General features: G+C 46.4%; 1 long non-coding RNA gene across 2 annotated transcripts; it reads left to right on the forward strand.

Annotated features, from left to right (window-relative positions):
- Positions 1 to 825: 825 nt before the first annotated feature.
- On the forward strand, positions 826 to 37,477 carry LOC123000355 (uncharacterized). 2 transcript variants are annotated; one of them, XR_006408310.3, is made up of 8 exons: positions 826 to 1,769; positions 3,489 to 3,559; positions 3,718 to 3,789; positions 12,059 to 12,170; positions 13,572 to 13,750; positions 14,452 to 14,559; positions 27,232 to 27,396; positions 31,103 to 37,477. It is a non-coding gene; the product is annotated as an uncharacterized LOC123000355 (long non-coding RNA). The 2 variants fall into 2 exon arrangements; XR_008958299.1 differs by lacking the exon at positions 31,103 to 37,477 and adding an exon at positions 28,251 to 28,432.
- The last annotated feature ends 34,233 nt before the right edge of the window (positions 37,478 to 71,710 follow it).

The following is a 71,710-nucleotide window of genomic DNA, read 5'->3' on the forward strand; positions in this document are numbered from 1 at the left end:
AATAAATGATTATGGAGCAATTAGATATTTTAATGAAAAAATAATGAGCTTTGACCTCTACTTCATGCTGTGCCCAAAGGGTTAACTGGAGATGGATCACAGACCTAAATGGTAAGACAATAAAGCTTCTGGAGAAAGCAATAGGAGACTATTTTCATGACCTTAGGGCAGTCAAAGACTTCTTAAACAGGATACAAAAAAATAAAGGAAAGATCGATTAAGTTGGACTTCATTAAAATTAAAAAGTTTTGTGAAAGGGTAAATCACAGACTGAGAGAAGATATACATTTATAGATATTATATATATGTATGTGTGTATATAATATACAAATATATATGTATCCAACAAAGAACTTGAATTCTATAGACCACTAAGAAAAAGACAAACAAGCCAATTTAAAGATGGGCAAAAGACTTGAACAGGCATTTCATGGAAGAGGATGTCCCATAACGTCTGAAAAATTGTTCAACATATTAGTCACCAGAGAAATGCAAGTGAAAACCACAATAAGCTATCAACTCATACTCTTCAGAATGGCTAAAATTAAAAAGACTAAGAATGTCAGTTGTTGGGAAGGGTATATACTGGAACTCTCACACGTTGCTGATTGGGACTGTAAAATGGTACAGCCAGTTTGGAAAACTGGCCCATCTACAAAAGCCAGATCTGACTACCCTATGACTTAGCAATTCCACCCCTAGGTGTATACCCAACAGAAGTGAGTGCACAGGATCATTAAAAAACATGGACAAAATGCTCACAGCAGTCTTATTTTTAATAATCAAAAATTGGAAACAAGCTAAATATCCTTCAACAAGGGAACTGATCGATAAATTGTAGAGTATTAACTTTGTGGAATTTTAGACAGCAAAAACAAACAAAAGCCAGTCCACTGCTACATGTAACAATATGGATCAACCTCACAGACATCATAATGAGTGAAAAGAGGAAGACATGAAAAGTGTTTACTGTATGATTCCATTTCTATGAAATTCAAAAACAGATAAAACTAATTAAAAGTAATACAAGTCAATATAGAATTTACCTGTGGGGTACAGGGATACTGACCAGGAAGTGGCAAGTAAGAATTTTCTGGAGTGCTGAAGTGTCCTTTATGACATCTAGGTGGTGGTTAAACAAGAATATACTTAAATAAAAATGTATCGGTATGTATAATAAGATTAGTACGCCTCATTCCCTCTCTCTATATATTATGCTTCAATAAAGAGTATTACAGGACGTTGAAACTTTCTTCTTTTTGCTCTGTGTTCTAAATGCTCTCACCCTTTTGTCAGCTATATTTTCCAAAAAATCAAAAGTGAAGACACGATAAATTGTAACGAGAAAAATAGAAGTTATTTTTAAAAGCTAGAACTGAATCTCAGCTACCTATCCAGATTTGGTGCCTTGAGCCCTGAACCCAGCTAAAAATAGCTCAGGGCCTTGCCAGCCTGTGACCCGACAGCCGGGCAATGTTTAGCAGACCCAGCAGGGCAGTAAAATGGGGTGCGGCCAGGCGGAGCCTTGTGGGTCTGGTAGGTGTGGTTCTCAGCAGGGCGTTTAGGTCACACCTGCCATCAGTAACTGGCTGTTTCTTCCACTGCAGACCAAGAGCGTGGGCTCCCAGGTTACTGCAAAGAGGAAATGAGAGGGAGGAACAAGAATCCATGCTGATTAGAAGGGGAGAGGTCCAGCGCTGTAAGCAGATTGGACATGAAGGAAGTCAGAGTAGCTAACCCAGGGTATACCTTCCTTTGCTCTTTGCCAGGTTAGACTTTTAATTTTTATTTTTGCAAATATGCGTTCATTTTTCTAAGTTCTAAGTATTTCTCAGTTCTAAACATTATGCTTGAGTTTGAGGAAATGAGTTGCAGAACTATTTAGATTGCAATGATGAGAGAAGCTCCCTGAGTGGTTTTGCTGCTGAAGCAACTTACCCTGGAGAATTTACATCATTTAACCTCTTCCTTTAATGTGCCCATTTCAAATGCAGGAACGACTAGTAATTATCCGTGTCACAGGGTTGTTTTGAGGTTTAATTAATGTTTATAACCTGCTCTAAAGTATTCAGATGAAGAGAGAGTTGATAGGAATGGTGCTGTTCTAAGTTCCATTTATAAACTCTGACAAGTGGCAAAAATGGTGTGTGGTGCTGTGCTTCCAAGTGAGCCAGCGTGGTGGCTCCAAGATTCCACCTTGTTTAGTAAGAATCACTATCACTCGGCCCATATGACTCAGGAGGACTCTGTTTCTATATTTTGTTCATTTGTTAAAGGAAAGTGTAAATATGAGGGTAATTCATAACAAGTGACAACATTTAGGGAGATGACTTTAAACAAGTTAGTATGTTGCTATTGTCAGTAGGCAGAGAAATTTTAGCCCCAAAGTAAGAAGTAAGATGCAATCTTTCTTTCTTTCTTTCTTTCTTTCTTTCTTTCTTTCTTTCTTTCTTTCTTTCTTTCTTTCTTTCTTTTCTTTCTTTCTTCCTTTCTTTCTTTCTTTCTTTCTTTCTTTCTTTCTTTCTTTCTTTCTTTCTTTCACAATCAATCACATAAAAGCTTTAAGTCAAACACTGTAGGTGCCATTGGAAGCCTTTCCCAAAATAAATCCATCCTGCTGCATGATTTGAAATGGCTTAGGATACTACCTTTTTCATCCTTAAGAGGCAGACACCCTGAAATCTCATCTATGAAAAACAATCCGAGAGAGGCTACTAAGACTCCGTCAAGAGCACACTCTTCCTTAATACAGTAGCTGGTAAACTTGGCTTTGCTTGATAAAAAAAATTTAAATCTGTGATCAAACAGGAATGTAGTGGCTGAATAAGGACAGTGAAGAAGGAAACAATAATGTTTGGGAATAATCATAGCAAGCATGTATTGAGGGCTTACCAGGTGCCAGACATTGTTCTAAGAGCTTTGCTTGTCTTGACTCACTTGATCCTGACAATAATCGTACAAGATAAGACCTATTATCATCTCTATTTTACAGACAAATAAACTGAGGCTTGGAGAAGGTAAGTTACTAACTTGCTTGAATTATATAGCTTAGCAGCTAGCAGTATTTTCAAAACATCAGTGTGCTTACAGTTCCCCAGAAAACTAGTTAACATTAATGTTCCCAGCCCAAGACCAGAGATTTTGATTCAGAAGTGTGGGATGGGGCCTAGAAAAATGCATTTCTAGTGAACACCCAAAGCAAATTTACTGTAGGTGGCCTTTTGACCACCCTTTGGGAAACAGTGGTCCAGACTTAAAGAAGTGAGAGTCTGGGAGTCAAATTTGCCAGTGTTTCTCCAGCACTGGCCTTCCTTGTTCCGCTGAATAGATCATTCGCCCAGCTGGGACTGTATGTCCTCATAGTGAAAAAAAGGCTGTATCAGGCTGCCATTGGTTAATGAAAATAGCCCTTCGACACATCTAACTTGATTTGATCAGCTTCCATATTTAACATTTAACCTTCTGACTTTAATTTGATTTCTTAATAGATTTTCCTACCAGGAAGAGTATGTGCCAACCAACAGACATGAATTTCAGCAGGCAGTTATAGCTCTCACAGGTAATAAATAAATGGAGTTATGCTTTATTAATCAATCTATTATAACTCTGGTTAATGTGAATCAGTTCTCTCCTGAATGAATTGAGAACAATGAGTTTATGAACCTGCAAACCTCAGAGTCAACATACATTTTGAGGCCTGATTTATCCTTTCCTTAGCACACATGCATGACTGAGCTGGAAGATACATTTTGAGACTGAGACTGTTGATACCCACACCACTCCAAAAGGGTAAGTTTATCAAGTTTAATAAAACGATTCACAAAAAGTCATTCACGTGGCTTGCATCTTGCAATTCATCAAAAATAATTCACGTATCCTTCTATCCTTGGCTTTTAAACACCTGACCACTGAGATATTGAAGGGTGTGATGATAAATATTCCACATCCTTGCCCTTTTGCTCTTCTCAAATGTCATTTGTCTGAGTTGGGACACTTATCACCTGGTAAATTTGGAAAAGACACACAAATGAGCTTGGCCCGAGACAATGCTGTGGAGACGGAACCAACCTATATTACATACCCACTTTTCCTTATGATGTATTTTTAAAATAGAGCAAAAACATGGGAATAACAAGATCTTTGCCTCTCCCTACATTCCACATCCTATGCTCTGGATAAGACATATTGCCACCCTCCTCCTTGCTGGCCACACTCCAGCTGCACTGCCCTTCTCTTCCTGCACTCACCAAACCTGCTCCACCCCTTTGTCCCAGGCCTCTTCTACCTGTAATGTCCCCCTGTCTTGTTATGATTGGCTCCTCTGACTTTCAGGTCTCAGCTTAAATGTTGCCCTTCGGAGAGGCCTTCACCGACGTCCCATCTAAAGCAGTCACTGTTGCACTATTCAGTCTTATTCTCTGTACAGCACTTAGCAGTTGCTAATATTTTTCTTGTTTATTCATTTTTTGTTTTTTAAATAGTCTGTCTCCCTCAACTAGAATGTAAGCCCCATTGGGTCAAGAATCTTCTATTAGGGGCACCTGGGTGGCTCAGTCGGTTAAGCATCAGACTCTTGATTTTGGCTCAGGTCACGATCTTAGGGTCATGGGATCAAGCCCTGAGTCAGGCTCCGGGCTCAGTGCAGAGTCTGCTTGTCCCTCTCCCTCTGCTTCTTCCCCTGCTCTCTGTCTCTCTCTCAAATAAACAAATAAATAAGATCTTTTTTTAAAAAAGAATCCCCTATTAGATCATTTTTTCATTCTTGTATCTACAGTGCCCAAAACTATGCCTAACACAGGAGAGCTGTTTGGGGAGGAAACAAAGGAAGAGAATGGGGAAAGCCATTTCTTTTTCTTTCTTTCTTTCTTTTTTTTTTTTTTAAAGATTTTATTTATTTATTTTGACAGAGAGAGACAGCCAGCGAGAGAGGGAACACAAGCGGGGGGAGTGGGAGAGGAAGAAGCAGGCTCCTAGCGGAGGAGCCTGACGTGGGGCTCGATCCCAGAACCCCAGGATCACACCCTGAGCCGAAGGCAGATGCTTAACGACTGAGCCACCCAGGTGCCCTGGGAAAGCCATTTCTGATCTGAGGCTGATTCCAATTGTCACAGGCATCCAATGGCTATTTCTTTGCTTAAGAGTAAAATATTTTTATCTACCTCCTTTGGAAACAAATCAGAGATCTTAAAGATGTGTTGACTTTATTGCAGAAGGCCTTTTAACAGAAGTTAAAAAAACATGAGTTACACTGAGAGTCTTTGCTAGATATTTGTCAACATTAGATTTGTCTCAGTAGTTATTGCAATATGAGATCAGGTGCTTGAATTCGGGTAGTTAAGTATCAAAGTATAATAAAAAGTGTTGTACTAAAAGGCTTTCTTTCTAAAGAACTCAAAGATACCTTGTTGGCAATCAGTGGGGTAATAGTAATATTACCATAGAAATAGGAAATTAGGGTGCCTTCTAAGAGTTAAATTAGTAACACACACACACACACACACACACACACACACACACACTCACACACTCAAACAGATTATAAGTTGACTGGAGGAGCAAACTGACAGGTAACCCATGTGTAACTGAAGACTTTGGGAACACCCATAACTTCAGCCAAGGTGACCTGGGGGTAATTTTAGGTTGGCAAGCACCAGAATGTGACTGTTAATTTAAAAAGTGTAAAGCTAATCAATTGTTTGAAGAAACCATGGATGAATGGAGCAGAGGTGCTGTCAGCCTACAGCATGGAAGACCTAAGCCTACGAAGCCAGAAGTTGAGAGCACCTTCCCAAATACTGTTTGGGGAGAAGGGGCCTTGGCCCAAGGACTTGAGCTCTCAGGTCTCTGTGGCAAATGATAACTCATCTACCTATGTCTCCTTACTCAAATTTCATGCTTAACTCCTGTCTACAGGGAGCAAATGCCCCCTCGATATGCTGCTATGAGGGTCAATCTGCTAACTGGTTGCATTTATCATTAAAATGGAATACACCTTATTTATTTATTTATTTATTTATTTATTTATTTATTTATTTATTTATTTATTTATATCATTTTTTAAGTAAGCTTTAGGCCCAATGTGGGGCTGGAACTCATGACCTTGAGATCAAGGGTCCCATGCTCTACTGACTGAGCTAGCCAGGCACCCCCAAAATGGAATATACTTTAATTTTGGCTATCCAGCATTCTCTGTGAGCTTGGGTTAGTGAGATGCTACCCCTGAGATAGAGCTTGAGAGAGAGGGACTTGTGTTGGCTCCATACAACATGACAGAGAATGGACCAGAATTTATATTGCCTGTGATGGGCTGGCTCTGAGAAGATGAGGGCTGACTTAAGCTCAGTTCTTTTTCTCAAGGTCACCAATTTTATATCTCACATGACTTCTTGAGGAGATACTGAGTGAGGGAACGATGACAGGCCAGGAGTGTATTCCAGGGGGACGCATCCCTAAGAACTGCACGTTCTCAGTGGAGGAGCCACAAGTACTCTAGTCTATGGGGTAACAAACTTTTTCTGTAAAGGACCAGATAATGAACACATTAGGCTTTGCTCCTTGAGGAGACAGGTGAGCCCAGAAAAGGTAACACAGATTGGAGGGGCTGGACAAGAGCTATTGCCTCCTAGAACACTTGGGAGAACTAGGGTTATCAGAACTCAAGTTGGGGGTGGGGTAGGGCAAGATGAGGCTTTCTAGAAAACGCTAAGGAGAAAATACCCCTCGGCCAGGAATGAGATGAGCTCAGGTAATTAACTGGTGGAAAGTAGCAAATCCAAGGGGTCTCTGAGACATCTCATAAAGGTCTTCAAGCTACACACTCACCCTTCTATGTTTCTGTAACTGACTGGTTCTGTTGGGTTCTGTCAGTACTCTCCCATTTATCTGGGCAAAGGGATCTTCCCCAAAATTGGGTAATGCACCTAAATTGCACCCCAATGAATGAATGGACATCATTTTTAAACAGGATCCTCCATCTACAAATGACTATCTGTTTCCTTGAGAAGGGACCAAGACTTAATTAACCAGCTTTGCTGTTTGGGGTAAGTTTAGAGACAGTCTAAATATATATTTTTTCCATGATAGCTTTTTCATTATGTGTTTTATTCTTTGGAATTTAAATCACTTAAAAAATTCTCTATGCTGTACTTTTTATCCCTGTGACTTATTCATTCCATAACTGGAGGCCTGTACCTCCTACTCCCCTTCACCCATTTTGCCCATGTCCCTACCCACCTCCCCTCTGGAATCTATAAATACATTCTGCATTTAGAGCATGAAATCTGAGTAAGAAGAGGTAGGTAGATGATTTATCAAATTCAAAATATGCAGATGAACATATAAGTGTAATTGACCGGAGGGGAAACCAGGATCACAGAGCAGTTGGGGAGTTGGTGGCGGCAATGTAAATGGAGCCTGGGTTCCAGGTTCTAATCTTCTATCGTCACTCTACTCAAAAACTGCAATGGACAAGGATGGGTGCAAGCAGTTTTTCAAGCCTTGTGGTTTGAAAAAGCTCTTATCCCTCCTTACCCCCAGTTGACATTCGCTGATCTACAATTCATCTTATGTTGCTTTGGATCTTCTTGAAACCTCTTCAAATAAAATTTAAAAAGCCAAACCAAACCAAAACAAACATGAGTTTTATAACTCGAGCTGGAGAATGGTGCCCCTTATTTAGAAGCAGCCAACAGAAGAGCTATAAAGAACAGAATGGTTCCTGAATCAGCAAACCCCACAAGCTTGGATGATGCAAAACCAAGAGACTGTGGCTGGGATCAGCCTCATTCACTGGCAAGAAGCCGCCCAATAAATCACAAGATAGAACCATTTTAAGGCCTCGCTCTTCTAAAATAGAAGAGGGGAGTGTGTCAGACTTGTATTTATTCCGAAAGGAATAAAGACAAGTAAATTCTTTTAGAATTTCAGTCTGTGGCAAGGAAGTAACTTGAGTAAAATGACGAAACCATTCTTCCCCAAATGAGGGTGAATTGAAGGTGTACTGCACCTGCAGAACACACCCGTATTAACACCCCTCCCACCAAGTGTAAGGGGTAGCTGCCGGGCTTTCGGTAGGGTAATAACATCAGGAAAACATGAAGAGGAGCCTGGAGTACACAAGGGCTGATCCTGACATCAGCATTATAGGAGTATGGTGGCTGAACGAGTATAGCTATTAAACACCTTATTTGAAATAATATGAAACCTAGAGGCACCAAGTAGAATCATGTACGTTTTGAGTTTGAAGGGACCCCAGAGATGTTATCCAGATGGAAAAACTGAGTCCCTCCTCAACTCAAAGTGTTCCCCTTGAGTAGCCCCATTGTCTGAATCCTCTAGATTGGGCTCCTGGACCGCAGCGACTATATTTTTTATCTTTGAATTCCTAACCCCTAGCACAGTATCTAGCACTTCGTAAGTGTCCAATAATGTTTGTCAAACCAATCAGAAGACGCAAAGGTGTAAATCCTAGGGCAACAGGAAATAAAAATGTAGAGGGAAAAATCCTTCTCTGATTTCCTAGGGCATGGCAGGGCAAAATCATCCCAAAAAACAAAAGTGAGCTTGACCTCGATGTGTCTTTTTTTAGGTGAACACCCCAAGTCACACGAGCATTTGCTAGATTTCCCAGAGCTATCACTTCTATCATTGCTACTAACAACAGGGCTTGGTGATTTTGTCTTATTTGAGTATCAGGATGTGTTCATTCACAATGAAGTGCCCTGCTTTAATTACGGCAGAAATTAAAATTGGGCAGACTAGTGATTTCCATTCAAGGATCTCAGAAATGTTTCACTCTTGAAACCTGAAGTATTAAGGGAACATCGACACAACAGTGTTTGAAGTTCAAAGTACAGGTTACCTCCTCATGGAAAAAGATTAAATGCAATTTTTTAAAAAGATTTTATTTATTTATTTGACAGAGAGACAACCAGTGAGAGAGGGAACACAAGGAGGGGGAGTGGGAGATGAAGAAGCAGGCTCCCAGCAGAGCAGGGAGCCCGATGTGGGGCTCGATCCCAGGACCCTGGGATCATGCCCTGGGCTGAAGGCAGATGCTTAATGACTGAGCCACCCAGGCGCCCCAGATTAAAAGTAATTCTATCCACCTTATGATTATAATCGTTTGTCAGATTTAGTAACTGTTGGGAAACAATCATGTCTTTTCTGTATCTAAAGTATTTGGTTCTTTTCTCTGAAAAGACTGAAAATACTATGAGCCCTTAATTTCAATAGCACAAAGAATTGTGCATTGCCATATGTCGGCCACAGGACAAAGGGAAGCCAGAAAGAATTAAACATTACATTCTCTTAAGAAATACTTTTTTTTAGTATTACATAAATATCTTTGCGCTTTTCCATTTTCTCTTTGAAACCAAGTAACCCTGTGACATTTCAAACTGAAATAACTACACATGCAATTTTCATATAGAGGCTAGGATGACTTTTTTTAGAACCAAGTGTAATTAACCACACACAGCATATTATTCATTGTCCTATGACCTTTGTTATTTAATTTCATATTCTGAAAATGTTTGTTTCTAAATTTAGTCAGGAAAACGAGGGAATGTCATGGTTGCTTTGTCGGCTGTACATTACAGGGATTCTACGTAGAATTTTCAAATGTGGATGTTTAGAAAATATATACTGTTTGCCTGCTTTGGCATGTGAAAGGTTTAATAAAGCCTGGTAATTTGGATTTACAGAGGGACTCCCCAGCCAAGGTCCAAAAAAATTCCAAGTAACTGTAAAGAGCAGTGCCTGGTAAGGTTGAGAGGAGGGGCACGTCTGTTGCCATGGGGGCCAAGAGCCAGGAGCTGTTGATGTCCCCCGAAAGCACCACTGCACCCCCTCAAAGTCCCTCCTCTCCCATTGTCTCCAGAGACCATGATGTGGCTGGTCCAGATCTGGAGTTTGAAAAAAAAATTTTTTTTTAAGTTGTACAATCCCTTCTTTCAAACAAAAACAAAACCAAGAACACAGCCTACACTATACATCAGGTGACGGGGGGGAGCTGCTGTGGCTGATATGTGGTTTGTTGGGGGGGGGTCAGACACACCTCAGTGGAACCTAGGGGTGCATGGAATGGCATTTTGGAATCACTGCTGCAGGGTGCCACCACCAGAAGTCAGCTCACCTTCCCTGCTCTAGGGTGGCTGCCAGTGGCCAGGCCAGAGGTGCGTGAATGGTGGGACAAGTTGTGCCCTGTCCTTGGTACCCGGACAAGGGGACTGCTGGGGCCTATGGTGCAGCCCGGTTCCTCCTGCCATATCCAGTTCCTTGGTTCAGGGCGGCTTCGACAAGGAGGAGAGGGTACGTTTCGTGTTTCATTTGCCTGAAGAGGATATGGTTTTCTTCCTAGCACGAAAGTCTTAGGAGCTGGCAAGGCCCAGGCCCAAGGGTGCAGATGTTCTTGAGAGAGCTTCTGACTCCACTCCCGTCCTGATATTTCTGGCCTGCCTGTCCTTGGGATGGTAGTGCTCCCACGAGGGTGAGGGGCCACCAGATCAGCACCAACGAGCAATATCTCCTTGGCTGTCAGGTCCTGAGCGGGAGACTGTCTCTCAGCTCGGCAGCTTGGCTTCTACCCACTCCCCCTCAGGCTCACTGTGGAGTGGGATGGGAGGCTCTTAATGGGCCCCGCCACAAGCACAGGGAAGTGTGAGTGCCTGGGGTCCTTTTCTGCTTTGGGCTCGTTCCTGCATCTCTTCTCCCTCTTCCTCCCTTCTCTCCACTCCTTCACTCCAACGGAAAAGACTCCTAAAACTTTCCCTTCTCCAAGGGTGTAGGGGCATGGTTCATTTTCCTTTTTAGGTAAATTTTAAGTGTGCTCAGAGAATTATGACCACCCAGAGGAATTCCTGAAATTTTTATTTTTATTTTTGGAGAGAAAGGCATAGATTTGGGCCATCCCTCAAATTCCCCAACTCACCTGTTATATTTGCCTGGATAACCTGGACCGCTCAGGAAGAAGGCCAGGTAAGGGCACAGACGGAGGCCCACATGCCCTATGTCTACAAATTGACAATTTGTTAAGAATGCTAAAAGATGTTAGCTAAAATGTGTCATATCTTTCTGTCTTCACAAATCAATGATGAAATCCCAAAACATTTACAAAGCTATGGTCTTTATATGATGGAAGTTGGCAATAGACCAAAGATGAGTACATTTAGTTATTTTGCACATGTTTGAATGAGCTAGCAACGTTTTGTATGAGTAACAAAAGACGTAAATAATTCACAAATCATCTATTTATACATCTCTTTTATTTTCTTCATTTCAGCAAAACCACTAAATGTGTTGTTACGTAGAGATTTTCATGTCATTTGTGTTCAACTGGTAGTAATAACAGATTAAAAATAAAGTGTAATTGTTTTCACAATGTTTAAAAATTGAGTATACTTTCATCAAATTGTCAAAGCAAATGGCCACTTTGAAGTTATAACTACTTCGTATATTTTCAAGTTATTATTTAAAGATATTCTTACTATCTATTGCAATTAAAAGACAAAATAAAAAAAGAATACATGAATACACCAACGTTTTAAGTAAAAATTATTTAAATATGGCTGCACTTTTAAATTTAACTCTGTGAATATTTGGTGGAATCTTATGAAATACATTTATATACAAATTAAATTCTCACCATCCTAGTGTTGAATAGCCATCTGGTTGTCAATATAAAGAATCAGCCTTATGTTTCATGCATGATATGACTACATTTATATGTTTATATCTGAAGAGTAATATAAATTGTTTGCTATTGCAAAATATCCTGTCACTGTGTACAGGTGTTGCGAATGCCATCTATTGTCCCATACCTGCAAGAATGTGAGCTAGAACACAAAAAGAAGCAAGAATAGGGTTGCTCAGCACCCCTAGGTAGTGATACTTCGTTATGCAAGAGTGTATTACATTCACACTCTTTGAGAGAAAGGATTTGACAACTCGATTAATTTTCTTCTCTTACCTTCTCTTCTGTCACTCAAATCTTTCCAAAGCAGTTTTTATTTCTAATATCACCAGCAACACAGCCCATGAACCTTCTTTTGCTTTGAAGACATAGGGCAAGAGGGAGATCCAGCAGTGTTTCTGTTGAGTCCTGGATGGTGTTCTCTAGGGTCCTGGGCCGCACTGGGCCAGCGTGGTGTCGTGGATCCCAAGGGCCAGAGGTATGTAGAGATGTCCCTCAGTCAATCTAGAGTGTGTGTGGTAAACATGCAGTGCAGAGCAGGGGTCTCTGTGGTCTGGCATCAGGGTGGTACTGTCTGGAAGTTTGGGAGAAATTATCCTGAAAACATCCTCCAATGTCAGATTCAGAAGTAGATATACTTCCATGGTAGAGATCTGCTGTCACAGGAAATTGCAGGGGTCCCTGTGTGTCTCAGTCAGTTAAACATTCAACTCTTGATTTTGGCTCAGGTCATGATCTCAGGGTAGTGAGATCGAGCCCCACTGCAGGCTCCATGCCCAGCATGAAGCCTACTTAGGATTCTCTCTTTCCCTCTTCCTCTGCTCCTCCCCCCACCCTAATTCGCACACACATGTGCATGCACACACACCCTCCCTCTATTGGAAAAAAAAAGCAGATTACACATAACAGTTACGCTAAAATTATACTTTGCATTTTGCTGTGAGCATAGTTCTTTTTTTCTTGTTCCTTTCTTTTCCTTTTCTTTTTTGAATCTTTTCTTCCCTTCCTTTCCCTTTCATTCTTTCTCTCTCCCCTCAACTCCCCCCCTCCCCACATTGCCAGCACAAATCTAAACTTCTCTGGGATCTACCAGTCAATTTGCATTCTGACTTTGGTACCAGATTCCTTCCCTCCCCTCCCCTCCCCTCCCCTCCCCTCCCCTCCCCTTCCCTTCCCTCCCCTCCCCTCCCCTCCCCTCCCCTCCCCTTCCCTTCCCTTCCCTTCCCTTCCCTTCCCTTCCCTTCCCTTCCCTTCCCTTCCCTTCGTCCTTTCCTTCCTTCCCTTCCCTTCCTCCCTTCCCTCCTTCCTTTCCTTTCTTTCTTTTTTCTTTTCAGTTAACAGTCCTGTTGAGATATAATTCACATACTATACACTTTATACATTTCAAGTATACACATCAATTCTTTTGTATGTTCACAGAGTTGTGCAACTGTCATCACAATCAACTTTAGAACATTTTCACCATCCCAAAAGAATGATAGTCATAGTCATTAGTAGACACTCTATTTCCCCTTGAGCACCTCCCTGCTCTTTCCCCTCCCTTCCTTGACCTCAGACAATCCCTAATCTTTCATCTTTATAGATTTGACTGTTATGGACTTTTCATACAACTGGCATCCTACAATATGTGGTCTTTTGTGACTGGCTGCTTTCACTTATAATATTTTCAAGGTTCACCCATGTTATAGCAGGTGTCAGGACTCCATTCCTTTTTGCTGCTGAGTAATAATCCACTGTGTGTGGTTAGACCACATTTTATTTATCCATTCTTCAGTTGATGGACATCTGAATTGTTTCCACTTTTTGGCTATTGTGCAAAATGCTGCTGTGAACATTCTTTTTTTTTTTTTTTAAAGATTTTTATTTATTTATTTGACAGAGAGAGACACAGCCAGCGAGAGAGGAACACAAGCAGGGGGAGCGGGAGAGGAAGAAGCAGGCTCCAAGCAGACAGCCCAATGTGGGGCTCGATCCCAAGACCCTGGGATCATGTCCTGGGCCAAAGGCAGACACTTAACGACTGAGCCACCCAGGCGCCCCTGCTATGAACATTCTCGTGTAAGTTTTATGTGGACATATGTTTTCGTTTCTCTTGGGTGTATACCTAGGAGTAGAATTGGTAGGTCATATGGTAACTCTATGTTTAACTTTCGAGGAATTACCAACACTGTTTTCCAAAGAGGCTGTGCCATTTTACATTCCCACCAGCAATGCATGAAGGTTCCAATTTCTCTATATCCTTGCTAACACTTGTTATTATCTGTCTTTTTTATTTTAGCCAGCCTAGTTGGTGGAAAGTGGTATCTCATTTATATTTCTCTAATGGCTAATGACATTGATAGTTCTTTTTAAGTGACTATTCCTGATGAGAGAGAACAAAAGTCTTTGCGAATGCCCTCACTCAGTGCCTTGCTTATGATATTTAGAAATAGATCAGCTCTTAAGACAAACGTACTGGAAGGGACCTGGGACCCAGGGCGGGCTCCTGCTTTGCCACACAGCTCACTTGCAGTGCGGGCTGTTTATTTCTTCCACTGTCAGAAAGTCCTGATCTTTAGTGAGAACTTTTTTTTTTTTTAAATCTGAAACGTTTAATCACTGGGTCTAGCTTTGCTGTCTCCAGCAAGCCAAGCTTTCTCTTCACCCTAGCACCCTTCTCCTTCACTTGACTAAATCCATCTACATAATTGTAAAGACAAGTGTTGGCTGTCCACTAAGCTGTTAACTTTTTCCTTTCCCTTTTGGGTTCCTGAATGCAGCTGGGGGCTGGTATGCAGACCCGTCCACCGTGCCAGGCTGTGTGGCAACTTCTCAAGGGAAGTCCCGCAAGTCAGAGGGTATAGAACAAATGGGAAGAGGGAGTGGAAGTAAGTTGAAGAAACATTCTGAAATCGCCTTGCTTTTGGTTTTCATGACTATATTGATTTTGAAATTCCAAAGAACTTTAAAAGAGGGTATGTGAATTTTATGTTTACTGAAAGGGACACATGTTAAGAAGGTGTTAGAATGCAGTCTATAAAAACAGGGTTGGTCATCCTGTTTCCTGCATAAAAAAAGACACAGTTAGCTCATTTCCCTCAACCTGGCACACTGAAAAGGCAGCTGCCGCGGTTGTGCTTGTGTGTGTGTGTGTGTGCGCGTGTGTCTGTGTTCGTGAGTGCCAGTCCACCCGACTCCCCTACCCCTCTGTAAACCTGATGTTCCCATTCCTCTTCCTGTCCAGTTCTTTGTTCTCCCTCCTCAGACCTCTGATGAGGATTCTCTCTCCTGCAAAATGCAAAATTCTCTCTCCTATTTCCCATTTCTGAACCCCCATACTTCCTCATCTAAACTGATGATTTTCTCTTGAAGGCTCTGTGTCCCATTCCCCCATCTTAGAGAGACCCCATCCTCCTCTTGCTCTCTGCCACCAGAGAGTCTGGACTGTTGTGTGGGTCTCTTTTCCCGTCTCCTCAAGCTCCAGTCTCTTTCTGCTCTGTGCCATGGCTGCCATGTTGATTTTCTGGAATCACATACCCTCTCTCCCTATGGAATTAGAAGGCTTTTTATAATCTGAACCTCTTACCTTTGGCAGGGGCAATTCTTGGCGTGGTTCTAGCCCAGCGACCTAGTAGCTACAAGTTGCCTTCGTGTGTGGGTGACTAGACCCTAGGAATGGCTCACTAAGTTCCTTCCTTTTCCTTGGAATGCACAGAGCTAATGCTCCTCTCACAGCCTTTGCACGGGGCTGTTCCTTCTGGCTGGAACACCCTTCCAGGTGTTTTCCTTGGGCTCGCTCCTTCCAGGACTCAGATCGCAGCTCAGATACCAATTCCTCTGAGGCCCTTCCCTGATGGCCTTCAAGTGTAGCTCAGTGACAGAGGGATTTCTGTCTGCTTTGCTCCTTATTGTATTCCTAGCACCTAGAACGGTGCTGGCACACGGCAGGCGCTTGATAAATACCTGCTGAGTTATTAGAACAAAGCAGCTTCTACAAAAAGTACGGGGTTGCGTAAGTTCTGCCATTCTGTGGGCAAGAAAGACAAGAACTGAGGAATGAACAAAGAAGGGAGGAGCAAAGAAGATGAGAGAGGATATGAGCTCTTGCAGTGTGGAGGACAAACGTGGCTAGCTGGAGGCAAAATAGGGCACAGGGTTTTGGACCTTTTCTCCACCTTCTCTGATGTGGAAAATAATCTCTGTTGTGATTAAAACCAAATGCAGGTTTCACTTAGAGACAAGGACATTTTTGAAGACATCAGAAAAGGAGACAATCTCTCCCCCAGCCCTCCAGCCGCTCTTCCTCAGTTTCCAGGTTTAATCACCAAAGTAAAAAATGGGCAGATAAGCATTGATTCCCACTGCATTTTAGGTGATTCCCTCGCTAAAAATATCAGCAAAAATGGGATCCAAATTCAAAGGACACACATTGTCTAAATGGTCTGAAATTTTGAAAAGTAGTTTCTTCTAAAGTGCATGTTACTTCCTAAGACTGTTTGGCTACTCAGTAAAGTGTTTTTGTTCACGACCGAGCAAATTACCTGTCATGGTAGAAACTTACAATATATAAAGACACTCCCACCTCAGAACCCCATTGTGCAATCGTGCTTGATCTCTTTGGTCAAACTGGATCTTCTGCTTCCTTTGCCAGCTGAAATCAAATGGATGCATTAAGTCATGCCATTAATATGAAAGTTTTCACACTTGTTTTTCTTTCTCCTTTCTTACCCCCTTTTTGTTACGTGGCACAAGTCAGATCCTAATTATGAAAGTGAGGAACTCCAGCAGCTTGTTAGCACACGGAGGCTGAGCAATGTGGCCCATCTTGTTTCGGCCTCTCTGGGTGAGAGCCCAGGGGTGTTAGTCACATGATTGTTCAGGATGTGCAACCAACCAAGGCTCAAATGACATCACCGGAGTGAATTACTCTGGGACTTTGCAAATCTACAATGAAGGATTTGCCAGGGAAAATGAAACCATCATCTTATATTTAATGCTTCCATCCCCACTGCCCCCGCCCCACAGGCATGCAGTCTTTTTTTTCTAGGGGCTTTGCTTTTATGCCGAAGAGGAATTTAGTCTAGTTTTTCTTTCTGGTACAGGAAAGTGTCGTAGAAACTAAGGCTTCATAGATGTGCTATTATTGCCACTTCAAATGTTTCAATTTTTGTTTCTCAATATAATTATCCAGTGCTTTAGACATCTGTTTGTGCTGTTTTCCCATGTCTCTGGATTTTGGTGTGTGATGTCCTCTGTCTCTCATGAACTTCTCCCTGGCTTTCATTTCAAATGACTCTAGTCACGTGAATTTTATTTATTTATTTATTTATTTATTTATTTATTCATTCATTCATTTAGATTTTATTATTAAGTAATCTCTACACCAAAAGTGGGGCTCGAACTCACAACCCTGAGATCAAGAGTCCCATGCTCCACCAACTGAGCCATCCAGGCATCCCTCCTCCTATGTGAATTTTAAATACCTATGTTTAGAGTTGTTACATATCCCTGATGAATTAAAACCTTTATCAAAATGTAGTGACTCACTTTATCTCTAATAGTCCTATTTTTGTCTTAAGGTCATTTGTTTGATATTAATAATAGCCACATTAACTTTTTTTCTGTTGTTTGCCAGCTCTGTCTTTTTACATTACTTCTATTTTCTGTCCTTTTGCATCCTTAGAGTTCAGCAAGTCTCTTATAAAAAGAATATCTGGATTTATAACGTTTTTCAATCCAACATTTTCTGTATTTTTAATAGGCCAGTTTTGTCCATTTACACTTATTGTGATTATTGATCTTAATAATCCAATTGATTATTTGGATTTATTGCTATAATCTCATATTTTGTGCTTTCTATTTGTACTGCTCTTTCTCTGCTTTCTGATGTCCCACTTTTTCTAACGTTGTAAAAACTTCAACTCTGTGATTCTTTCATTTTCGTGAACAAGTTGGATGTTCTACCCATAGGGGAGGATTGAACTAGCAGTTTTCTGTCTTCTTGATTCTTAGAATTTCTCCTTTTAACTAGGCAAATGAGAAAATTCTAGAGGATGTGTATGACTACTCATTGTATTTTCAAGAAAGAAGAATAGCTAACAGAAGACTCAGAGAAAAACTTTATTTCTTAACAATTCTCACTGGGGTCTAAAGCAGTTTAATAGCCAGGTAGCTGGTTCTCAAAATGATGTGTCAACATGGTGTGTAATGCTGGATACAGAAAGATGGGATCTGTGTAATGTGTCTTCTTCCAATGTGAGAACGGTAGGTAAGGGCAATCCTTGAGAGTTTGCCATGCCTGTCCTATCTGCTGTGTGACTGCATGAAGAAGCAATTCTCCCATGATACGGCTCTGTTGAATCTACTGCAAAAACCTTCATTCTTTCAGTGTGCCATAGTGGTATTTGGCCTTCTCTTGCCTAGAAATCCATCATAAACAAACAGAAAAGGGAGCTATTAAATTGTGACAGGACTTCATTATAACTGGACTGCTCAATCATCCAGGATATGCTTACATCACTTTTTAAGATTATCATTTAAATATAAATACATATTTTTAACATGCTTATGTTAAGCTTTTCTTTGTGGTATCTTTTTTCTTGGATATTTTTTTCTGGAAAAACAAGTATATCATAAAATTTTAATAGCCTAGAATCTAGGGTTTGAATCCCGATTCTTCCACAGATTTGTCATGTGATCTAAGGCAAGTGACTTGATCACGCTAAACTTCAGTGTTCTCGTATTCCCTGTGAAGCTAATAATAAATCTACACATAGGGTTGTTGTGAGAATTTGATAAATTAAAACATGGTAAATTATGAGGGCTTTGGCATAAAGTTAGTACTAAAAATAGTAGCTATTATGATTTAAAAAAAAATAAATACGGAACTTCTTGGCGTCACTCCTTCTTCAACCCCCTGTCTCTCAGCATGGAATAATACGTCTTGGGTTGGAGCTGGAACTAAGGGATGATTGATCTCTTACCTTCAGGGATTTACTAGGCTGAGTATGGTGGAAATCCCTTTGAAGTTTAAGATGCTCTGAAGGAGGTCAAGAGTGTGACTTATACCCTCATGTGTGCTCTCCTGAGCCAACAGATATCAGGGGTGTTGGTAAACTCTCTGTTTCAGCAGATGTGTCTTCCTTGATAAGGCTGGTATGACCTTATGCCCTCAAATCTTGATTTCCTCTCCAAAATCACTTAAAAGGTTATCAGGTACCATAGTGACCAACCTTCTCATTCTCAGGAATCCCTATTTCAAGGACTAGAGGGAGTCCTGTCCTAGCATGCTGAGTTAGAATTGGGAATTAGTTTTCCTATAGCATGTAATTATTTGCAGGTGATCTGTACTATCAGACTCAGTATCATTAATAATGGGTAGAAAAAGACCTTTAAGACCTACCTGAGAGTCTAACCTCTTTAAATAACATGTTTCCTTACAGGAAATGTGTTTTCAGTTCCAAATAACTGATTTACAAATAAAATATTGAAACATAAGGCATTAGGAAAATGCGGCTGCAATCCTACACATCTTTTTTTTTAAAGATTTTATTTATTTATTTGAGAGAGAGAGAGTGTGCACTGGGGGAGGGGCAGAGGGAGAGAGAGAAGCAGGCTCCCTTGCTGAGCAGGTAGCCCAAAGTGGGGTTCGACCCCAGGACCCTGGGATCATGACCTGAGCCAAAGGCAGACGTTTAACTGACTGAGCTAGGTACCCAGGCTCTCCAATCCTACACATCTTTAGTGCAGGAAAAGGAAGGGAAAATTATGCCAATCACATGAAGTGTAGGAAAGTTGAGCATTGTGCATTTCTCTAAGCTGGAATTCAGACAGGACAGCAGATGAGCAGTTTCTTGCAAAGAGCAACACTGGCTTCTTAGTGGCCACCAGTGATGGGGACATTGAGTTAGGTTTGATCCCATAGCCAAGTCTGTGGTCTTGCTGTATCTGGATGCCTCGTTATTCCTTGGAGAGTCTTCCTCGGAGGAGAGAAGACCTCCTTCCCTCTCAAGGCTTTCTGGAAGTTTCTGAGTATTTCCTAGAGAGGGCCATGGTGTCTATACTCCTTTACCTAAAATTGCACTGGCTCTAAGCAGCTCCCTAAACTCTCTTTGCAAGATCGTTCTGTGTCCTTCTGTCATTCTTATCTTTGGTGTTTGACTGCCCGGGGCATGGATCTCTCACCAATCTCAGTTAGCAGGTAGATGCCAAGAGTCCACTATTGCTCAGGATTCCTCTAAGCTCTGTGAGAGTACAGAAGAGAAAAAGACAGGATCTCTGCTCATAAGGAACTCACAAACTAATTCAGGAAGCAGAATATCCTAGGGCTTAAAACACAGGATACAAATCAGGCAGCCCTGATCTGTGTCCTGGGTCCACAATTTCTTAGCTGTGTACTTAGGGTCTCAGTTTTTTCACTTGTACAATGAAGATGATAAAAGTAGCTATCCCATAGTGTTGTCATGAGGATTGTGCTGCAAGATAAAGCACTTAGCAATGCCTGCATAGAGTAAGTACTCAATGAATGTCAGCTGTCATCACTGTTATCATTATTCAGAAAGTCTGAGATGTGGTATAGACTAGTCTGGGCTATGGAGGAACCTAATAGCACTTTCCTCAGAGCCCTCCTTAGTCTTCCCAGACCTGGGGGAGGAAGTGCTGCCTTGTGGCTCACAGAAGTGGACGGGGATGGATTGGTGGGAGAGGGGCCTTGCGGGCACAGCGAAGAGCTGCTGTTGACTTCCTGGCGAAGGCAGTCTTCCTGTCTTGGCTCATTTCGGCACCGGGCATCTTGTTGGGCTTGGAAACCAAGCAGGTGGAACTTCCTCTGCCTTTGAAGAACTTGCCAGCCAGGTAGGGATTCAAGATGTATATGCAAGATGCAGACTTAACATAATAATGGAGCAGCATCTTAATTAACAATATCTTAATTAAGGCAAGAAATTGCTTATTGGTGAGTCCAAATTCTGGGCTTCTGGGTAAAATTTTCCAAACACATGTTAATAGCACCCATAGCTCTGTGGCAAGCACAGCAGAGACACCCTTTTCTTCTTGTCCTCTCCCCCCAGAACCTTGCCTCTTTGTCCCCCTGTGTATGTTTGTGTTTCTCTCCCCAAACTATGGTCTGGACCAGCCATGAAACACAATTCCAAATCTTGCCCACAGCTGTGGTGATTTTGGATGGGAGTGGGAGTGATCTGCTAGGGGACCCCTGTGTCTGTTTTCATTTTGAAAGCAGAGACTGGCAGAGTTTTGACCCATGCAAGCTCTCCCTTTCAAGGAGTACCGTTGACTTTAGGTGACTGCTAACTCCAGCCTTTGCAGAGGAGAATGTTTACTTTGCAGGTTTAAGGACAGGGCTGGCTTTCTGGGAGTGTTGCAGCAAAGAGATAGAGACAGAGGCCTCTGCGGACCTCCTCCCTAGCAAAGCTGCTCCAGCTGACACTGTAGTGAGGGTAGTTCCACGGAGTTTAGGATTTGGGTGTGAGACAGAGCTCTTGTCTGAAGGTTTTTAGCCAAATGTCTGTGTGGTTTTGCCTTCTGGAGAAATGGGTGTGTTCAGCAGCAACCGTATCTCCTGAACTCATTCCCTTAGTTGTTTATGAGACTGTGAGAAGAAAAGCAAAACCAAACTAAAAACCACGGTCATGATTCTATGGTAGTTAAAAATGTCCTTATGGAATTTGAAGGCACCACAGAAATCATCTGCGGGCAGGAAAAACTGAAGCCCAGAGAAGGGAAGTGGCTTCTTCAAAGTCACACAGCAGTTGAGGCAAGAGCAAACCCTGAAACCCAGGTTTTCGGCCACTGGTCCTGTTCTCTTGTTATTATCCTACTTCTGTTGACAGCCATGGAGAGTTCTTCCTTTTGTTGGACTCTTCTTCCTTCCCAAACCCCTCAAAGAGTCAAGATGATCCAGGAAATCCTAACTCACTTCCAAAGGCACGTTGTTTTCTGTTGGCGATGCTGCATGACTTGCTGTTTCAATTAAGTTTTTCGACATTTCATAAGAAAGTATGCAAATTACCACTGACTCTAAATAAATCAGAGTTTATTCAGGGTTTATAAATATGGGCAATCTCGCTTCCCTCTCATTCTCTCTTTTTCCTTGGCTTTATTCCCTCCACTCGCCTCCATGAAGGTACTTTCTTTTTTTAAGGCTTTACTTGGGATACATATTTTATTGTAATCCTTAACATTTTCCTTCCATCCCATCTTTCCATTACCATCATTAATAATGACCAATGTTATCACAATTTATATTGCAGAATTTTTTAGTATATTAATTTTGTGGTGTAACTCTCAACTTTTCTAATGAGGAGGAGGGTGCAGATAGGACTAGGTAGAGAGACTTTTGAAGATGTGGGCAGGGTGTTTGTGAATGTCTGGGCAGTGGAATATTTTTGCGGCATGGTGGGTGTTTTGAACTCTCTGGAAACTAACAAGCAAGCTCCACACATACGCTTGATGGAAGTCCTCCAGGCTTTGGATAACACAGGAGCCTTTCAGAAGTCTGAACCGAGTCCAAGTCAAATTACAGCCCAGTGTGCTTGTGCGAATGGGAGGCAGAGCAGATCAGAGGGAATGACACTGATCCGGGACCCCCAGGAGCCCGGTGCTGGGTCTACCACTAGCACTAGCTTCCCTGTCTATACAAAGGGATAAGAACAGCTCTTACCTCATGGAGTTCCTTTGACAATAAAAATATAATAACGTCTGTAAAGTGCTGAGCACAATGCCTGGCACGTAATAAGCATTTGTTATTTGTATGACGTGCCGATAGGCTTCTGGGGGAACTGAGCGTCAGCTAGAGAAGGCCTCTATTTAGGCAGTGAGGCACCAGGGCTACGGCCAGAGGCTTTGAAGTTAGACAGCTGGGTGGAGATCTCAGCTCCAGCATTTTCCAGCTGTGTTATCCTGGACAAGTTACCTAACTTCTTTGGGCCTTACTGCCCATCTCCTAGTGTTATCGCATGGAGTAGTGACAGCCCATGGGAAGCATTTGGTTTAGTGCTTGCCACATAGAAGATGCTGAATAAATGGTGGTTTTTGTTCCCGGTCCTTTGAGAAAGGGGCCATGAGAAACTGAAGGCATGAGGCAAATGAGACAGTTGTTAAAGTGGGAGAGGGGAGGGGTTAAAAGAAACTGGGAGAGCAAGATCAGCTTCTTTGGGGCCTATATTAGTCTCCTGTGGCTGCTGTAATGAATTTCCACAAACTTGGTGCCTTTAAACAACAGAAGTGTGTTCTCTCCTAGCTCTGGGGGCCAGAAGTCCGAAATCAGTCTCCCCGGGCTGAAGTCAAGGTGTTGGCTGCAGGGGCTCTAGGGGAGAACCCTTCCTTGCCTCTTCCGGCTTCTGTTGCCTCTTGACATTCGCTCCTTTGTGGCTGCATCGCTCCAATCTTTACCTCTGGCTTCACATGACACTCTCTCTCTCTCTCTCTGAAATCTCCCTCTGCTGCTCTCTTACAGGGACACCACAGTGGCATTTAGGGCCCACCTGCAGAATCCAGGATAATCTCTCCATCACCAGATCCTTAATTGAATCACACCTGCAAAGACCCTTATTTTTCCTTAGAAGGTGACATTAAGTTCTCGGGATTAGGACCTGATATCTCTGTGGAGCCATTATTCTGCCTTCACAGAGTCTAAAGCACCCGTGGCTGGGTGAGGATTCCAGCTGGCCTTCCCCTGGAGTGATGGAGCAGGGACTGCAGCATGATGAGGAGGGGAGGGGAGCTGTCACCAGGGCAGAGGCAAGACAAAACAGGGCAGAGCAGGGACCTGGAAGAGGCTGGCGGGGATCGCATGGCCCCGGGCAGGCTGACGTCAGTGAAGCCATGGGGCAGAGTGGAGCTCAGCACCAGCATCTGGGCAGGGGCATGTTCATAGCCTCCAGGAAAAGGCATGAGTCATTTGGACTCCCGGCCAAGGGAAGGAGGAGGCCAAGGCCTGCCTGATGGCACTGGTGGGTTCAGAGCCATGGTGGATGGGCTGAGGGCCCTTGTCCCACCTCCCTCAACTGGGCCCAGCTGGGCCACACTGACGAAGACACAGTCCTGCCCTTGACGAGCTCACATCCTGGTGGGGGAGGCAGGCCTATCTCCCTTGTCATAGGGCTTCACAGCTCTTCCCCTGTATTTTCTCTGTCTTCTTCCATGCGTACCTCTTACATGGACACTTCTTGGATTTAGAGCCCATTCGAATAATCCAGGATGATCTCATCTTTGGATCCTTGACTTGATTACATTTGCAGGGACTCTTGTTCCAAAGAAGTCATATTCACAGGTTCTGGATGTGAGTATATCTTTTGGAGGTCATCATTCAAGCCACTACACTTCCCCTGTCAAAGTTCACCTGCTCTCTGCTTCATTCCTTCAGGTTCTGAGATGTTAAATATTTGGAGCAACAACGTTAATGACTTCATTTTTGCCTCTCTGCTTTATCAGAGAGCTCCTAGAGATTGAATGCCAAGAGAATGGCTTTCTAGGAGCTGGAATATCAGGTTCCACTTGAGCCTCTGAAAAAGATGGATCTAGGAAAAGTCTCTTGTACTACCCGCCTTCCCAGGAGATCACAACTCACTGGATTTGCCCCTGTGCCCCAATTACGGGAAATCATGGCAGAGTGGGAAGTGTGGTTTCACCATCCCATCTCCTCCTGGCTTTCTAAGTATTTGCTTCTTTCTGTTCCTAACCCTACCCTTTCAGCCCAGTTAACAGTAGCCCTGCACTGTGCTCAGTAATTTACAAGTGTCTTTGGGGGTGGGGGGTGTTCTCATTTATTTATTTATTTTTTATTAATTAATGATTGATTGATTAATTTATTTATGGAGAGTATGAGCGAGGACAAGCTGGGCAGCGGGGTGGGTAGAGCAGGGGCAGAGGGAGAGAGAGAATCTTAAGCAGGCTCCACGCTCAGCATGGAGCCTGACGCAGGGCTCAGTCTCATGACCCTGAGATCATGACCTGAGCTGAAATCAAGATTTGGAAGCTTAACCAACTGAGTCACCCAGATGCCCCAATTTATCAATATCTTATTTACTCCTTTAAAAATTCCTGTGAGTGTTCCTGTGAGTATCAGTATTGCACTTTACGGAAGATACTGAGGTTTCGAGGTTCAATGGCTGAGCCAAGACATAAACCCAGGCTCTCTCTTGCTCCAAATCCCATGCTCTTAGCTACCCCCCTGAGGAAGCTCCTGCAGATCTTTTCATGGCGTTGCTCTTGGAACTGGGCTGTCAGAAGCATGATGGAGGTGGTCAAGGGGGCCACGGTGGAGGGCACTGGCCCTGCTTCCAGAAAGTCAGGGTGACGGAGTGTGATCGTTGATCCTTGAGGTCAAGAGTGTGTGTGTTTATTTATTAATGCCACCATGACAGAGAGACACCCTTCTTTTTAGGGGTGAGAGGGACGAATGTGTGAAAGGACCAAGCAGAATCCTCCCCAGTGGTTTCCTGTGAGCATGGGTAAAGGCAAGATCAAGGAAGAACGTACCATTGAGAAAACAAGTCCGAGTTTATGGTAAGGTGGGATGTCTTCAATGTCCATAAAGGTATTAAGTAACCCCATTGTTCCAGGCCAACCAGGAAGAACGTTTGCCCCCGTGATGGTCTGTTGGGCTTAACTGCCTTACCTCTCAGGAGGGAAGGAAACCAACATTTATTGGATTTTCAGACTATTTCCCTTGTGTTATTTTACTTAATCCTGAAATGATCCCCTGAGGAAGATGTTACTGCCCTCATCTTACAGATAATGCAATGGGCCTCAGAGGGCGTTTGTGGTTTGCCCAAGGTCACTGGATGAGTCAATGGCAAAACCACGATTTGAACTTATGCCTTCTCACTCCAATTTCAGAGTTCTGTTTTATATTGCAGCTCCACGGTGATTTTAAAACCCTGGAGATGCTCGATTGCCTGTTCAGATGTGAGGAAGAGCCACTTGTCTAATAGTAAGGTGAAATCAGGAAACATGCAAAGTCATGACTGGTTTCCCCAACTGCCGTGTGCCTCCTTATCCCCCACTGGACTTTGTCCACCTCTGCCTAGAAGACTCCTTCTGGAACTCTAAGACCCATCTTAAATGTTTCATCTCTTCAAACATTTCTAGGTCTACCACTCTTTGGCCCCAAGTAGAATAACTGTTCTTTTTACATACATTCCCTCAGACCCATATAGATATGTGTGCGTTACTAATAGGGCACTTCTAATATGCCTGCTTCCCCCACCAGGATGTGAGCTCGTCAAGGGCAGGACTGTGTCCTCATCAGTCTGGCCCAGCTGGCCCCAGTTGAGGGAGGTTGGACAAGGGCCCTCGGCCCATCCACCATGGCTCTGAACCCACCAGTGCCATCAGGCAGGCCTTGGCCTCCTCCTTCCCTTGGCCGGGAGTCCAAATGACTCATGCCTTTTCCTGGAGGCTATGAACATGCCCCTGCCCAGATGCTGGTGCTGAGCTCCACTCTGCCCCATGGCTTCACTGACGTCAGCCTGCCCGGGGCCATGCGATCCCCGCCAGCCTCTTCCAGGTCCCTGCTCTGCCCTGTTTTGTCTTGCCTCTGCCCTGGTGACAGCTCCCCTCCCCTCCTCATCATGCTGCAGTCCCTGCTCCATCACTCCAGGGGAAGGCCAGCTGGAATCCTCACCCAGCCACGGGTGCTTTAGACTCTGTGAAGGCAGAATAATGGCTCCACAGAGATATCAGGTCCTAATCCCGAGAACTTAATGTCACCTTCTAAGGAAAAATAAGGGTCTTTGCAGGTGTGATTCAATTAAGGATCTGGTGATGGAGAGATTATCCTGGATTCTGCAGGTGGGCCCTAAATGCCACTGTGGTGTCCCTGTAAGAGAGCAGCAGAGGGAGATTTCAGAGAGAGAGAGAGAGAGTGTCATGTGAAGCCAGAGGTAAAGATTGGAGCGATGCAGCCACAAAGGAGCGAATGTCAAGAGGCAACAGAAGCCGGAAGAGGCAAGGAAGGGTTCTCCCCTAGAGCCCCTGCAGCCAACACCTTGACTTCAGCCCGGGGAGACTGATTTCGGACTTCTGGCCCCCAGAGCTGGGAGAGAACAAATTTCAACTGTTTAAGCCTCCAAATATGTCGAAATTCGTATGACAACCGCAGGAAACAAAGCAAGTACATGGAAAACACAGGGCAGCCCAGAGGCAAGGTCCGAGGCCTGTCCAACTACAGGTGTTGAGCACCAGTCCCTGGCGACCGGGAGAGGCGCTCCTGGAGAAGGGGCCGCTTTCAGATGCTGTGGCCTCAGTTTACTGCATCTCTGAGCTCTCTCACCTTGTTCATCCAGGAGCTTCTGCCAGGGCTGGCAATGGCAAGGACAAGGAGCGTTTATGTAGCCCTTACTGGGTGCCTGCCAAAGGCTCTGAGCTGCAGGCCGTGAACCAGGCAGGCGGGATCCCTGCTCTTGCAGCGTTCCCAGCCCGGTAGGAGTGCACTGGCCGTGGGCCCGAGTCATGGCCTCTGTTCTTGCTGTGGCTTAATTTGGCAGTGGGGTTGTAAGTGTGCAGTTCTGACCTTAACCTGTTGCTCTACTTGTTTTCAGCTTCTGCTACTTCCTGGTCCCTGCCCCTCTTCCATCGGCTCCTTTCCCTTCCCAGGGTTGGCCCTGGGCTCCCGCTGTGTGCCTGGCCCTGCCTGGCACTTCCGGATCAGATGACGCTGACTGCTCTCTCCAGCCAGCACCCCATCGTGGACCCATCCACAGTTTGTGAGTCTGTTTTCTGGCCTGGTCTCCTAACTTCCTGCTTCGCCTCCTGAATGTAGCTTCACGTTCGGTCTTTGGATTAAGTCACTGCTCTTGCTCTCCTGATTTCCGACCCCGAATCAAAAGGGTGGTAGTAATGTGCAGTTATGGGCCTGCCCCACCTACCTGGACCCAGGATGCTGGAGCAGCCAGAGCAGGTTAAAGAAGGTCAAAACGAACTAAACAAGATTTCTGTGTTGTGATCTTGAGATGAAGGCCAACTGCGCCAAAAGGACAGTTTAATTGTCACAGTGCTTCCCAAGGAGGGAACACTTGGCTGTTTCTACCTTATGTATTACAGTGTAGCTCATGTTAATAGCTTTGCTGTGTAGACAGTAAGTGATCTCTTTGTTCAAGGCAATCTGTTTATTTTGGCGGTGTCTACCACAATGACCAGCACATTCAGCTCTCCCCAGCTTTCTCTTCTGTTCATGCTTTACTCTTTTTTCTCTCTCTCTTTTTAAAAAAGATTTATTTATTTGAGAGAGAGAGAGAGAGAGAGCAGGAGGGAGGGGCAGAGGGAGAGAGAAAGAGAGAGAGAGAGAGAGAATCCCAAGCAGACGCTCCACACTAAGCATGGAGCCCAATGCGGGTCTCGATCTCACCACCCTGAGATCAGGGCTCTGAGATCATGCCCTGAGCCACAAGCAAGAGTCAGAGGCTTAACTAGCTGTGCCACCCAGGCGCCCCTCCCTCTTCTCTTTCTTAGCAAAGGCCAAGAAAGGGTGAAGGTGAACATTTGAAGTCTTTCAACAAAAGGAGTGTGTGTCTGAGGGTTTTTTTTTTTTTTAAGATTTATTTATTTATTTATTTGACAGAGAGAGAGAGCCAGCGAGAGAGGGAACACAAGCAGGGGGAGTGGGAGAGGAAGAAGCAGGCTCCCAGCAGAGGAGCCCGATGTGGGACTCGATTCTGGAACGCCAGGATCACGCCCTGAGCCGAAGGCAGACGCCTAACGACTGCACTACCCAGGCGCCCCAAGAGGTTTTTAATAATCAAACTGCACTTCTTTTTTAGAACACATGGTTCTGAATGTATCTTTTTGTTTATTTTCCTGCAGCCAATGTGGCAATGGAGTGGGAATGTGGGGAGGGAGGGGGAAGGGAACTGACTTTTACTGGGTGCCTCTAAGTACCAGGCACCTAGGTAGGTACTTTGTAGATATTATCTGACCCAAGGCTTACAACAATCTCCAGAGAGGAGGTCTATTATCTCCTTTTATAGAGAAGGAAATCGAGGCAGGAAGCCCACAAGACTTGCCGAAGGTCATACAGTTGAGATTGGGAGCTGGAACTTGAACCCACAGATGGACGTAGGTGCCCTCACACGAAAGGAGTCATAATAACAAAATGATTTTTAGAAATCAGCTGGGAACATAACTCAAACTGTAGTCCAAAACACTCGGGGGCCTGTTATCTCTTTGCTGGAAGGAGGACTGACATGGGTTTTCGAAAACCTTGAATTTCTTTCTTAATGGAGGCTTGTAAGTATAAAAGGAACCGCAGTTGTAGCTGAGGTTGCCGTCTGCAAGTCTGCTTTTTTAGACTCTGTCTTGCATTAATTAACATTCCGAGAACTCTTTCAGATCCAAAGATAAGAGATGTCATAGACATGACAAGTATGACTGCAATACTGCCCTCAAAGTGAGGAAACATTCCAGAGACATCGCCAGGGCCCGGCCGATGTGTAGGTGGGCCCCAGTGGCCTGCATGGGAGGGGAAGGCCCTGTGCTTGGAATCAAACATCTTCTCTTTGGAGATGCACAAGAGGTGAACTTCTGCAGGGAGAAGTTCAGTGCTTGGGCAGAGGGTTCTGACCCTCCCGAATATATTAATGCTCTGTGGGAGGTATTAGTGCTTATCTGTTACTTTCACCTGAGTGGGAAGGAATTTCAGATTCGGTCCAGACATCAGGTTAAGTTAGGAGAGAAGAGCCAAGGACCTCATGCCAGGGGCTGGGAGGAGGAAGTCTGCAGTGGGTCGAGTGGACAAAACTGAAGTCGAAGACCAGCTCTACCCAATCCTGCATTTTGCTTGGGGTTGGTCCTTCGAAGGAGGCAGTTAAGGGCCTGGGTATCAGCCCACATCTACTTACTAACTGCAAACAAAGATTAGAACCTCTGAAGTAGTTGGAAACTGCAAGAGAAAGAAAATAAAAGCAGAGTGAGTGAGTCAAGGACAGAAAGGTATTTCAGAACTTGAGGTCACAAGGGGGCAGAGGGTGAAGACAGGGACCCAGAAAAAGCAACGAGAGATCCACATGTGGTGGGAAGAAGATTTGGAACCATCTAACATGTCTTGATTATCTTTGACAAGACACAGAAAATGCTCTGTGTTGCTGTGTTCGCCACGATAGCTTGACCCTCCTGACAACACCCCTCAGAGATAGTACTGTCATCCATTTTACCTGGGGAAGCCGAGGTCCAGAGAGGAGAAGTAATGTGTCCCAGGTCACCCAGGTAGGGTAGGACCCTGGATCCCGGTGTTCTCTCTCCATGGCCGTGCTCTCCCCGCCAGGCTGCTTCTCCCCACTGCTTCCCGCAAAGGTCACTAACAAGGATGTGAGGAACCAAGAGACATGAGGGGACACGGTGCAAGGAAGCCGAGCTGCAGAGCCAGCTCGTCTGAGTTTGCCCTTGGCTCCAACACTCACTTGTTGCGTGGCCTTAGCGAGCACTTGACCTCTGCCTTATTTTCCCTAGTTGTTGAATGGGCTGCGAGCTCCTGCCTCTTAGATTTTTAGCGCCCCATTCATCTCACACTGAAAATAAATGCAGGTGGTGATGAAAAGCGTTGCAGTCCACACACTGAGTAATTACTATGTGCCAGCCACTGTTGGAAGCAGGATCCGTATAGTAACTGCTTTAACCCTTCCCATGCTCCGTGAGATGGGGATTACCTCGGTCCCCATTTTGCAGGTGAGGACACCGACGCACACGGAGGTTACGTTGCAGAAGGCCCCTGGGGAGTAAGTGCAAAAGTTCAGTAAGAAAGGCACAGATAAACCCCTGGGACTGGAGATAAGGAGATCTGTGAGGACCGAGGAAGTGGCGGCCTTGTGCCAGCTTTGTGCCCCTCACAGGCTTTGCTCAAGTGGCAGCTCAGTGGGTAACGCCCTCAGGGATCCATTTCTTCTTCCAGGTGCTCCCTGCCCATGTCATTTCCCCCAGTGGTGACTATCTCCAGCCTATTTCCTCCATGCTGTCAGCTGCAGACCTTGTGACTCAGTTTACCTCTCCTGTTAGGCTTTGTCTCTTGCATCAGGTCTTGATGCCATCATCCATCACAATCCCCACCCTTCCACTGGCCTCAGCTCCCTAAACCTTTACCTCCAGGAGCACCACCTTCCCGCCACCCCTCCTCTACCGCCATCAGAGGCTCTAGGGAGTCTGTATGCCAGAGTAGAGGAGGGAGGTGGATGTGATTGACCTTTCAGAGTACTCTGCCTCCAGGCAGTTGTTATTATAAAGGGGCCCAGAGCTGGCACATGCTGCGCCTGGCCCAGGGAAGCAGAGTCCAAGGGCTGCGCCCCTGGAGCTCCTGGTCACACGCTGCCCCCAGACCCAATAAGGCAGGTGGCTTCAAGGTTGAATTCCAGGGGCAAAGCCGTCAATCCAAGGCCTTGCAAAGTAAACTGAGCCCTCATTGCTGCCCTTCTTGTTCCCATGCAGCTCTCTCCACTCCACCCCTGGCCCCGGCTCAGAATTTGTTTAAGAAGTTACAGGTGGTGGTCGTCAAGTCATTGGATGATGGAGTTAAAAAAAAAAAAGCCACTTCGATTACAGGGGGCAAACCTGGAAGAGGAGAGATCCCGAAAGCCCAGAAGCCACGCCCTTAGGACAGGTGAAAGAGTGATTGGAGCTCTGCGCACTGCACCGCGAAACAGCGCGATGCTTCCAGCTTCCTGGCCTCCGAGCGCGGGCACTGGCGCCCTGCGCGCTGCCGCCGCCGTGACTAACGAAAGGTGCCCTCCCAGCTCCGCCTCAGAAGTGGCCGAGGCCCTGAGGCTTCCCTCCTGGCGTCGCTGCTGCCCTGGGACCCCCGGGGCCTTCCTGGAGGTGGAGCAGCGCGCCTGCTCGCCTTCCCCGCAGAGGCCAGGCAGGGCGGGCAAAGGCTCCGCGTTCTGAGCGGGAGGAGGGAGCGACCTGCCTGATCACACCCACGTCCCCCAAGGCTCCTTTTAGTGCGGGCTGTTCCACTTTCCCTGTAGCTTAGCAACCTGAGCCCCTGACAACTGATTTACTGAAAAACAGCTTGACTTTCTTGGAGCAGGTTTTCTCTTTTCTTTTCTCTTCCTCTCTTCTCCCCTCTCCTCTCTTTTCCTCCCTCCCTCTTCCTTCCTTCCTTGGTTCTTTTTTTCAAATCATCAAAACCTTGACTATAGCAAGGTCCATGTGAATTCCTCCTAGGGATGCTGATTTCACTCTTTCTCTTTCTTTCTTTCTTTCTTTCTTTCTTTCTTTCTTTCTTTCTTTCTTCTTTGTTGCGTGCGTGGTCTCCTGCACGTGGTCTCCAGCTTTCTCCCTGGACTTCCAACCTCACATCTCACCCCAGTCCTTTCTCCACACTACAGCCAGATTGATCTTTCTAAAACTCAGTTCTGACAAGCTTCCTCTCTTACTTAAAAGCGTTCCATAGCTCCCAGGAGAAATATTCTCGCATGGCGCTCCAGCAGCCGGCCCTGTCTATCCATTCGATGTCACCACATCCCCTCACTGTCACACCCTCTCTGCCCCACTAGATTATAATTCTTTTTCTTGCCTCCATGTCTTTGCATATGCTGTTCCCTCTGCCTGGAAAGCCTTATGTGGGCTTTCTTAGCTGTGAGATGTTCAAGATTCAGCTTAAACATAGGCTCCTCTGTGAGCCTTTCCTGACCACCCCCAGGCAACACTAACCATCTCTTCCTCTACTTTCACGGGTTACATACGGACCTGCACTAAAAATGTCTTTTTTTGCGGAATTGTCACTAGCCTGTGAGCTCCTGGATGGTGGGGAGTATTTCCCATCCACCAACATGTCCCCAGTGCCCAGGCCAGGGCCTGACACATAGCCAGTTATCTATACGTGATCGGATGAGTGAGTGAGGAAGGAAGGAAGGATGCAGGGGAAGATGGAGAGAAGGAAGGAGGGAAGGACGGTGGGAGGAAGGACAGTATGTTGGAAACAAATGACTGAGAATCCAGAAGCACCATCCAAGGGGGTGGAGGAATGAAGCCCAGGGTGGCATCTGGCCACTAGGATGAAAAAGCCACCAGGCGACTTCTCTTTGATTCCCAGGCTCCAACCCTGCGGATCAAAGGCGAAGCAAAGTGGGCTTCTGGAGGCCTGGCTGAGGTACATGGTAGGAGGAACTGAAAAGCCAAACCAGCCTGTTTGCTCCTGGATCCATTCCTTGCCTGTCTCTCACTTTGCTCTGAGTCACCAGGAGCCTGACCACAGAGGCTTCGTGTCAGTGGCTATTGGCTGGGCTTGGCCACTGGACATGTTGGTGGAAAACTGGAGGGCGAGAGGAGGGGAAGTGACGGTATCTCTCAGCCTCGTGGCATTTCTTGCAGTGACCTTTTGAGTCTCTGGTTCTTGCTGGATAGGCCTGCTCCTATTCTGCCTTTGGGAAGGTGGCCCTGGCCCCTGGGCTCAGGTAACACTGGCACTCCATCTTTTTGTCCCTCTGGTCCTCAGGGATGACAGTCACTTCCAGCTGCTGGAGGATGCGTCATCGCCCTGTGGCAGAGCCTCAGCTCCTGTCATTCATGTGACTAACTCCCTGCGCCGCACCCCTTGTAGATGTTCACAGTGGTTTCTCTTGCTTGGACCCTGATACACCAGTTTTGTTTAGTGACCACCCTAGGGGGTAAGGTTACCGATAGTGCGTTGGAGGAGGCGGTGTATTTATTTTTGTCTTTTTCTAGTTGATTATGGGGGTAAGGTTGTATGCTGTATCTGTTTAAAACAGATGGGCAGAATTGAGCCGGCCAGACCACATTGCTGCAGAGTTCGAGCTCTGAGGGCCCTCTGTGTAAGTTCTGTATAGGTAACAGGCCCTTGGACTTCAGCGACTCTGTGGGAGCCCTGTCCCCAGCACCCTGCCCCTGGGGAGAAGATGGGGGTGGGGCCTCAGCTCCTGAGTTCCCTTTGGAAAAGTGTCATAAAGGGGGATGTCAGGGAAGCAAGGAGTTGGTGAAGGAAAGAGGGGTGTGGAGAAGGCAGGAAAGGAAAGGGCAAGATGGGGGAAGAGAGAGAGGAACAGGTGTATTTGTTCAGCAGTGTCTTATGTCGTAGGGCTCAACTGATGTTTGTTGAATGAATGAAAGAATAGGGGCAGGGGAAGAACAGGTGGAGAGTGTGTGGGTGGTACTGGCAAAGATCCTTGGACCTCTGTCTCCATTCCCACTGCTGTCACCTTGCTTCAGGGCTATGACATGTGACAACAGCCTCCCTATGACAACAGCCTCCCGACCGGCCTCCTGGCCTCCAGGCTTCCTGACCACTGCTTCAGGGGACTTTTCCAAAATCACAATCTCAGTTGCTTGAGCCAAATGCTTTAGTGGCTCCTAGACAGGCAGTAATGAAATTCTGTTGAATCCTTCCAAGCCCTCACCATCTAGTACCTACTTTCAGTCTGGACTCTTCATACCATTCCCTGCTCCTAGCACATGTGGGGGAGGTGGTTTCCCTATAAGGGATGGTCCTTACTCTCAGCCCTGTTCCCTAAGCTTGCTTCCTTGGTTTCTATTTTTGTCCTTTAAAAAAAAAAAGATTTATTTATTCATTTGGGAGAGAGAGAGAAAGAGAGGGAGAGAGAAGAGCCCAACGCGGGGCTCAGTCTCACAACCCATGAGACCATGACCTGAGCTGAAACCAAGAGTCAGATGCTCAGCCGACTGAGCCACCCAGGCACCCCATTGTCTTTGTTCTTTTAAGGCCTGGGATCCAACTGTGATTTGAGACAGGGTTGGAGAAAGGCAAGTTGGTAACTGAGCTCAGATCTGGCCCTTGACCCCACCGTCTGCTCTTCTTCCTCCTATAAATTCCTTTTGGCTCTGGAAAAGTCTGGAATGGTGACCCCAAGCCAGCAGCCTGGAGGTCACTCACAGTGTTTCCTACTCTGGCTCCTGAGAGAGAGTGCACGGGGAGCCAGGTGCACAAAAGGGGCAAGCCCCCTTCCCTCCCCAGCCCCCCTCCCCCCGGCCCTGGGCAGGCTTTGCTCATGTTCAGAGCAGTCTCAGGATGCCTGCTGCCAAGCTGTGTGTGCCAGACCAGACCTGAGGTCTGGCTCCGGGCAAGTGAGGAGGAGACAAATGAGCTCCATGCGCTTCCCCGCTCCCAGGTGAGGTAGCTTGTGACTGCACGGGAAGCCACGTTAGGACTTGAAGATCCTTTTGCTGGCTTTGCGGGAAGAGCTAGAAGATACCTAATTCAACCATACCACTCAAATTCAATCCAATTAATGTTTTCAAGTGCACATAGTATAGCATGGGGGTTTTGCTTTGCACAGACCTGGGTGTGAATCTCTGCTCTCCTACTTACCAGCTATGCAGACGAACTACTTAATCCCTCATTTTCTTCATCTGTGAAACAGAATGATAAATACCCACCTTATAGAGTTCTGAGTATTTTGCATCTAATAGGACTTCAATCAAAGGATACTGTTATTATAACTGCTATTTATTAGTTTGTTAATTATTTGGGACCTCTTGGGGCTGGACTCTGAGCTTGGCCTCAAGGCCACAAGTGAAGGCCAGGGATAAATAGGATCTTGTCAGTATTTTAGGAAGCTGACAGTGTAGAGCAGGGATGGGCAAACTATGGCCTGTGGGTCAATTCTGGCCTAGTGTCTGTTTTTGTAAATAAAGTTTTATTAGAACGCAGCCATGTCCATTGAGTTTCATATTGTCTATGACTGCTTTCATGCTACAAAAGCAGAATCAAGTAGTTGCAACAGAGACCAGATGACCCACAGAGCCCAAAATAGTTATTTTTAAAAATGTTTATTTATTAGAGAGAGAGTGCATGTGCATGAGTGGGGGGGGAGGGGCTGAGGGAAAGGGAGAGAGAGAGAATCCCAAGCTGACTCAGCACTGAGTATGGAGCCCAGTGAAGGGCTCGATCTCACGACCCTGAAATCAGGACCTGAGCCAAAACCAAGAGTCGTCCGCTCAACAGACTGAGCCACCCAGACACCCCCCAAATTGTTATTATCTGAACCTTTATAGAAAAACATTGCTGACCCTTGGCCTGGAGGAGAAGATAGATATATAATCAGGAAGAAGCCAATTGCAGGAACGGTGTGAATCGTCTAAACTGATGACTCAGAAAAAGAAAGAATCCATTCTGCCTTGGGTAGGCATCAGGATTCTTAAGCCAGGCTTTGAAGGCTGAGAAGGAAATTGATCCTCAGAGCCTCGGAGTGGGGAGGAGTGGGAAAGCATGTCAAGTTGGACCACAGAAATTTTACAGGAAGATCATGCATATGAGGATGGAAGAGACTAGAGAGTAAATGGCTAGCCCAAAGTCAGACAACTTGGGAGTCAGAACTTGAACCTGGTTCAGTGCCTTGCAGAGTTTACATTACCTTCTATTTGTTTATTTATTTAGATTATTTATTTATTTATTTGACAGAGAGGCAGCGAGAGAGGGAACACAAGTAGGGGGAGTGGGAGAGGGAGAAGCAGGCTTCCTGCTGAGCCCGGAGCCCGACGCAGGCCTCGATCCCAGGACCCTGGGATCATGACCTGAGCCGAAGGCAGACGCTTAACGCCCGAGCCACCCAGGTGCCCCTACATTGCCTTATATTTAGATAGCATTTCATAAAACACAAAATACATTTACACATATTGTCTTATTAATTCTCACCCCATTAAGAGTAGGCATTACTAGTTGGATTTTACAGTTGAGGGTTACTTAAAGGGATCAAGAATCACTCAGCCAAGAAGTGACATTGCTCAGCCTTGAACCCAGGGAAGGGGTCTATGACTGCGGCAAGGGTACAAAGCTCGTGCAGGTTGGAACTCTGTCACAGCAATATGTCCTGGTTAGCTGGTGTATGATGTGAACGACAGACCTAAAAATACAGGCAAGGTAACCTTAGCCCTGCACGCCCTGCAGGTTATTCAGAATTCAGTGTCTTTAGTAAAGATCTCTTGTGAGCGTGTATGGAGCTAGATGTTGGAGAGAAGCCCAGAGAGGTAGAAGACAAGACCGTTTTGGCCTCCAGGGGCTGTGGGTTTAGTTGAGGGCACACCCTCAAAGTGCCACAATATTATGAGGCTGTGTATGCCAAGTGCCCGATGTGTGGTGAAACAAGGGCACGGGAGCTAGAGGCTGTATCAGGAAGGCTCTGGAAAGGGTGTGGGGCCGGAGCTGGGGTTTGGCTGCTCCTATGCCATGTGTTTATTCAGGCAGCTATCTTCTCACGTCGCAGAATCCTCATAAAACCATGGAACTTCAGAGCTGGAGGGGACCCCAGTTCTACCAATTTACAGATGGGAAAACTGAGTCCCCAAGAAAGGATCGAGTTGCCTCAATCAGTACTGAGATAGAATTCAAACCCGGTTTTCCTTGGAAGTCCAGGGCTCTTTCTCACCATTGTTTTGCCCTTTGCCTCTGAATTTACTCCATAGACTTTGGTCTTCCTTTTCAAATCTATCCTTGGAGTGCTCGTAGAAGAATACGCCAAACCTCTGATGGGTCTGTGACGCCCTTTTTTCTCTCCTCTTCCTGCTCGCCCATTTTTAATATCCCCATGCTTCAGTCAGGATAAAGACCAAGTCTTATCATCCTGAGAGGCCTTTGAGGATAACAGATAAGAGCGTGAGATCTGGCCTCAAACTCTCTGGGTTTGAACTCCTGCTCTACCACTTAATCACTGTGTGACCCTGGCAAGTAATATTCTCTGCCTTTGTTTCCTCATCTCTATAATGGGTATCATCACAGAAATCACCTCAGAAGGTTGTAAGGAATGAATGAGATAATTCACGAACAAAACAGAAATTAGCACCTAGTATCTAGTAAGTACTCAATAAAAGTTAGCTAAATTATTGTTATCAGCCTGGTATTTATCTGCCCCTGCGGTTGGACTGCAGCCCATTTCTCCATCCTGGCCTCCCCAAACAGGTCTACTTACTGTCTTTTATTAGCCTTGTGCCATTTTGCCTCCTGAACTCTCCTCTCTGTTCCCCTTCTCTTCTCTGCATTAACCTCATACTCTTTCTCCTTAACCATTTTACTGGATGCCTCTGAAGCCCCAGCCTCTGGCTGCCTCTTCTATCTTAGAAGTCCTCCAGCACCCAGTCTGGAATTCTCCCGTGGTGTCCGGCTGCTCTCCCGCATCTTGTAGGTCCATATTCAGCCATCCCAAGAGGACAGGCGTCCTGGGTTCACCTGGTACTTCACACCTAACTTTGCACATGGAGGAGGGCAGGCAGTCATTCAATATGTCTTCATGAATTGAGCACCTGTGATATGAAGAGACCTTTACCTAACACTCGGGACACAGGATCTTCAGCCGGCAGACATACCCATGCCCGAGGCTGGGACCCAGCAAGCAGACTGACAGCCAGAGCAGAGGGGCGTCTGTGCCCAGTGCTGGAGGAGGTGGCCCGAAGAAGAGTGATGGGTGGCAGCAGCCAGGCCAGAGGGGACACAAGCACCTAGGGGGAAAGGGTGGCTCCAGAATGGATTCTGAGAGTGCCCACTTCTGAGAGGGCTCTGGGCACTGGAGGACGGGAGTGGGGATTTGAAGGCCCCGCTCACACTGGGCAGTTTCATTGGTGGAACAGGGCGGTACAGGAGGAGAAGAGGGGGTTCGTTTTCGGACTGAGGTACTTTGGGGCAATAGGAATCTGAGTCTGAGATGCTATCGCAGGTGCAAGCACCAATGCCCAGAAGGCTGTTGGGAGACAGGAACTTGAGTTTTGGAGGTTTGGGGGTCAACAACTTTGAAGAGGTGGCTGACGCTGAGGGTGTGGGTCTATCCTCTGAGGGAGAGGCCATCAGGGAGGGAATAGGGCTGAGGACAAAGGGACTTGGGGGCTGGAGGAAGAGGCCCCCGGAGAGAAGTCGGAGTGGAGGATAAGAACCAGAAGAGGTATCTCGAAAGAAAAGCCAGGGTTAGACAAAGCTTCCTTGATTCGGGAGTGGGCTTATTTCCTGTGGCAGTTCTGAGCGGGAAGTCCACATTGGAGGAATGCCCACACCGGCGCCCTAGTCCATTCACTTTATACCAAATGATAAACCAAGCTTTTCAAGGTAAGGAGGGGTGGGAAGGGCCTGCTAGGACTTCATAGCAATTTAATTGTGTGCGAATGTCGGAACTGACTGACAACACCACCATTAAGAAAGAATCTCCCCAGCGTCTTCCAGTGGCCCTGACCCCTCGCCTTGTGAGAGGGAGCAGATGCAGATCGTGGAGGAGAGCACAGACAGCGAGAGACTCCGAGGGAACGACAGCACAGTGAGCACCTTTAATGTGTGTGGGGGGGTGTCTGGGGATGGGAGATACAGAGAGACTGGCCTCAGGGAGCTTCCAAGAGAATGCAGTGAGTAAGGAAGGCCCAACACCAGGTGGAATGGGACAGGTGACACTGGACGGGTATAAAATACCGGGTTGTTCCAGGAGGCAGGGTGGGGTGGAAGGTCGTGGGTGGGCCAGGGAAGCCCCTCTGAGGGCAGGATTTTCACAGCTGCAGCCAGGGGAGGGCGTTGTAGGTGGGGGACCAGCACGAGTAGGGGGGTGACACCAGAAAGGTAAACTGCACTCAGACGGTAAAGGGTACCAGACGCGGGGCGGAGGAATTCAATAGGAGCTTGGCAGTGGGAAGCAGCCACGGAAGGTTTAGGGCAGGGGACACACTGACAAGGACATGATTCAGACTGGCTTTTAGAACTCAGAATGAAGTCCTATCTACCGTGGACTGAGGTAGGGAGCACCTGGCGCCAGGGAGCCTTCTAGAAGGCTGCCGCTACAGTCTAGTGATAGCCTGAGCTTCATCATTTTCCTGAAAAGGACCTGGAGCCACCTTGCCACCCTCCTCGCCGTGCTGACCCTTACTTGCTGTGGCAGACAGGGCTGCTGATACGGTGGCCAGGTTACATAGGCCGGCCGGGCCACAACTGCGGTGGGGTGGACGTGTCACAGATAAGCCGGATCCTCTCTCCTGCCCTGACCTTATCCACTGTGGATCAGATAGCTGCCCCTGGCTTGTCCCTTTCCAGTTAGCCCTCTGCTTCAAACCTCGGGCTTTTTTTTTTTTTTTTTTTAAGATTTTATTTATTTATTCGACAGAGATAGAGACAGCCAGCGAGAGAGGGAACACAAGCAGGGGGAGCGGGAGAGGAAGAAGCAGGCTCCTAGCGGAGGAGCCTGATGTGGGGCTCGATCCCACAACGCCGGGATCACGCCCTGAGCCGAAGGCAGACGCTTAACCGCTGTGCCACCCAGGCGCCCCTTAAACCTCGGGCTTTTTATGAGTGCCTGATGGTCGAGGGGTCACCTTCCTTGCAGATGACTTATTTCTCTTTTCTAAAGCCCGTGATGTTTACAAAGTGACTTGTGTCTTTCTATTCACCAGTATTTGTTTACTTTCTTGTGTGAGGAACTACCTGGAACTCAAGAATTTCGTCTTTTCCACAACGGTGTATACCTCACACCATGTTTTGTACATAGGAGGCGTGCAACATTCTTGTCAACTGAAAACCCGACGAATCAAACTCTCCTTAACGACCCCCAGATCCTTTAGTCCTGTCCCTAAATGCTCAGACGGATCCCCCCGCCCTGGCTAACTAGTGCCACAGGACCTCAGCAAGAGGAGACGGGATACGAATCACATAAAAACCTTCTCTTGGCCTCAGCATTTTCTGAGGATAGTGGAGGAATTGTTCTCCCTTATGGGTTTTTTTGTCAAGGTATGTAAAGAGTTAATTACAGCTCTGCCCACTGGACCTGGCCAAATAAAGGCATTCCACCCAGAAGGAATGTGGGAGTCCTGCTGGGAAGCAGGTTTCTCTGTAGGCCCCAGGGCCTGGAGTGTTTGAGCCAAGGTTAATGTCTGGGGCCCTGGGGCCACAGACGCAGGGAGACCGCAGGTGCCTGGGGCCACTGAGAGGATGAGCGTGCCCGGTTTCCTGGGCCTGGCCTCTGCCCACAGCAGAGGTGCCCGTGTGAGCCCAAACAGTGACGCGGCTGCTGAGTGAGGAAGACTCAGAATAGGGGGTCATCGTTACAGCAGCCGCCGTTTGCCCCACCGTGAGCCGGCACGCTGCCAGGAGCTCTTCCCGTGTGACCTCACGGCCACCCCTCACTCTGGGAGCTGCTGGCTTCGAGGACAGATGGCCATGGCATCCACCTGGAATGCTGGCCTTCTTGGCCTGTCACCTGTCCTGGGCCTGCTGCTCACCTTCCGTGTCAGTGTTGTTCTCCGCTGAATCCCCGGGACCAGGCACCTAGTAGGTACTCAGGAATGACTCATGTTAGGGTCTTGTCTTTGCTCCAATTTGAGCATACAGGACACAGCCCCTCAACTTCTCTGGCTCCGTGAGGACTGGTATCCAGTGGCTTGCCAGGGAGAAATGTTTGTCTTTCTTTTCCTCTCCAGTGATGGATGTTTAATTGCTTTAAGACCGCCCTCAAAAACATTTATTCTGTGAAGTCTTCCTAAATTCACTCTCTCAGATCTCCTTCAATATGTATTTTTTGTGTGTGACTCCAAGTTCTTTGTTTTTGGTTTTCCCCTCTCCAGCGATTTCCCTCTCCTGCTCTAGCGCTCACTCCCCGCAAGCAGCCTGGCTTTCTGAACCTGTCACCTCAGGGAGGGATGTGGCAGGGCGAAGGAAGAAACAAAGGTCTCTTCTTGTTTTGGGGACACCATAAATTTCAGGATCCCTGAGGGGACTCTGGGCACAGAGGGTTTGGGGGAAATACCCGCATAAGTGCAAGAGAACTGAGCTGGGGGGTGAGAAAGAGGAGCCCTGGGCGGGTGACAAGTCCTCCTAAGGGGAACAACCTCATGGTGAACCTTGGCCAGTGAGGCTTTGAATGGCCTCACGGAACTTCCTAGGCCCAGGGTGGCACAGAATAGGGCAATGAGCCCCCTGCCCTAAGCATGGTATGACAGGAGCAGAGAACAGCTCGGGGAGCCAGCGTGAGGCATGTCGACTGAGGTCTAGATGTGTCAATGAAACCCAGATTAACCTGTGGTTAAACCCCCCAGAACTTCTGGACTCCTCAGAGAAAGGCAAGGGGACTCATGAAGTGACAGAACTTAGGTTTCTTGCTTCCCCAGGGAGAAGACTTGGTGTAGAAATTAAGTTCTTACAGGGAAGAGAGTAGTGGTTAAGCCTCTGGAACCGGACTGTGTGGGTTCAAATCCCAGCTGGCTGTGTGACCTTGGGCAAGCCATTCCACTTCATTTCTCTGTGCCTCAGTGTTTTGTTTTTATTTTTTAATCTGTAACTTGGCTGACTCTAAAATGGTGTTTCCTATAATTTGTGAGACAGACATGGGTTCGCGTCCTGACTCAGACACTAACTAGCTGTGGGACTCAGGGATAGTCACTTAACTACTCTGTGACCACGTTTCCTCCTTGTAATCCCTGTTGAACTCATACGCTTGTCACGAAGATCACACGAGATGTATGATATTCCTTTGTTGGCGCTCCGTTGTGGAGTTAATGTCTAAATTCGCATGCGTTTTATAAACACTGATTATTATGATGTTCCTATGACTTGTAAGTGGATTATGAATAATTCGAGGGCAATACTGATTTTCAGCTGTGCTAAGAAATGGACGGGCCACTCCTACGTCCCGTCCTGCCCTGGCCTAGCTCAGGGCCTCATCACAGGGCAGTTCAGTAAATGTCTATTATTAAGGGGGATTTTTAAGAAATAGATGTCATTTTGTTGGCAAAGGAGCCGAACATAAGGTTTGGTTCTGAGGGTCCGAAGAGGGGATGTGGGCAAGGACGGCTTGGCGGGGGCCAGTACAACTTACAGTGTTGGCTTTGCTCGTGCTGTGGCTAGTTTTCTAAGTGGGCCTGACCCCAGGCAGTGGTCCCAGGAACCCACTGGGGGTGTGGGGATTTCTCCCCTTTCTTAGCTCTTATAACCTGAGCGGTGTCGGCAGAAGCCCGTGGCTTTTAGACGCAGATGTAAGTCTCAGCAGCAGCCTGGACAGGTGTCGTGATCTGGGGCTACCTACTTCACCCCCTTCATCTCTAAACTGTAGCCGGCACCGCCCACTTGATGGGGTTCCTGTGGGGACGGAGCCTGATCACACAGGCCAGGCCCTTTGCTGGTGCCACGCGCAGAGAAGGGGCTTCCAACATTCCTTTTCATCTCCTCTGCCCTTCCTGGGCAGCTGGGTTAGCAGGCAAAACCTAAAAGGCAGCGGAGCTTTCGTCCTGCCCTGAAAGGGGAGGCGCGCGTGATGTTGGCCCCTGACGATTTACTAGACGTGCAGCCGCTTAAGGGATGTAAAAAGCCCTCCCCCTCCTCTGGGGTCAGCGAAGGTCAGGCTTCTGTTTGCCAAGCAGCGTATTGGGTTCGGAAGACAGTATACGCTGCGTCAATATTTGATGAGTCCTCAGGACCCGCTTGGCTGGCTGACTGCTGTGTGACCGCCTGCTGTCCTGTGCCGGACGTGGCATGCCCAGGACCTCCAGCCACGGGGAGGAGTGGCCCCTTTGTCCTTCAGGGAAGGGAGCAGGGCTGATCTGGCTCCCCACTGGCCCTTTCATTTTCTTGCTCCCATTTGAGAGGAAAATAATAGTAATACCTCCCAATTACTGACTGCCTCTGTCAGGCACTAATAAGTCTTCTCCCCTTTAGTCCTCAGGAGGGCTCATTTTACAGTTGAGAAAACTAAGGCCTGGACAAGTAAGAAACCTGGTCAAGATCAAGTAGTGAGCCGTGATCCGAGGAGGGCCAGCTAACCAAGGAGAAGTGGTATACGGGTCAGCTCGCCCTCAAGAACGGGGGGCCGTCCGAAGGGCTGGGGCTGGGAGGGCACTAGAAGCTGAGGGAAGCAGAAATAGGGTTGAGAAGCCTTGTTCCCAGACACCCGCAGGCCTGCCTCAGTCTTCCCACGGATCGTGGGATCAACCTTTATGACTCCTTCCGTTTTAGCTTCCCTTTCCCCACTACTGCTCTTGGCCTGGCCCAGAACTTTCCCTTCAGCAGCAAATATGACCCAGGAATTTCCAGTTGCTTCTCGTGAGCTTGGGATAGTGTTGGAACTGCAGGCCTGAACAGCTCCTCCCTGCCTGTAGCCTCGGCTGGAGGCACCCACCGTCCCCTGGGTCTCTCACGCAGCCTCCACCACTCCTCCCTGCCCCTCAGGACGGCTGCTGCCGGTGGACTGCGGGTCTCCTCGGATCACGGAGGCTCCCCCTGGATGTGCATACACTTGGCGTTGCACCATGTTCAATCTGGCCATCTTTGGGATCTCCAGCCTGGACACAGCCCTTGTCTGACTGGGAAGGGGGTGTGGAGTGTGGGAATCACGGATTAAACAAGATCACGGGTGCAGAAGCACTCGCCACCATGCCTGGCCTATGGTACGCACTCCAACCTTGTTACTAGAATTTACTTTAGAATGGAAGCATAGGTCGTTCTGTAAAGGAACTTAATTTTTGACTCAAACCCCACGTTTTACAGATGAAGAAACGGGGCCCCAGACGGTTGAAGCAGCCTGCCCAAAGTCATATGGGGAGTGACCTGCGCGAGCACCTGGGTTCCAGGATTAAGGCTTTACATAACATAACAATAACGTCAGCCTTTTTCAACTGAGGTATAATCGACATACATTATATTAGTTCCAAGTGTATAATGTAATAACAAGCAGCTGCGTATGTTCCTAGCGATGACCACGAAAACTCTAGTTACATCCTCTGTCGCCACACACAATCATAGAATATTTTTCCTGATGAGAACTTTTAAGATTTATTCTCTTCGCAACTTTCAGACAGGCAATGCCGTGTTATTTACGACAGTCACCGTGCTGTACGTTCCGTCCGCGTGACTGACTTATTTTATGGCTGGAAGTTTGCAACCTTCTGACTCCCTTCACCCGTTTCACCCACCTTGCTCCCCACTGTCAGTCTGTTCTCTGTGTCCATGAGCCTGTTTGTATTGTTGTCTTTTTCTAGATCCCACATATACGTGAGATCATAGGGTATTTGTCTTTCTCTGTCTGACTTATCTCACTTAGCATAATGCCCTCAAGGTCCATTCATGTTGTCACAAATGGCAGGATTTCCTTCTTTATCATTGCTGAGTAATAGCCCACTGTGTCTACGTGTGTGTGTGTGTGTGTGTGTGTGTGTGTGCGTGACATCTTCTTTATCCACTCATCTGTTGATAAACACTGAGGTTGTTTCCATGTCTTAGCTATTGTAAATAATGCTGCAGTGAACATGGGTGTGCAGGTATCTTTTGAGCTCATGTTTTCACTTTCTTCGGATACACACCCGGAAGTGGGATTGCTGGATCGTATGCTAGTTCTATTTTTATATTCTTGAGGAAACTCCCTACTGTTTTCTGTAGTGGCTGCCCCAATTTATCCTCCCACCAACAGTGCGCAAGGGTTCTCTTTCCTCCACATTCTTGCCAATGTTTATCATTTCTTGTCTTTTTGTTACTAGCCATTCTGACAGGTGCGAGGTGATAGTTCATTATTGTTTTGATTTGCATTTTTCTGATGCTTGGTGATGTTTTCCTGTCCCTGTTGGCCATCTGTATGACTTCTTTGGAAAAAGATCTATCCAGATCCTCTGCCCATTTTTCAATTGGATTTTTTTGTTGTTGTTGCTATTGCTTTTATGAGTTCTTTATTTATTTTGAACATTAACTCCTTATCTGACATATAATTTACAAATATTTTCCCAATCAGCAGGTTGCCTTTTCATTTTCTTGATGGTTTCTTTTGCTGTACAGAATCTTTTTAGTTTGAGGTAGTCCCATTTGTTGATTTTTGCTTTTGTTGCCTTTGTTTTTTCTGTCAAATCTAAAAAAAAAAATCATCACCGAGGCCAATGTCAAGGAGCTTACTGCCTATGTGTTCTTCTGGGAGTTTTATGGCTTCAGGTCTTATGTTCAAGTCTTTAATCCATTTTGAGTTCGTTTTTATGTGTAGTGTCAGAAAGTGGTTCAGTTTCATTCTTTTGCATGTAGTTGTCCAGTTTTCCCAACAGTATTTATTGAAGAGACTGACTTTCCCCATTGTGTATTTTTGGCTCCTTTGTCGTAAAATAATTGACCGTATATGGTGGGTTTACTTCTGGGCTCTCTATTCTGTCCATTTCTCTATGTGTCTGTTTTAATGCCAATATCATACTTTTTAAAATATTTTTTATTTTGAGAGAGAGAGAAAGGGAGAGAACATGAGTGGGGTGGGGGGAGCAGCAGAGGGAGAGGGAGAGAGAGAATCTTAAGTAGGCTCCATGCTTAAGGCTCCAGGGCATGGAGCCTGACACAGGGCTCGATCTCATGACCCTGAGATCATAACCTGAGCTGAAATCAAGAGTCGGATGCTTAACCTACTGAATCACCCTGGTGCCCCAATACCATACTGTTTTAATTACTATAGCTTTGTAATATAGTTTGAAATCAGAGAGCATGGTGCCTCCAGCTTTGTTCTCTCTCAAGATTGCTTTGGCTTTTGGGTTTTTTTTTGTGTGTGGTTCCATACAAATATTAGAATCAATTTTTCTATTTCTGTGAAAAATGTCATTGGAGTTTTGATGGGGATTGTGTTGAATCTGTGGATTGCTTTTGGTAGTATGGGCATTTTAACAATGCAATAATGCCCTTAGGTGCCCTCTCCTACCCTTGGCTCTGGAATTTAGAGGACCCCCACTACAACCCTCCTCCAGCCATGCCTCTCTTTATGAGTAAGGAGTCCGCAGGCCCAAGAAGATGGGACTAACTAGAATCCATGCCCCTTTTTGAGAATGCATTCTCTAGATATCTAGGGAATCTTTAGGGATCTCTCCAAAGGCAGAGATCAAAGCCAGTATGGCCAGTCTGTGCACCCCTAGGGTCAAAGAGTGGAAAACTGGATGGCTGTTAGTAAGGTGTGTGGATGGAGCTTGGACATGTGGTTTGGGACATGGCAGGTGGAATGGGGATAGGAAGAGGAGTCCATGAGCCCAGGGCTGAGCGTTTGGGGGCAGGCTCTCTCTGTACAGCAGAATTCCAAGGAGGATAAGATTTCTACATTTGAACCTGGACTTCTAAGTCATTGTGAATATGTATCTGTCAAGATAGGATGGTATAATGTATTTTATTTGTTAGCTTGATCTAAAGTTTTCAATATTAGACCTATGTATATGGGCCTCCATTTGAACTCTTGTGCTGGGCCCCACAAATGTTAGGGGGCCCGCAAATGCATCCTGGTGATGTGTACTGAGAGCCTCAGAACAGATTAAAAAGCCAGAGAATCACTCAGATGACTGGAAGAACATGGCTGAGTGTTTCTTTTTCCTAATACCTTGTGGGTGTTCAAACATATCAAAAAGCACAGATACTAGTATGAGAAATGTGAACAGGCTGTAAGTAGGACTGGAAGAATCATCTGCACTGTTGTGTTAACATAATATCTGTTCTTGAAAACAGCTGACTCTTTGGTCTTCAGATCAATTTTGCTTTAAATTAAAAAAAATTTTTTTTAATTTTAGAGAGAGAAAGCCCACAAGGGGGGTGGAGGGAGGGAGGGAAGGAGAGAGGGAGAGAGAGAAAGAGAATCCCAAGACGGCTCCATACTGAGTGATGCGAAGCTTGATCTCATGACCCTGAGATCATGACCTGAGCCGAAATCAAGAGTCAGGTGCTTAACCGACTGAGCCACCCAGGCGCCCCAAGACCAATTTTGCTTTAAAATTGAAGGAACATTTGAAACTGCTGTAAAGGTTTCACTTCTAGGCCTTCATCCAGACCAACAAGGCCTTTTATAATAAATAGCCCTTTATTCCCCATTCCTCAAAACCAGGGGTTCAGGGAGGGTGTGCAGGTTGCCCTATACCTCTCTCCTTCCTTTGTCTTCTCTCCATGGATAGGTTTCTCAGACTCCAAAGGTGAGGGGATGGACACCACAGGGCAGCGTGAGGTTAAAGCCCTTTCCTGTGTCCCATCAGCTTGTCTAGAAAGCTGGAGAAGCTTCCTGGCCGCAGACCCGCCCTCTTGCTGTGAGGTGAGTGTGCCCTTGGCGGTGAGGCCGCACTGCCAAGGTCTGTAGGAAGCTACGCCCTGGGCTATTGTGCTGCCAACCCTGAAGGAAAAGCTCCTTCCCTCCCCCGATGGCATGTTCTCTGTCTCTGTTTATTGCCCAGCGTCCAGTTCCCAGAACTCCCTGGAGGATTCGTAAGCCTCAGACAATGAGGTGTCTCATCTGGAGAGAAAGGAGGGGCACGGAAGTCACCAGAATCCACATGGACACTTTGACCTTGGAGTGGCTATAGCGGCTTATTCCTGTTGACTGCAGCTACCCAGCTCAGGGTCTGACCGTGTTGCCAAAATGGGGGTGGGGTGGGGGCGGGTAGTGCTCTAGCAAGCAGTTTGGAGGAAAGCTGAGGGCTCATCTCAGAGGTCAGAGGTGGAGCCCTGTGACTCCTCATGTAATATCACACACTGTAGTTATTCCCGTAGCCTGAGCTGGAAGGACTGACCTTCAGCAAGAGCTTGAGGTCAGCCAAGTTTGTGTTGGTCCAGTTACTCTTCACTGCCTCTTCCCCCTGGAAGCCAGACGAGTGCCTGCTCTGCCCTCTCATCCAGCACGTGCCCATGCCCCTCTGCTCCCGGGGCTAATGCCAGGCTTCCTGGTACGACCAGGAACGACCCTGGTCCGACCCTCTCCGGGATGACGGTTTCTACCCTTGAGGATGAAGGTTTGCACATACCCACAGACAAAAGTCCCCGGTTGGCATTTTCTCTTCCCAGAGCTCTAGTTACTAATGGGAGGCAGGGGAAGAGTGACCCTCCCGTTCCGGGGAACAGTTGTTCATTCAAACCCTGATCTCTTGTTTCCTAACCTCCAGGTGAGGTACAGGCTGGTCCATATGGCAGGCTGTCCGTAAGAATTCGAGAATACTCCAGGCAGGCATAGGCCCTGCTGGGTGGAGTTGAGGTGGGATTCCAGCCTTTCCTTGCCCGTTGCCTGGACGCCTTTGTGCTCTGAGTTATCTCTTAACTGAATGCGCCCACAGGAGTGATTCTAACAGGAAGGGTTCCAGACCCGGGGGGAGAGGAGAGTTTTAGGTGCAGATGAGACGGTAGAGTTGTCCACAGATCCTCTCACGAAGGTGTCTGTTTCAACGACTCCGAGGCTGAAGGCTGATGTGTCTCACTGGCTCAGCCTCTGCTAAGTACCCGACACCGCTCAGTGTGTGTGCCCCTTTACCGCAGGCCACATTTTTAGGAACATGACCTCATTTGATCCAGTGACAACTTTGGGCAGTAGGAAGGGTAAGAATATTACACCCATTTTATAGATGAGAAAACTGAGACTGAAGCGATGTGTACAGAGTCACTTGGCTAGTAAATGGCAAAGTTGGAACTGCGATCTTCCCATGTCACTGGTTCAACAAGCACGCCATGTTGTTTCTTACCAGACGGACACACAAAGACCAGCTTTCTTCTTAATTTTCTAGAATGTACGAGTGTTTCAGAAGTCCTTCGTGTGTCTATGACTATGGCCCATTTGCCCCCCATTTTCTCATGTCCTTCTGGCCATTTTGACTGGAGTGTCCTCACAGCATTACGCACCTGTTTAGCCCTTAATGTCGTGGAGAGTCCTTTTCCCAACAGTCTCAGGAGGTGGGCAGGGCAGGTTCTCTGTGCAGTACAGACGAGCAAATGGAGACACCACGCTCACACGCCTGGCTTAGCACCAACATCCAGGTCTTCTCATTTTCCAGCCCAGTGAGTTTCGGCTTCGTCATGTTGCCTTTTCTCCAGAGGGCCAAGGAAGCATAAGCAACTGCCTACAGGAAATATGCTTCCCTTCCTCCACAGACACAGCGTTCCGGGAGAACCAGACTCCATGGAAACAGATCAGAGAGGGTGTGTATATGGCATTTCTTCTAGGCCCACTCCACTTCTCCTTAGAAGCTGGCAAGCCGCCGCCTATCTTCCTGGCGGGTCAGTCCTCATCTGTAGCCTCCTTCATAACAGACCAGAATCACTGAATCACGGAATTATCAGGAAAAAAAGAGAACCGCAGAGTCTTCTTTCCGGTCTACTGCCTCCCTTCTACAGAAGAGGAAATTGTTTTTTAGTTTAGTTTTTTTCGGCTTTCCTGGCAACATAAAAATGGTGAGGTATCTAAAGTTACAGTGTGGTACTTTGATATAGGGATACACTGCGAAAGGCTTTCCCCATTGAGTTAATTAGCATAGTCTTCATCTCATGTATTTATTTATTTTTGTAAGGACGTTGGAGTTCTGCTCTCAGCAAATTTCGCTCATACAGGACAGTGTCATCTATGTCACCGTGTTATGCATTAGGTCCTCAGACCTTATTCATCTGATAGCTGAAAACTCTTACCCTTTTACCAACCTCTCCTTATCTCTCCCACCTCCAGTCCCTGCCAACTACATTTCCACCCTCCCTTTCTAGGGTGCTCGTCTTTAAAAAAAAATTTTTTTTTAGTTCCCACATATAAGTGGTATTATGCACTATTAGTCTTTCTCTGTCTGTTTTATTTAAACTAGCATGACTCCCTCTAGGTGAATCCATGTTGTTGCAAAAGACAGAATTTCCTTTTATTCTTTTTGAAGGCTGGATAATATTCTGCTGTGGATATCAACCACATTTTCTTGATCCATTTATCTACTGACAGACGCTTAGGTCGTTTCCATAACTTGGCTATTGTGAGTAATGCTGCAGTGAGCATGGGAGTGCAGACATCCCTTTGAGATAGTAGTTTCATTTCCTTTAGATATACACCCAGAAGTGGGAACCATAGGGTAGTTCTATTTTTAACTTCTTGAGGGACCTCCATACTGTTTTCCATAGTGGCTGCACCCATTTACGTTCCCACCAACAGTGGACAAGTGTTCCCTTTTCTCCACATTCCTGCTAGCAATTGTTATCTGTTTGTGTTTGAGACTAGCCATTCTGACTGGTGTGAGATGTTATCTCACTGTGGTTTTGATTTATTTGCATTTCCTTGATGATGAATGATGTCAAGCACCTTTTCATGCACCTGTTGGCCATTTCTATGTCTTCTTTGGAAAACTGTCTATTCAGATCCTTCCCTCATTTTTAAATTGGTTTTTTTTTTTTTTTTGCTTTTGAATTGTGTGAGTTCCTTGTATACTTTGGATATGAACCCCTTATCTGATATATGGTTTGCAAATATTTTCTCCTATGCTACAGGTTGCCTTTTCATATTGTTGATGGTTTTCTTTAGATATTCTGTGTTCATGGACAGGAAGAATTAATACTGTTAAAATGTCATGTGACCCAAAGCAATCTACAGAGTCAATGCAATCTTTATCAAAATTCTGATGGCATTTCCCACAGAAATAGAAAAAGCAATCCTAAAATTTGTATGAAACCACAAAAGCTCCCAAATACCCGAAGTGATTTCAAGCCACGTCTCAAACCCATGGTAATTAAAACCATATGGTACTGGTATAAAAACAGACACATAGACCAGTGGAATAGACCAGAGCTCAGAAATAAACCCATGCATATATGGTCAATTAATTTTCAACAAAGGAACCAAGAATATACAATGGGGAAAGGATAGTTTCTTCAATAAATGGTGTTGGGAACACTGGACAGCTACATGCAAAAGAATGAAACTGGATCCCTAGCTTACGCTATACACAAAACCCAACTGGAAATAGATTAACACTTGAACGTAAGACTGTTAACAGCCTCTAATGATGAAGGAAACATCAGGGGTAAGCTCCTTGACATCGGTCTTGGCAATGACTTTTTGGATTTGACACCAAAAGCACAGGCAACAAAGGCAAAAGTCAACAAGTGGAACTACATCAAACTAAAAAGCTTCTGCCTGGTACAGATGAGGAAGCAATGTGAGGCTATAAGAGGTTAAGTGACTTGCTCAAGGCCACCCACCTAGCTGTGGGTAGAGGAAATATTTCACAGTCTCATGTTGAAGTTGCTAGCTTGGGTTCTGCCTACACATATCCGCAATCTGGAGATCAGTCCCTGGGAAAGGTGCATGGCTGCTGTCGTCTGAAGGAGACCCAGGAGAGACAGGGTGAGGAATGTGACGATAGAAGGTTGCTCGCTCTCAGTCTGAAGTCCGGGCTCGGTTGGCTTGCCCTGATTCCTTTCCACCTGGAAGAAGAACATTTCTACTTTTGTATTGACTCATGCCTTTTGTGTCCTAGACCTGTACTCTACCCCCTGCAGATTCCCACTTTTTTTCTGGGAAAAGTGGTTTCCTCAACACACATTTACAGGGCACTTATTTCATACAAGGCCTTGTGCTAGAGTGGGATACCCAATAAGCAAGACAAATCTGGATCCAGTCCTCAGCCTAGCAGAAGCAGAAAGGCTGCTTCAAATGATTAATCCTAGAATTACTAGAAGAATCTAGAAGAATCTAGAAGAGCTGGCTGTAGTCTGATAATATGTTCCGAGAATACCTCGTTTACTCCTATGCTTCTCTGTGCTCTTGAAGTTTAAAAGAAATCAAAGAGAGTCTCATGGTGGGTGTGAGTCAGGGGGAGATGAGAAACTCTTCATCCAGAACTTGTGTCTCTAGAGAAAGCTGGAAGCCTCAAGCCCAGCCACCTGGGGGGCCTTGACAGCTCCAGATATTGGAGGTGTGGAACACAGGTGCTGCCTGTTACTGGCTCATCGGGGGAGTATTTTCTTCCCCTCCACGCTTCCTCAGAACAGGTCTGCCCACACAGAAAGCAGAAACAAAGCTGACCTGTGAGCTGCTTTGTTTTCTTTGAATGCCTTTTTAGATTTTTGCATGGGCCGTTCCTCTGGATTAGAAAGCTTTGTTGGCATTCGTGAACTTTCTTCATACCCACGCAAGGTAGATGCAGACAACTTGCGTGGGCACCAGAGCTAACGCCCTATGAAGCAGATTACCAGGCCTCTGCTGAGGGGCAGCCGTTGGCAATTTTTTTGTGTCATCTGGCTCAGTTCAGCCACTGGGTCACTAACGAGCCTATTCTAGTCCCTGCTTAAAGTGAGCTTGGAACTTCTCCCAAATTCTGTTTCTCTTTTATTGATTTCACCCCCAGGGTGAAAGAAAGATTTTCCCTTCTCTCTGAGAGAGTGGTTGAGCCCTTATATCCTGATAGGCAGCCTCCAAGGTGGCCTCCCATGATCCCCGTCTCCTAGTATTCATACACTTACGTAATCCCCTCCCTTTGAATGAGGACCGGACTTACCTGTTCAAAGAATCAGAGTCTCCCCTCTCCATCACTTCTTTTTTCTCCTCTCCCTCTTGAATCATTCACATTGGGGGAAGCAAACTGCCATGTTGTGAGCAGCTCTGTGGAAAAGCCCACGTGGTGTGGTGCAGACCTGAGACCCTCAGCCCAGCAGCCCGTGAGGAACTGAAGCCTGCCAACTTCCCATGAATGAGCTTAGAATTGGGTCCTTCAGCCCCAGCTGACAGCTTCACTGCAGCATTATGAGAGACCCTGAGCCAGAATCACTCCCCGAAACTCCTGGATTCCTGGTTCACAGAACTATGAGTGAGGACACGTTTGTTGTTGTTGTTGTTGTTGTTTTTTAAAGATTTTATTTATTTATGTGACAGACAGCCAGCAAGAGAGGGAACACAGCAGGGGAGTGGGAGAGGAAGAAGGCTCCCAGCGGAGGAGCCCGATGTGGGGCTCGATCCTGGAACGCCAAGATCATGCCCTGAGCCAAAGGCAGACGCTTAATGACTGCGCCACCCAGGCGCCCCCAGGTTTGTTGTTTTAAGCTGCTAAGTTTTGGAGTCATTTGTGATGCAGCAATAGATAAATAACATGCATCTCTGTACAGGAGCTCCAAATACAGGGCTTTCATACAGCAGCTCCTTCATAACCTTCTTGCCACCTGCTGCCTCTGTCCCCACCAAGGCTGCTGCTAGCCCACCAGGCACCTTTGTGCCACTTAAGAAGAGGGAACCATTCCTCAAGATACTTTTCTCTCCATGGCTGGACAATTGTCATGAACGTCCACTCTGTGATGCCTGGGAAGAGAGCCGTGCCCCGCAGACGGGCTGCCTATGTGCAAAGCCACGTCGGCATTATTACCGGTGGTGAGCCTGCTGAAAATCCTCTTTCCAGGGTCGTCAGTGCCTTGCTCTTTTGCATATCTGATGACCTTTCCTGAGTTCTCCTTTTCCTTGATCTCTCAGTTTTACGTGACATGGTGAGCCGCTCCCTCATCCTCACAACTTGTTATGTAAGCTGGGAGGAGACAGGACCGGACAGAATAAGGATGGATACAAGTGGTTTATTGACAAAGAGACTGATTGGCTACTGTGACAAATCCAAGCCCCCCCCCCCCCCACAGCTGTTCCCAGAGTCAGTCCTCTCTGGTAATTCACCCCAGATGTTGCCTGGGGGTCTTCCTGCTCTCATCCTCTTGGTTACTTCCGGTTCCAACTTCCTGTCTCCAGTGAGACCTCATTCTCTGCTCCGGCTGTGGGCCTCTCCCTTTGTGGCTACCCTGGTGTGCCAGCATGGACTTCACCCTCTGTTCCTCACTTCTTACTCAAACCTCCCTACCTTAATATTTGAGGAGACAGAAGGAGTGCGTCTTCCTTATAGAGTTGCAAACAACAGACTGGCAGAACCCTCTATGCTTAGAAGTTCCTTGGTGATTCTGTAGTCCTGGTTCTCCAGCTCTGTCCTCTCCCCGGGCATCGACGTAGCTACACTTAACTTTCTCTTTTGTTAGCTTGTCTCCTGCTAACCTGTGCCTCCAGTCATACCTGCCACCTGAAGTTTTATAAATGTACTTTTCTATGGAAAACGGATCCCCCTCACCAGGGGGAATTTTGTTCCTGGAAATAAAGCTAAGGGTTTCTGTTTGTTTTGTTTTTCTTCATGTGCCTCAGTTAGTTCTTAAAATGACCACAGATGAATCAAGTGTTAAAGGTCATCTCCCCAGACTGACTCAAAGTCGAGTGAGCAGTTTTAAGAGAGTGAAGATCCTTTTCTAGAATTTTCTGCCCTCTGGGACCATTTATAGCCCCTTCTTCCTTGGCATCCCCCATGCCCCCAGCATGCTGCAGGTACTTTTTACTCTGCATTTCTGAGTTTCCACAGTAGCCCAGGAACTGCCTTCTGATTTGATGGATTCTCCATTGTACCCACACAGGCAGCCTTTTACTCGGAAATGATTACAGTGGAACGGGGGCCTGGGTTCTTCACTCAGGCTTGGTCTTGTAGGACGTGACACCTGCTTTGAGCAGCTTGGAAATACCCAGTTTAGATGGTGGCCACCTGCAGCTTTAGGCTTGCACTCCGTGCTCACTCAGAGACTCCCTTGTTATCAGAACAATCGGGCTAGACGTCGTTGAACAATCTCTCTCCGGCATTGCCATTCTCCAGAAGTGCCGCTCGTGTTGCAAATTCTCTCCCTCTTTCCCGCTTGTGACATCAAGTCCTTCCTTCTCTTCCCGCCTCTCAAGGCAACGGTCTCTCTTTCTTTAGACCAGCTTCCTTCTTCTGTTCCTCAAAGGTAAGCCCTTCTGGCTCACTTTTTCCTCTTTCTCGGGAAACCTCGCCTACTCTGGGGGTTTCTTATGAGTTACTAGAAATGAGTTACTAGAAATTTCCTTCCTTCCTGTATTTATGTATGTATTTGGTTCTCACCGTCCTCACCATCTGTATGTGAACAGCTCAGTGGTGTCGAGCACTTTCATGCTGTTGTGCAACCATCACCACCACCCATCTCTAGAACTCTTTTCCTCTTCTCTTTTTTTTAAGATTTGATTTTTTTTTTTTTTTTTTGAGAGAGAGAGCACAAGCACATGAGTTGGGGGGTGGGTCAGAGGGAGAAGCAGGATCCCGAGCCCAATGCGGGACTCGATCCCAGGACTCTGGGATCATAACCTGAGCCTAAGGTAGCTGCTTGACCAACTGAGCCACCCAGGCGCCCCTCTTTTCCTCTTTTTAAAGCTGAAACTCTGTCCCCATTAAATCCTGACTCCCCATCCTTCCCTCCCTAAGCCCTGGCAGCCACTGTTTTCCTTCCAGTTTCTATGAAGTTGACTACTCCAGGTCCCTCATCTACATGGAATCATTCAGTTTTTGTCCTTTTGTGCCTGGCTTATCTCACTTAGCATAAGGTCTTTGTTGGGGAATGTTATCAAGAAGATGTGGCCGCCGATTGACCTGTGAGCTGGACCCAGGCACTGGCAGGCTCCTCACCCTTCCCCTGTCCTCGGAATGTGAGTTCCACTCGCCTTTCCCACTTCCAGAGGCTGCTCCAGGGACACGGCCTTGACACAGTGACGTGGTGTTGGAAACACGTGCACCGTATACGTGACTGAGCCCAGTTAGAGCCTCGCTGTCAACTTCTAAAATGTGGAGGGTGGGTGCAGGGATCCATTCATCTTGCTGCTGCCCAAGCCAAACCTCGTAAGTTCCCTTTGCTGCTACTAAGATCGCCACCTACCCACACGGAGTGGCCTCTTTCTTCGGTCTCTCCCTGCCCTCTGTATACAGGGGTCAGTTTCAGATTACACCGGGGAAATTCCTGAGAGGTTTCTGAACCGACAGTCCTCAAGGTTGGTCCATGCGGTGCATGTCAGCTATTACTTCTATGCAAGTGAGTCCAGATCTATAGTTCCAGGCCTTATTTCTCTCTCAAGGTTCGCTCCTCCAGCTCTAGCTCCCTTTTGGATTTTTAAATCATCACAGTCACCTCAAAGTCCACACATCTAACACGGTGCTCATCTGCCTTCTCTTCAAATCAGGGCTCCTCATTTCTAGCGATAGAAATAAGCCTCAACGGTCTCCTTAGTTCTTGGGTCATTTCTTTGGCTTCTTCCTCTGTTTCTCCACATCAAGTTACTTCACAGTAAACAGTCTATAGCTCCTTCTTGCCCATATAATGAAGTCCATAGTCCTCAGGCCACTCATGATCTGGCTTTGAATAAGTGGGGATTAGGTTCAGTTGTATGTGTCTGAAAACCCAGAATAATAGTGGCTTAAAAATGATATAAAAAGTTTACTTTCTCTCATGTGAATGAATTCTGGAGATAGGCAGCCCAGGACTAGTATATAAAGTGGTCAGAGATCCAGACCCCTTACAGTGCACTGCTCTGTCATCCCAAGAACATCCCCATCCTCATGGTTTAACGTGCAGCTGGGGCTCCAGCCATCACATCTGCATTCCAGGCAACAGGATGGAGGCAGGGGAAAGGGCACATGCCAATTGCTGTTTAAGGAGGTCTCCTAGAAGTATCCTCACACCATTCCCAGTTATATCTCCTTTCCTAGAACTTAGTCACATGGTCACATCAAGCTGCCCAGAAGGATGGAAAATATACATAGTCTTTATTCTGTGTGGCCCTACATCAGACTGAAAATTGGGAGTTCTGTTACTAAGGAAGACGGAAGACTATTGGGTAGGGGCTGTCACAGGCACTGTCTCTGCTTCAGAGTACCCTCTGCACACTCTTGTGTCAGCACAACCTGCTGGGATGGAATCCTTTGACACCTGCTATCACTCCCACTAGGCTGAGAGCTCTTAAAGGCAGAGGGGCTCAACAAGTGTTTGATGACTATAGCTGCCAGTGGGAAAAAATATAGGAGGAAGGAGGGGCTCAGGAAAGTGTCCTCAAGGGGGGCGGAAGCTGCTTGTGGGTAAATAATCCTGTCCTAGAAAACATAACAGTAAATGTTAATGAATAATGTCATAAATAATGTCATCCTACATCATCGTGCCATTGGTGATAACCTTATGAATTAGGACAGGATTTTTTTCCCGCCTTAACAGAAGAAGCAACCGATTCAGTGATGTGGAGACACTGCTGAGGTCACATAGGCAGTGAGTGACTCGTATTCCTTCACTCCAAGCCCAGCGTCCTCTTCCATAGAATGTGGAGGGTCAGCGTTGCTGGCCCAGCCAGGCTGCCTCCAGTGCATAAAGCTCCATGGGTTTTTTGCTTTGTAAATGTCTGAGATACTGAGGTCCACTTCAGGCAGAACAGCAACTCTGGAGGAGGTCCGAAGAGGAACTTCAGAGAGCGCCACCCCCGCTGCCCCCCCCCCCCCCGTGGGGCAGCCCCCATCAGGCGGCCTCGCCCCCGTCAATCGCCAGCCTTGTAAATACACTCGGGGCTAAGCACCTGGGATCTGTGGCTGCCTGGATTTCATGAAGGAGTGTGTCTTGCATCCGTGGTTTGCTGTTTTCAGAGTACAGGTGTTCTACCTCTTTGGTTAGGTTTACACCTATGTATCTTATTATTTTGGTAATAATTGTAAATGGGATTGTTTTCTTAATTTCTCTTTCTGTGGCTTCATTATTAGCATGTGGAAATGCAGATTTCTACACATGGATTTTGTATCCTGCAACCTTACTGAATTCATTGATTAGTAGTTTTCTGGTGGAGTCTTTAGGATTTTCTATATATAGTATCACATCGTCTGCAAATAGTGAGAGTTTTACTTCTTCCTTACCAATTTGGATGCCTTTTATTTCTTTTTGTGGTCTGATGACTGTGGCTAGGACTTCCGGTACTATGTTGAATAAAAGTGGTCAGAGTGGACATCCTTGTCGGGTTCCTTACTTTAGGGGTAAAGCTCTCAGTTTTTCCCCATTGAGTATGATGTTCACCGTGGGTTTTTCATATATGAGATCTTGCCATTCACAACAACATGGATGGAGCTAGAGAGTATAATGCTAAGCGAAATAAGCCAGAGAAAGACAGATATCATATGATTTCACTCCTATGTGGAATTTAAAAACAAACAAAGAAAAATAAGCAAAGGAAAAGAGAGAGAGACCAAGAAACAGACTCTTAACTACAGAGAGTGAACTGATGGTCACTGGAGGGGAGAAGGGTAGGGGTAGGGGTGAAACGGGTGATGGGGATGAGGGAGGGCACTTGTGATGAGCACCGGGTGATGTATGGAATTGTTGAATCACTATATTGTACACCTGAAACTAATATCACACTATGCTAACTACAGTGGGATTTTTAAAATAAATAAATCAATCCAAAGGCAAGAAAAACAAAAAACAAAGAGAAGTTTGTCTTAGGGCCCATCCTACATGGTATGTTCTTGAAGTGCCATAAGGTCTCATCAATTCTCAATGGTCCCAAAATAGTACCCCAAGGACACTATTAGAGCCAGATCTTTGGGGTGGGCAGTGTCTTGTATCGGACAAGAGCCTAGAGCTGTTGGTGTTTTCCTGTCTAGCTGCATCTCAGCTCAGGAGCGGCTGGTTGTGCAGCTGGGGGCAAGCGGGCTGTGTCTTGCATGGATTCCAAGCACTTGGGCACTCGCGAGCACAGCGCTTCTCGGAGGTAGTCCTGGGGCCAGCAGCAGCAGCATCACCTGGGAACTTACTAGAAAGGCAAAGTCTTAGCGTCCCTCCAGGCTCACTAATTCAAGTGGATCCCAGCAGTCCGTGACTTAACAAGCTCTCCAGGTGATTCTGTGAAGCACTGTGCTGATGCGTGGCCAGGTGAGAGTTAAAAAGGGCAGAAAGCACGAGCTGGCCGTCTCTCTGGGTTGCGGGGAGGCTGGTGTGTCCTGGCCTGTCTGCGCTGTCGGCTTTGACGAGGCATCAGGGTGTCCGTCTGCTGCATGCTGATTCCTGGGAGCAGGAGGTCCAGCCCGAAGGAGGGAGCCGGGGCCAGCCGGGGCCAACAGGTAAGGACGCCGGCGGGGCCCCACGGAGGAGCAGAGCAGAGCGGCCGGTTGGGACAGACCGGCCTGTTTAGGTAGCCAAGGCCTAAGGAGCAGGCCGGGCCAGAGCAGATGCCGGTCTCTTGGCCAGCACGCGCTTGCGCTCTTGAGCGTGGGCCAGACATTCTAGGCTGCCCGGCTGTCAGTGTTACTGTTTCCTGCCCTGTTCCTTGGCCGTGTCCTTCACAGCTGCCTTGCCGAGCAAACACTGCCAATGAGCAATGCAATTCTCCCTCTTTCCCGGTAGGCCTGATACCTCTTCTACTTCTCGTCAGGCCACCACCCCGCACCGGGGGACGTGGCTGGATGTCCGGTCCCAGGCACTGTCTGCTTGATTGGGCTTCTGGGCTTTCGTTCGCCCCCCAGGGCTTTGTCATTCTGGGGATGGGAAGATGAGTAGGCTTTCACTGGGACATGTGTTAGAGGCGTCCTGTTAAAATCAATAAATCATTTTATGACAAGGTATTGGTGAAAAACCCTAAATTGTCCTAGTGCGGTAATTAAATCCCATAACTGTTTACCGTCGGGCAGTGAGGCTCTGTCCTGTGTGTTTTACTCGTCGACCCTAGAGAATGCCTCTGTCCTCACAGCCCCATCACCACCGGCGTCTGCTGCACCTGTGAGTGGTTCTGGCTCGGGTGCGCTGGCCTAGGGGGCACGTGGGGACCTCAGTGGAGGAAGTGGGCACCGGAGAGGGAAGGGTGACCCACTTGTGGGGTTGGATTCTGAGGGAGGTGGCCAAACACTTGCTGTGCCCACGTTAGTGCATTTGACGACTGAGGAGGGTCCGCAGGGCCCACGTGTGGGCCACACAAAGGGGAATCTCTGCACTGGTGAGCGGAAAGGGTAGGCGGGTAGCCACGGGGAAATCCATCAGGTTTGGAACTGGGTGCGGCCAGGCCAGGGCGTCGCAGCTAGGACGGCTGTAAGGATAGGGGCTCCAGGCCTAGGAGCTAGGGTGGTGACTGGCCGGCTTAAAGAAGACCGGTGGACGAGCAGGTGTCTGTCTTGGGCGGTGAGAGGCTGGCAGGGCAGCTCTGGGGAGGGTGGAGGAGAGGCTGCTCACCTGCCAGGATTGGCCCCCGACGAGGAGAGGTGTCCGGGCCTGCAGGAGGCGGGAGCGCCAGTGCCTGAGCCCCAATTCCACTGCCTGGCAACGTGGGGTGAGTTATCAGTTCGGTTCCCAAGGACGTCATGGATTTTCCAAGCTTTAATTACAAGCCTACCTTCCACCTGTATGGCCCCACCTCTGCCCTCCCTGGGGGAGGTTTCTGGAGTTTTGTTGGCTTCTGGAACACAGCAGGCTGTAGAGGAAAGCACTTTGGAGTCAGGCCAAGCAGACTCTGAATCCTGGTTTTGCTGGACGAATCTCGGTGTTTCTGGGGAGCTGCTCTTCGCCTTACTGAGCTTGGGTTTCCCCATCTCTCTCTCAAATGGGATCCATCGCGCCTTTCTCCTAAATATATATCCTTGCAGTCGTGAGGACAAAGGAGGGGGAGGGCCTACCCCCCCCCCCCCACGGAGCTTCTGAATCGATGCTAGTTCCCCCTCATTCTCTGCCCTGTTCCCCACTCCCAGCCTGCACACATCCCAGAGTTCTCAAGCTCCCCTGTATTTTGAAAATGCAAGTGCCTTGGGTAAACACACACGAGCTCGTTTACGTCAGCTTTGTTGTAAACAGGGACTTGGGGAGAAGGAGTTTGTCTATATTTCTTCTACTGGGAAAGCCAGAGGCAATTTTCTTTTCCTTTTAGTAAGACTGAATCTATGCCAGATAGCCTATCCTAGAGATCAGGTTCGGTCCTCTGGGGATGGAGTCACATAACCTCACAATCACAGGGAAGGCTGGGGTCTGGGCCGCCTCCGCAACGCTGGTCGTGGACGAGGAACCTAGCTCTGGCTGCGTGCTGGGGAGAACCAGGGTGGGGTGTGGGCTCAGGCACTTGGACCGGCCATCTGTCCTGTGCCACCACAACCCAAAGGTTTATTCTCTTCGACAGAACTGAATTCCTAAAATTCCTGCCCCCTAGCCTGGACGTGAATTCGGATTATACCAACAGCCCTGCTTGATCCGTGTTCCCTCTGCTTCTCCCCTGCTCCCCCCGCCCCCGGAGTTTGAGCTGTGTTTTCTGCTATTGGCAGAAAGGGAGGGGTCCTTGGACCTTCAAAATCTCCTCCGGCTGCTGGGCCGCCTGGCACGTCAGAGCATTACAGCTGCATTTAATCTTCCGGGAGCGGGGCTGCTGGAGGCGTCCCAGCGTCCTGGCGCCTGTGGGCGGGTGATCGGCTTGCCCCAACTATGCATTTGAGCTAAAGAGTCTTCAAAAGGAGGAATCACGTTACAAAGCTCTACATGTTTCTAAGCTCGGTATGTCAGGGGTATACGATGCGTGTTTGTCATCCTGGCTTAAAACAAGCTCTTTAGAGCTGCGGGATCCCCAGTTGTTGTCTGCTACACAGACTGGTATAATGCACATGGAGGTTTTTGGAAGACCTAGGGAAAAACGTGGTAGGAAAGAGTAAAGGAGGCCTCTTCAGGGTAGAACAGTTCTAGAGGAAGAAGAGGGGAGGAGAGGAAGAAATCAAGGAGAGAATAGAGAGGCGGTTAGCCACAGCTGAGCAATTCAGCTCGACGTACGTACAGTATGTTCCAGCTGTATGCACAGTACCGATTTGAGCACCTGCAGTCCTACCTGCTCGTTGTGCTCTGCTGTCAACAGCAAGAGGAGGTATCTATCGGGGAAGGTAGCTCTGGACATCTCCCTGAATGTGGCTGGGGAAGCATCTGCCCCCAAAGACTGGCTATGACCGTGGCCTTGACTTCCATTTCTTTGGAACACCCGCTATAAGCTCTTCAGGACCCAGACCGTGCCACATTGTTTCCTGCACTGTCTCCAGGGTCTAACACGACGCCTGACATGAGGTGGGGGCATACCGAATAGCTACTGAATGAGCAGGAATGGATATTTAATACTGGGAAAAGCCACACCAGGGACAGAAGGACTGTAAGTCCAGACACCCATTATATTCACGCTCTTCAATTTTTTTTGAATATTCTGCTGTCTTGGAAGGTAGAGCAAGGAGTCTAGAGCCCAGGAATTTAGGTGGACTTTACAAATTGGAAAAGGCAAGGAAATGGATCCCCTCCCTCTCAGAGCCTCTAGAAGGAACACAGCCCTGCTGATACCCCCAAATATGTTCTTCAAATGCTGGCTCTGATTCATAGATCTGGGGTGGGGCCTGAGACCCTGTATTTCTAACCAGCTCCCAGGTGATGGTCCTCGGACCATACTTGGAGCAGCAGAGCTCTTTGTGTTTCCTAAGAGCTGGCCAGTTGTCATCTGATCTGACCTGGCCCTCCTCTGAGGTCAGAAAGGATGCCTGCCACAGGGGCCTCACTGAATGGTTGTTAAGAAAGGCTAGAGCCGGCTTCACCAGAAAGTGGAAGAATTTCATTCCCAGCCTCGTCTGCAGCCTGCTGAGCTCTGCGGTCCAGTGACCCAGGACCACACAGAAAGGGAAAGCAGGCATTTTCGCTCCTCCCCTCCTGGCCCCCTGGGTCATTCCTGCTGCAGAGAGGTCTGTGCCCTCCTGCCTCCACTGAGCACCCCTCGTGACCAAAGCCTTCCTAGACTCCAGAAAGGTGATCACTAGGGTTCCCACAGGCATATGTGGCCAAGGGCCATTTAATTTGGGGTCTTTGCTGTGGTCTGGATTCTTTGGCGTTCAAGATTCTCTTTCTAGCTTGGACATGGGTCTGTCCAAAATCACTAGAAGCAAATTATTCTCTTCTGGAATCCAGTTCAGCTATATACAACTACCTGCATGTCCGTCTCCACCAACGTTACTACCCCGCGCCCCCTGCCACTTCTGTGACCCACCCCCCCCAGCAGCCCCATGACCTCACCTCTGGCTTGCACTCCCTTTGCCCCAGTAGTTTTGACAGTGCTCACCCGTCAACCTTATACTTCTCTCCAGCTAGAAGTATAAGGGTTAAGTTTAATGTCTGAGGTCACTTAGTAAGGGACAAGGCTGGGACTCCTTGTCCTCTGATTCCAGAGCAATTGTCACCTGCCGTTACTATCCCCTCCGAGGGGTCCCACATTCTCTTCTACTTTGTCAATAGACCTGTGGCTTTTACCCTGGCAGGGAGAAGCCTGGTCTATGGAGAAGTGAAGACCCGTCCTGCCCTGCGCACAGCACTTATCCAACCAGAGAGGCAACTTCGGTCTTCCTGGGGGCAGGGGCCATCTCACTGGGTTTATGGCCAGGCTTCTGTGCCAAAGCAGCAGGCTGACCGGGTCACTTCACTTAAACTCTTAACTCAGTGGGGTGGCTGGGGACGTGGTCAGCGATGTCCCTGTCTGTTCACAACTGAAGTTTGTAAAGTTAACCTTTGAAAGACCTTTGTGTCTTAAAAAAACAAAACAAAACAAAAAACCAAACCCTGCCCCACCCCTGTCCTGAGCCTGTGATGTGGGCAGGAAGACGCCAAGTCATCAAGTGCTGGTGATAAATGCGTTATGTTGTTATGGCAATGAAAACTTTCAAAGAGCACGGAGTACTTTACTTCCTCTCCATCCTCTTCATGCCTCCTTTTAAGGTAGGCAGGACAGGTGTTATTCCCATTTTATAGATGGGAAAGCTGAGGCTCAAAGAGGTGAAGGACTTGCTTAAGGTCACAGGTGTAGGTCCCGAATGCAAATTGTCTGCTCCCAATTCTGGTGCTCTTTTGGTCCTGTCCATGTGCTGTAGCGGTCCCCTGACTTAGATACAGTGTCCCCATCCAGCAGAGACCTCACATGGGACATTCTGTCCATGCCATAGCAGATTTATTATCCGTAACTGTCCTTATTTTATTACCCAAAGACAGCGTTTCAGAGGAACATCTAAAAATTACCGACAAAGCGCTCTGATTGCTGAGTTGGCATCTGAGCGCGAACAGGACATGGAACACTCAGGGGAGGGGCAGGAATGCTTCTAGACAAAAGGGCACAGGTACTGGGAACCAGAGGGTCCAAGGTCACGCCCAGAGATAGCTGATGTGGGGAGCAACAGGCAGGGGTGTGCCGCTTGGCAGGTTGGGCCCAGGTCTGCAGGAGGCAGGTCAGGCCTTGTGTCTAGGTTTTAAGAACCCAGGCCCAGAATTCTGGAGGAAGAATGTCAAGGACACACGTCTGGCAAGAGAGTCTGGATGGGAAAAAAAGTGCCTAGGCAAGAGACCAAGAATACCAAGAATAGAGCCTGACACTTACTAAGGTTGCATAAAGCCGAGGCTGTTTTTAGACTTCCTGTTCAAGATGGAACTAGGTTTAAGTGTTTAGGTTGGTCTGAATCCACGGGGGAAAGGCAAGCCGGCTGGTGGACTGCACTGGGAGAACCAAGGTGAACAGCAAGGAAGTCCCAATAGACCATTTTGGTAGAGCTGTGTTTTCTAAGCCAACATTCTGCAGAATGCTGTTCCATCTGATGCTTTTGAGTGTGTCAAGAAGGAAGGGTCTGTGCCCAATAAAGATGGGAAATCCTGGATCAAATGAAGCTAAACAGGTTCCCCTTATTACAGGACTTCTCAGCACCTTTAATATACAAATATGCAATGTGAATTTCTAGGTGAGAGCTGTTGAAAGCAGTTTTCCAGACATTTTTGACCACTCCCCCTTCTTTTTGACCTTGGCACAACTGTTACATCTCCTGGAACACAGTTTGGGGAAACTCAATTGGGCCGGTGGCCACACCTACAACACTCTGCTTCCCACACTGGGGTCTAGCACTTTCCCTCCTCTTGAGTGTGCTAGAAGGAGTGGTTAGGATTAGGAACCTGGACAAAAACAGCATTGTGATTTTAAGATTAGCCCACCCTTTGGTCTCTAACTTAGCGTGTTTTCTTCCTGTACTCCCCCACCCCCACCTACACCTTTTTAAAGCTTGGTTATCACAGTCTGATATATTTTAGACCAGTGTTTGGTGTCTTGTGCCCTGGGGTTGGCACCCAATTCTGACCAATGTGCTAAACTATACTGAAATTCAGAATAAAACATCAACAAAGCTCAGGGACCTCAACTTGTTTCTGACCACTAGGATAGAAGCTGCCCACCTTATTCACCCCAATGAGCAGGAACCAGAGGGAAAGAGTGGAGTAGGGGGCAGGCAGACCCTGCTGTCCTTTTGGATCAGTCTTTGTCCTATGTTTGACCACAGCCATCTGGCCTGGACCCAGTATTACTCCCTTATTTTTCTCTCTGGAAGCTGCTCCCTTCCTGTTTCTCCCACTCTGGGCTCAGCACTTCTCTGTATTGGGAAGGTCCTTGAGGGTCACTGGCCTGCTAGATTTTCTCCAATCTTCGACACAGATCAGAATTAACTGGAGGGCTTTTAAAGACACACTTTGCTGGGCCCCACCCCTAGGATTTCTGATTGAATAGACCTGAGATGGAGCCTGAGCATTGTCATTTGATTAAGTTCACATGTGATTAAGTTCTCTGCCTGATCTTAGGCTGTGGTGAGTCCATGGGCTTCAGGCACCTAATTTCAGGTAATTTTTGCATGAAGACATCTTAATGGGGCTCTTAAATTAGAACTTCCGACAAACGGGTCTTCAGAATCGAGACTAACTGAATAAATACAAAGTGGGTGTAATTAGGTGTACTAAGTAATTGAACACCTGGTTTTCATTTCCACTTGCCACATAAAACTCCATTGTATGAATATTCTTTTTTAAAATGGGGAAACTGGACTCAGATCAGATGACTTATCCAAGGGTTATGGATTTAACAAGTGGCAGAACTAGAATTTGAGGTCTGACTTTAAAACTTGAGCTTGTCAAATTAAGACTAAGAAGTGTTGGTGAGGATGTGAAAAAAATGGAACCCTCATACATGGCTGGTGGGCATACAAAATGCTCCCACCACTTTGGAAAGAAGCTTGGTAGTTTCTCCTAAAGTTCAATGTACCCTTATTATGTCACCTAGCAACCTCCTTCCTGGGTATTTACCCAATACAAGGGAAGCCTGTACACAAAGACTTATGCACAGTGTTGATAGCCGTCTTGTTCACGATGGTCCCAAACTGGAGACCACTGAAATGTCCAACAGGCGAATGCGATCCATCATGGTCTATTCATATAACGAAATTCTACTTAGCAATGAGAAACCACAACGAAAAAGAATCATAACATGGATGGATATAAAAATAAAAACACCTTAAAGAAGCCAGCCAGACATCAAAGAGCACCTACTCTATGATCCCATTATGTGACATTCTGGAAAAGGCAAAACGAATCTGTAATGGTACAGGTGCAAGAATTTGGGTATAAAACTGTTTTTTCATCTCCATTTTAGAGCTGAGAAGATGAGAAGGTAAAAGGATTAGACCAGTCTCTAGCCTGTTCAGGATTACACAGCCAGGAAGCCACCCTTCTCTTCTCCATCCAGGCTGTCGTGCTTGACCCCGCTGGCCTTGCTGGCTCCCTCTTCTCCTTGGGTGTGAGCCTGGGCTTACTGCACCCTCCATACCCTGTGAGGTTGGCCTCACCTGGACTTTTCTGCCCTGCTCTTACATCTTCTCACTTCATTTTCTTCAACTTCCTGATGCTCCTGCTTGCTCTCCTCAAATCCTCTCCCATGTTTCCTTCTGTTCGCAATATGCCTGTATCAACCTCTCACTGCTTGGGTGGGAGCTTTCTGTTTTGTTTTCTTTGGTGAGAAAACTTAATTATCTGCTCCACCTGACGTTGATGCATTTAGGATGACAGGATGCTCAGTTGAATTTGAGTTTCAGATAAGCAGTGTTTCTTGGTTTTGTGTTTTTAATCTAAGTATATCCCAAATATTGCATAGAACATACCTATACTATAACCTTATTTGTTGCTTATCTGAAATTCAAATGTAACTGAGTGTCTTACAGGTTATCTGGCAACCCTAGCCCCTCCTGACATGCTACCAATTTTTTAGGGAGGGGTCATTTTGAGAGTACCTCCAAGCAGACTGTCTTCCTGGGAAGCAAAACAAGACTGGCCCTTCAGGGTCTCTCCACCGTGTATTTATGACTCCTGCTCCTTTTGCTTAAGCTTCTATTCCGAAGTGTCTCCTCCTGCTTCCCCTTGCTCTGCCCTGTCCTTCATGTCCTAGCTCTGGTCACCTTGCCTGTCTCCAGATTACCCACTCACTGGTGTTCGTGTCATGTTGCTTGATGCAGCTTTTCCAGCCTTACCCCTACGTCTCTGCTCGGCTACAACTTGCCTTTGTTCTGGGTACGTCCCCTGCCCAATCTGGCCAGGCCTGGGCCTCTACACGCCAGGGTCAGAGCCACAGTGCATTCAAGACATCAGTGCATTCCAGAGCCCTCTTGGGTCACAGTAGAAACAATGACTTGGAGTCTTCACTCCTCTGTCCATCTCTCCCCCTTACGTGTGAGTTACACAGAGTAGATTCAAATTCATTGCCAGGATTGAAATAGGGTGTCTGATGTCTGATTCAGTGTGCTGTTTTCCAGTCACTGCTGGATAAAAGGACTTAGAAATCTAGCCTCAGTTGACAAAGGGCAAAAAGGGCAAAAAAACTACATTTAATTTATGTCAATAAGATATTGGCGATTGTTCCAGGAAAGAAAAAAGGAAATCTTATGTTAAGCTCCCTGGTGAGACATTTCGCAATTCTCCCCTTTGAGATTTTGCCAGTACGAAACACACACAAACCACTTGGTCTCTAGAAAACTAAAGGAGAAGCTGTCTGGCAACGGTTGGTTTATAGTTACCGCATTTTTTCCCCCAGATTTATTGAGCTCTAACTGACAAAACTGTAAAATATTTAAAGCCTACAATGGGATGATTTGCTATTCATCATTGTGAAAGGGTTCCCCCCATCAAGTTAATTAACACATTCATCAACTCACATCTTTATTATTTCTGATGAGAACATTTAAGTTCTAATCTCTTAGCAAATTTCAATTACACAACACAGTGTTATCAACTACAGTCACTATGCTATACGTTAAATCCTCAGACTTTATTCATCTTCTGGCTGAAATTTTTTACCCTTTTACCAGCTTCTCCGTTTCTTCCACCTCCAGCCCCGGGTAATCACTTTTCTACTTTCTATGAATTTGACCTTTAAAAAAAATCTTTTTCTTTAAATTCTCCATTAAGTGATACCATGCAGTATTTGTTTTTCTTTGGTTTATTTCACTTAGGATAATACCATTTGGATTCAGCCGTATTGTTGCAAATGACAGGATTTCCTTCCTTTTTAGGGCTGAATAATATTCCAGTGTGTGTGTGTGTGTGTGTGTGTGTGTGTGTGTGTGTGTGTATCTGTATCTCATTTTCTTGATCCATTAATCTGTCAATGAACACTTAGGTTGGTTCCATACCTTGGCTATTGTGAATAATGCTGCACTGAACGTGGGAGTATAGATCTCTCTGTTTGAGATAATGGTTTTGTTTCCTTTGGGAATACACCCAGAAGTGGGATTACTGGGTCCTATGGCAGTTCTATTTTTAATTTCTTAAGGAAACTCCACATTGTTTTTCATAGTGGCTGCACCAGTTTACTTTCCCACCGGCAGCATTCAAGGGGTTGCTTTTCTCTCCATCCTCACCAGCATTTGTTAGCTCTGGTCTTTTTGGTCATAGCCCCTCTAACAGGTGTGAGGGGATAGCTCATTGTGGTTTCATTTGCATTTCTTTGATGAGTGGTGGTGTCCAGTGCCTTTTCCTGTACCTGTAGGTCACTTTGGGTACTTTGCCCACTTTTAAATTGGGCTATTTGTTTTGTTTTGCTCCTGAGTTGGAGTTCCTTGTACATTTTGGATATTAACCCTTTATCGGCTGTGTGGTTTACAAATACTTTCTCCCATTCCATAGGTTGTCTTTTGTTGGTGGTTTCCTTTGCGGGCAGCTTTCTAGCTTGATGTAGTTGCACCTGTTTGTTTTTGCTTTTGTTGCCTTTGCTTTTGGTGTCCAATCCAAAAAATCATTGCCGAGGCCAATGTCAAGGAGTTTACCTGCTCTATTTTCTCCTACAAGTTTAATGGCTTCCAGTTTTCAAGTCTTTAATCCACTTTGAGTTCATTTTTATGTATGGTGTAAGATGAGGGTCTAGTTTCTTTTTTTTCCCCTTTCTTCTCTCTCTTTTTTTTTTTTTTTTTGCATGTGAATATCCCATTTTCCCAACATAATTTTTTTAAAAAGAGGCTATCCTTTCCACTTTGTATATTCTTGGTTCTTATAAACCGTATATATGTGGGTTTATTTTTAAGCTCTCTATTCTGTTCCATTTCTCTAGGTGTCTGTTTTTATGCCAATATCATACTGTTTTGATCACCATAGATTTGTAATATAGTTTGAAGTCAGGAAGCATGATGTCTCCAGCTTCGTTCTTTCTCAAGATTGCTTTAGCTATTCAGTCTCTTCTGCGGTTCCATGAAAACTTTAGGATTGTTTTTCCTATTCCTGCGAAAAATGCAATTGGAATTTGGATAAGGCTTGCATTAAATCTGTGGATCATATTGTAGGGTATGAACATTTTAACAATATTAACTTCTCTAGTCTATGGGCACGGAACATCTTTCCACTTGTCTTTAATTTCTTTCATCAATGCATAGTTTTCAGTGTATAGATCTTTTTTTTTTTTTAAGATTTTATTTATTTATTCGACAGAGATAGAGACAGCCAGCGAGAGAGGGAACACAAGCAGGAGGAATGGGAGAGGAAGAAGCAGGCTCATAGCAGAGGAGCCTGATGTGGGGCTCGATCCCACAACGCCGGGATCACGCCCTGAGCCGAAGGCAGACGCTTAACCGCTGTGCCACCCAGGCGCCCCAGTGCATAGATCTTTCACTTACTTGGTTAAATTTATGCCTGAGTATTTTATTCTTTTTGATGCTATTATAAATGTGATTGTTTTTTTCTCTTAGTTTGTTGGCATGTTGAAACAACTGATTTTTGTATAGTGATTTTTTTTTTATCTTGAAACTTTACTGAATTTGTTTAACAGGTTTTGTTTGTTTTGTTTTTTGTTTTTTTTTGTGGAGTCCTTAGGGTTTTCTATGTAGACGATCTACATCTACAAATAGAGACAATTTTACCTCTTCCTTTCCAATTTTGATGTCTTTTATTTCTTGCCTGATTGCTCTGTCTAGGACTTCAGTACTATGTTGAATAAAAGTGGAAAGAATGAATATCCTTGTCTTGTTCCTGATCTTGGAGGAAAAGATTTTAACTTCTCATGGTTGAGTAAGATACTGTGGGTTTGTCACATATGGCCCTTAACTTTATTTTTGAAAATATTTTGAGAGTGAATGCAAGCTGGGGGAGGGGCAGAAGGAGAGGGAGAGAGCATCTCAAGCACACTCTGCACTGAGTGCGGACCCCAATGCAGGGTTCAATCCCATGACCTGGAGGTCATGACATGAGCCCAAATCAAGAGTCAGACACCTAACTGACGGAGCCACCCAGGCACCCCATGGCCCTTGATTTTATTTTTTTTATTTTAAGATTTATTTGAGCGTGAGAGAAAGAGCAAAAGCAGGGGGAGGGGCAGAGGAAGAAGCAGACTCCCTGCTGAGATGGGAGCCCAATGTGGGGTTTGATCCTGGGGCTCAGTATCGAAACGTGAGCCAAAGGCAGACGTTTAATTGACTGAGCCACCCAAGTCCCCTAGCCCTTAATTTTAAACTATGTTTTCTTTATACCCAGTTTGAGAGTTTTTATCATGAAAGGATGATGAATTTTGTTAAATTCTTTTTCTGTGTCCATTGAGATGATCATAGGATTTTTATCCTTCATTTAGTTAATGTGATCATTGATTTGCAGGTGTTGAAACATCCTTGCATTTCTGGAATGAACCCCACTTGATCGTGGTGTGTGAGCATTTTAATGTACTGTTGAATTATGTTTGCTAGTATTTGGCTAAGGATTTTCGCATCTACATTCATCAGAAACATTGGCCAGTACTCCCCTCCCCCCGCCCCCCATATTGCAAGTGTCTGGCTTTGGTATCAGGGTGATGCTGGCCTTGTAAGAGGAGTTTGGAGGTATTCCTTCCTCTTCTTTTTGAAGAGTTTGAAAAGGTTTGGTGTTCTTTAAATATTTGGTGGAGTTCCCCAGTGAAGCCATCTGACCCTGAACTTTTCTTTGTTGGGAGGTTTTTGATCACGGATTCAATCCCCTTACTAGTAATTGGTCTGTTCAGATTTTCTATTTCTTTACGAGTCACTCTTGGTAGGTTGTGTGTCTCTAGGAATTTATCTGTTTTTTTCTAGGTTGTCCAATTTGTTGGCATACCCAGGTGTCCCTCTTCTCCCCCTCCCCAACCCCTCCAGAGTTTTGAAAGTTTGCATTATGCCACTTTGCTTTTATGAGAGACCTACATCAGTACCCTTTTTGTTCACTGACAGAAATCTGAAGAGGAGTTTCACTTTTGCAAA

This window comes from Ursus arctos, unplaced genomic scaffold (genome assembly GCF_023065955.2).
Source record: "Ursus arctos isolate Adak ecotype North America unplaced genomic scaffold, UrsArc2.0 scaffold_8, whole genome shotgun sequence".
NCBI classification, from domain to species: Eukaryota; Metazoa; Chordata; class Mammalia; order Carnivora; family Ursidae; genus Ursus; species Ursus arctos.